General features: G+C 50.6%; 2 protein-coding genes and 2 pseudogenes across 4 annotated transcripts in view; 2 read left to right on the top strand and 2 right to left on the bottom strand.

Annotated features, from left to right (window-relative positions):
• The first annotated feature begins 3513 nt into the window (after positions 1-3513).
• LOC311216531 (olfactory receptor 14A16-like) lies at positions 3514-6767 on the top strand (annotated as a pseudogene). Its single transcript has 2 exons — positions 3514-4480; positions 6754-6767. The product of its transcript is annotated as an olfactory receptor 14A16-like (transcript).
• A 12722-nt stretch (positions 6768-19489) lies between these two features.
• On the top strand, positions 19490-56167 carry LOC311216530 (olfactory receptor 14C36-like; the record flags this gene model as incomplete). Its single annotated transcript, XM_084298059.1, has 2 exons — positions 19490-19783; positions 55526-56167. 2 exons carry the CDS (start codon positions 19490-19492, stop codon positions 56165-56167), a joined length of 936 nt encoding a protein of 311 aa, XP_084154185.1.
• On the bottom strand, positions 44123-54382 carry LOC311216663 (olfactory receptor 14A16-like; annotated as a pseudogene). The gene is made up of 3 exons: positions 54319-54382; positions 46857-47319; positions 44123-44622 (listed from the first exon to the last, which is right to left on the bottom strand). The product of its transcript is annotated as an olfactory receptor 14A16-like (transcript).
• A 14352-nt stretch (positions 56168-70519) lies between the features above and the next one.
• The window catches only part of LOC311216529 (olfactory receptor 14J1-like), a gene marked incomplete at both ends in the record, with an annotated part of 645 nt that continues 415 nt past the window's right edge, over positions 70520-70749 (bottom strand). The window contains one exon of the mRNA XM_084298058.1: positions 70520-70749. This exon is cut by the window's right edge and continues 415 nt beyond it. Coding sequence (XP_084154184.1) covers positions 70520-70749 — 230 coding nt within the window.

Genomic DNA, 70749 nt, shown 5'->3' with positions numbered 1-70749 from the left:
ACCCAGGCCATTCCATGATTCTATGATTCTCTGTCTTTCCTCCCAGAGCCAGATCCCAAAGAGGCACCAAGCTCCCAGGGAAACCTGGCCCTAGACGGTCCCCCATAGCAAGGAGGCATGCCTAGAGAAGCCCTAGGGATAAGGGCATCCCTAGCATCAGGACCCAGGAGTCCTGGCTGCCACATTGTCCCCTGAGCTCAGAGGGACACTCAGGAAGGGCTCTTGCAGCAGCCAACAGCCTTCTCCAGCCTCCCCCCAAAGCCCAGGACTTGCAGCTTTGGACAGCTGACAGCCCCTGTGACACATCTTGGAAAAGGGGTCCTGACACCCTCACCTTTGGAGGAGAGCTGCAGGAGCACTGGGAACAGGGAAGTCATGTCAGAGGTGATGGTCACCCTCCTGCAGCCCTCCATTCTCACTTGCTGCTGGCCCTCAGCTCAGGACAAGGGATGCCCGCCCTAGCTCCTCAACCACAGCTCCTCTGCAAGGTGCCCCTGCTCCTCCGCCTGTCAGCGAGGGTCACCCGGTGCAAGCTTGCTGCCTGCTGACCCCACTCCTGGCCACAGAAGGACAGTGCTGGGGAGCACCCAAGCAGTGCCCAGCAGGGACCAGGCCTTGCAGGGAAGTGCCGGCACTGCTGCTGCTCCACTGATGATATCCTAGTGATGCAGTGCACCCCCTGTGACATCAGCCCGTGTCATTTAAAGTCCTATTAGTTCAGCAGCAAGGAGACAGGACAGCTTGCAAGACTGATGAGAGATTTCTCTTCTTGTCCTGAGAAATTCTCACCTCCCTTCTGCCCAGTTCTTTTCCACAGGATCCTGACAAATCCACCAGGAACATCTCCAAATGCTGACAAAGGCCATGGAATATAGGAAGTGGAGCGAAGGCACCTGGGATGCAGCAGTCCCTCAGTGTGCCTGAATTCCTCTTCACTGCATGTCGCTCACTTGGAGAAGTAGGATGTGTTATATGCAGGGAATTCCAGTGCATGCCAGGGCCTTCCTTCCCAGATATCACACGGGGCTCTGAGATTTCAGAAGGCCTCAGCACCATCCCCCGGACTGCCATGCAGGAGGCAGAGGTGGTACACGACGGAAAGGCAAACGTGTTCGCTGTTTATCATCCCTGCTTGTCTCTTCTGAAGAATCTACCCCCATCCAGCACAGCACCCCAAGCTGAGGGACCTGTCCCCCCACACCTCAGCAGCTCTTCCATCAATGTCTCAGCCTTGTGTCAGCAGGCAGTGATCCAGCTCCTCCTGCCTGTGCCCCAGGCTGAGGGCATTGGGGCACATCTGGGCTGCAGCACCTCAGCTGTGGCACAAGGGCCAAACTCAGACTTGTCCCAGATCTTGTGCCCAAGAGCCTGCGTATGAAAACGCTCATCTGAATGGCTTCCTTCTGAAGGGATAGAGGACCTCAGCTCTCCCCCTCCCCTCCATCTCTTGGTGTCCTGCCTAATGATGGGACATGGAGAGGTGATTCTCTCCTTCTGCACACTTATTTCCAATAGGAGAAACGACACTGCTGGTGAGAAGTGTGTGTGCCTAGGGGAGGGAGGGAAGCCCAGGGGTTTCTTCAGGCTGTTTGCCAGCAGGTTCCCCTGCAGTCCCAGGGCCATGTGCAGGGAGCCTGGTGGGGGGCAGAGCAAGGGAGGCCTTGGGCTGGGCCTCTGATGCTGAGCTGGGCCGGGCTCCTGGGCCCAAGGGGAGCTCCTGGCAAGCGGGCAGCGCTGCAGAGAGACAGCTCTGCCCAGGAGCAGCTCCTCTGCACAGTGCAGCAGGCCTGGGGGCACTGCCTGCAGAGACACAGTGCAGGCAGAAGTGTCAGCATGCCCAGAGCTCACTGGGGGAGAAGACTTCCCAGCCCTGAACCTTGTGAGTTTCTGGCTGGAGGAAGGATAAACTGGGGGTGCAGGCAGGGGTGTCCTGGGCTGTGGTGCAGAGCAGGGTCCCTGCTGTGCCCCAGGGGCTGTGTGCCGGGGCAGGGCCTCTGCCGCCTGCCAGGCTCAGCACTCAGCCTGCCCGGGGAGCTGCCCAGGGCACTGCGGGGAGAAGCTGTGGGTGGAAGGAGCCCCCCTGGCAGGGCAGGGTCCTGCTGCTGGTGGGAGGCTGCTGCATGGGGCAGCCTGCTCACAGCTCTACAGCACACCAAGAGAATTTCAAAGGGAACTTCACTTTCATCTTTCCTGAGCCTCTCCATTCAGATTTCTCTTCTTTTAGCTCACTAGGAATAGAAATAGAAGCTGTTATTTCCAAGAAGAGACTGAGACTTACTCGACATAAGAAGGAAGTTTACAAGGACCCCCAGCAAGTCTCTGTCCTGCCCCTCAGCCCATAGCAAGCTCCACCACCACAGGTGCAGTGTCAGCAGGGTCGCTGTGAGCTGGGCTCTAGGACGTGCCCCCAGTGAGCTGCCCCTGGGCAGAGCCCTGCTGCCAGGAGGTGTCTGCAGGGCAGAGCTGAGCACCCAGTGGGTGGGATGGGGGCTGTGAGCTGCAGGCAGGAGGCGTGGGGACAGAGACCCAGCTGCAGGCAGGGACAGCAGCAGGCAGCACAGCCATGGGCAGGGAATTGTAGGACAGTGTTAACAGAGTAGTCTGGCACCTCTCTGTCTGTCCCCTGGCTCACAGGATTCAGGACGTGACTCATAACCTCAGCAGCAGAACCTCCAACAGAGCAGAGTCTCCTGAGTTCTTGTCAATCTCTCCCTGGCCTTGCCTCCCGTGGCAGAAGCCCTGTGCTGTTTCTGCTCCTACACCTAGTGTTGCTGTTGTTGCTTTATGGCTCCCTGCAGATCTGGCTTGCAGCTGTAGCTCAAGCTCTGACCTATTTGGTCCCACCACGCAGATCTGTCCTTAGGAGACAGGTTCCCAAACCCCCTTCTAAACTCTGGGGCTTGAGGCAATGCAGTCTGGAGGGAAAGAAAAAGCTGAATCATTTTCCCAGACATTCTGGAGACCACAATCATTGAGCAGTTCAATGTGGGCAACTCGACTGAGCCCTAGAGGAGTCTGGCTGAGACCAGGGTAGATGGACAGACTGGCTATCCTCACTACACTAAGGACATTCACAAAATCTCACCTGGAATGTAGGAAAAATGCCAGGGTTTTCTACCCTCAAAAGACTCAGAAGAGTGTCACAGATGCAGTTGGAACAAATTAAACCACAAATGCTGTTTGGCAGTCAAGAGTGTTGAGAGTGGCAATGCTGGGAAGTCCACACACATCAGAGGTACATTTAATCAGAGATCACTCCTGATTTCTTTATGTTTAGACCTGTAGGACCGTCGTGACTCCTCCAAAGTGCATACCAGTGTCCCTACTCCCAGTGGCACTTGACTGTAGCACCATCCAAAGCTCAAGCAACAGAGCAGGAGAAAAGTCCCAGAAATGGGAAAGTCACTGTAGGGGGTTTCAGTGAGAGATGGATTAAATTTTTCTCAGAGATCCCTCTCCTAATTAACACTGTCTTTCCTTCCTTGGATCATCCCTTTGTCTAGGATGTCTCAGATGTCCAACAGCAGCTCCATCACCGAGTTCCTCCTCCTGCCATTCGCAGACACACGGGAGCTGCAGCTCCTGCACTTCGCGCTCTTCCTGGGCATCTACCTGGCTGCCCTCCTGGGCAACGGCCTCATCCTCAGCGCCATAGCCTGCGACCACCGCCTCCACACCCCCATGTACTTCTTCCTCCTCAACCTCGCCCTCCTCGACCTGGGCTGCATCTCCACCACTGTCCCCAAAGCCATGGCCAATTCCCTCTGGGATACCAGGGCCATTTCCTATGAAGGATGTGTTGCCCAGGTCTTTTCATTTATCTTCTTGTTATCAGCAGAGTATTTTCTTCTCACTGTCATGTCCTATGACCGCTACATTGCCATCTGCAAGCCCCTGCACTATGGGAGCCTCCTGGGCAGCAGAGCTTGTGCCCAGATGGCAGCAGCTGCCTGGGGCAGTGGGGTTCTCTATGCTTTGCTGCACACAGCCAATACATTTTCCCTGCCCCTCTGCCAAGGCAATACTGTGGACCAGTTCTTCTGTGAAATCCCCCAGGTCCTCAAGCTCTCTTGCACAGACTCCTACCTCAGGGAAGCTGGGCTTCTCACGTTCACTTCCTTTTTGGGTTTTTGATGCTTTGTTTTCATTGTGCTCTCCTATGTGCAGATCTTCAGGGCAGTGCTGAGAATCCCCTCTGAGCAGGGCCGGCACAAAGCCTTTTCCATGTGCCTCCCTCACCTCTCCGTTGTCTCACTCTTTTTCAGCACTGTCATATTTGCCTACCTGAAGCCCCCCTCCATCTCCTCCCCAAACCTGAACCTCGTTGTGGCAGTTCTGTATTCAGTGCTGCCTCCAGTATTGAACCCCTTCATCTACAGCATGAGGAACCAGGATCTCAGGGATTCAATATGGAAACTGTTGATTGGGTTTTTATCTGTGGCCACAGACTGTCTGCCTTTTTCTGCAAATGACTCCCAGCGTATGTCACGACAGGCACTCTTGCCTTTCTGTTTGGTGTTTGTTGATTTATTTGGTTGTTTTTCCTTTGTGTCCTTGTAATGTTGCCTACACAGAAAAGCCCTTCACTTCCTTCTACCTGAGTATTCCCTTGTCTGTGTGACCTATGGTTTCACTGAAAAAAAAGCTCCAGGCTCTCTGTGTATTTAATCAAAATAAATGAGGCTGTAGCAATTTCTTTCTCTGAGACCTATTTTCAGTGGATTAATAAACAGGAATAGTAAACCTTTTCCTCTCTGCAGCATATCAGGGCAGGCTGCCCTGGCCCTGGGGTGGCAGGAGATGCCTGAAGACCCCCAGGAATGGTACGGAGGGGCTGAAGGCCTCTGAGGGTCTGCTGCAGAGGAGAACGGGACACAGCAGGGGACACTGACCTCTGTATGCTTGTGCCATGGTACCAAGATGAACTATTCCTGATGAAGTTACAGTTAAAGAGGAAACAAAAGGAACACAGGGCCACTGCCGAATTTATCAGGAAGAGCTGTATACAGGTCAGAGTTTGTTAGCTTGTCGTCTTTGGCCTGACCCAAATGATGTGGGAGGTCTTTCCCACTCTACATGGCACTATGGTTCTATGGTTCTATGAGTCTAACATAAGTCACAATCATTGGAAGGCAGCCACTGCAGTCTGGGAACTTGAGACTGTGGCCTAGATAAAACCATAGGTTCTGCGAGGGATTCCTGTGGAAATGCACCATGCATCCTGGCACACTTGCCAGTGGATTGCTGGAGTTCACTACACTTGAAATGGCCATTGAGACCCTGAGAAACTCGTGTTGAGTCACGTGTGACAACCTGAGGCTGAAAGACTCAAGAGCAGGTGACTTTGAGTGGCTGTGGCAGAGCTCAGCAGCTTGTCCCAGTCTGGGAATATGTCCCCTTCCAACTAGGGAAATTAAAAGCAATTAATATGAACAGACTCATCAGGTCAATCAGTGTAGTAAGGGAAAGTAATAGTTATCGCGCTATAGGTGCAGCAGGCAATAGGCCTTGGATTGGGCCTCAGAAGACTCAAGCAGATCAAATCTCGTTCGTCCGTGAGCTAAGACAAACACTGTGAGCAGAGCGAAGGACACGGAGTGGTGCCCTCCGATGAAGGAGGATGCAGAGCACAGCTGTAAGAGGCGTCTTGCTTGTGCCACGGCCGACAGAGGTTCAGCTGAAGTAAAAGCCCCAGCCCAGGACAATGGAGTGAAGGTCCCTGGGCACAACTGCAGAAAGACTTTGCAAGACCTCTGCCAGTGACAGCTTGAAACACCAAATGCATCTTGGTGGTAGTAGGTCCTTTTGGCACATGGGCAGATGTCCTCCCTGGCAGAACCACCACGGAGGCCACCACTGCAAAGCTGCTGCGTAACACCGACTTTTGTCCCCGGGGTCCAGACAGGGGAGAGGGGAGAGGCAGGCCGTGGGGAGGGGGCTGGAGTGAGGTCACTGCCACTGCAGCAGCCTGATTGGCCCTCAGAAGGGCTGGCCACCAGGCACTGTGACATCATCCCGCGCATCAGAGAGCCCCCTGGGCAGCAATGCCGTCACTGCAGAGGGGAGGGCGAGGGGCTGGCAGAGCCCCATCGAGGGGCTGGCTGGGGGTCCCCTCTGCTACAGCCACCTGCCGGCGCGGGGCAGGCAGGAGGGCAGGCAGGGCTCGTGACCACCTTGCTCAGGACGATTCCTGGGTGAGCTGGGTGACAAAATCTGAGCCTTAGCTCCAGCAGAAGCTCTTCTCTTTGCTCTTGACTTTTCTCGATAACACCACTTCCAGGTGAGCTCTGCCCTTGCTAAAACCATCCCTCCATCTCCGCCATAAATTTCTGTCTTGGAGCCTGTCCTTGCTGTCACCCCCTGGAAGTTCCTTCATGGCCCCTCTCAGAGCCCTGTCCCTGCATCGTCCCAGCCCCACTGCCCCACACATGGTCCCACAGCCATGCTGCCAAGGCACTGCACATGGCAGTGCACATTCAGGGCTTGGTCGAGCTCCCCCCATTACAATCCTAAAGGCACCCTCAGGGTCCCTTCCCGCCATGGCCCTCCTGCCTTTGCAACCTCCTCCAGCCCACGGCACCTGCCCTGACCCAGCCACATTCCATGGGGGCCTCTGCAAACAGCCCTGCTCCAGGTCTGCAGGGCTGTGGGCCAGGACAGAGACCGGCGCAGTTGGCCATTCCCCTGACACAGGTCCTGAGTGCCAGCTCTTGACCTCCCTGCCCTCTGCTCACCTCCCTGCCTTTTGCTCAGTCCAGCGGCACTAGCCCCACTGCAGTGCCCAGTGTAAGTTGCTGCAGGGCTCTGGGCACTGCCACCACAGCCCCAGCCCCTCTGAAAGCCACAGCAGCTCCTGAGGCACAGAGGGCTCAGCCCCACAGATGCGGACAACCATGGCACAAGTGTACAGAGGTCAATGTCCCCTGCTGTGCCCCCTGCTCTCTTCTGCAGGAGATCCTCAGAGGCTTGCCGCCCCTCCGTGCCATCCCTGGAGGTCCTCAAGCATCTCCTACTGCCCCAGGGCCAGGGCAGCCTGCCCCAAGCTGCTGCAGCCAGAAAGGTGTTTGCTATTCCCATTACTTCCTGATCAGCTGAGAGTGGGTCTCAGACAAAGAAGTTGTTTTGGTTTCATTTATTTTGTTTAAATACACAAAGACTCTGGCTCCTTATTTATGCAAAGCCTCAGGGTCACACAAAATATCCATCAGGCTGGATGCGGCTCCGCATGCGGCTCCGCGCAGCCTGCTTTAGTGCTTGGCAACCCTGCCCAGAACAGAGGGGCTGAAATTACATGACCTTTAGGGTCCTTTTCATGATTCTCTTACATGTTGGTAATTGAGTACAACAGGATGAAGAACAGCATTTCTTTGTGGAAAACATTATCACATGGGGAAATAGAAAAACAAAACCAAACAAATCCCTCCAGAAATTAAGACAGGCTTTCCATGTCTTTACATGAACTGTAATTCATCTGAAGAAGGAAAGAAGCAGTTTATAGCTGCGGAAAGGCACAATGAGTTTCCTCAGCATATCCTGAAAAACATCCATGACATCACTTTCCTAATGGCATTCTTGAGCTCCTGGTTCCTAATGCTGTAGATGAGGGGGTTCATTGCTGGGGGCATCACCGAGTACAGGAAAGCCATCACCAGGTTCAGGGATGGGGAGGAGATGGAGGGGGGCTTCAGATAGGCAAACATGGCCGTGCTGAGAAACAGAAAGACCACAGCCAGGTGAGGGAGGCATGTGGAGAAGAGTTTGTGCCATCCCTGCTCAGAGGGCATCCTCAGCACAGCCGTGAAAATCTGTACATAGGAGAAAAGAATGAAAGCAAAACACCCCCAGAACAGAAAACAACTAACTGTGAGAAGCCCAATTTCCCTGAGGTAGGAGTGTGAGCAGGAGAGCTTGAGGATCTGGGGGATTTCACAGAAGAACTGGTCCACAGTATTGCCTTGGCAGAGGGGCAGGGAAAATGTATTGGCAGTGTGCAGCAAAGCATAGAGAACCCCACTGCCCCAGGCAGCTGCTGCCATCTGGGCACAAGCTCTGCTGCTCAGAAGGGTCCCGTAGTGCAGGGGCTTGCAGATGGCAATGTAGCGGTCATAGGACATGACAGTGAGAAGATAATACTCTGCTGATATCAAGAAGACAAACAGAAAGACCTGGGCAGCACAACCTGTGTAGGAGATGGCCCTGGTATCCCAGAGGGAATTGGCCATGGCTTTGGGGAGAGTGGTGGTGATGCAGCCCAGGTCAATCACGGAAAGGTTGAGGAGGAAGAAGTACATGGGGGTGTGGAGGCGGTGGTTGCAGGCTATGGCGGTGAGGATGAGGCCATTGCCCAGGAGGGCAGCCAGGTAGATGCCCAGGAAGAGCGCGAAGTGCAGGAGCTGCAGCTCCCGTGTGTCTGCGAATGCCAGGAGGAGGAACTCAGTGATGGAGCTGCTGTTGGACATCTGATCTTCCTGGACAAAGGGGAATACCCAAGGAAGAAAAGACAGTGATCATTAAGAGATAAAACCTAATTCTCTTCCCGTCCAAACACCCCTACAGTGACTTTTCCCTTTCTGAGGCGTTTCTTTTGCTCCCTTGCCTGAGGTCTGGTTGGTGCTAGAGGAATGTGGCCCTGGGAGCAGCGGTCTCTGCTGTGTGTGCTGGAGGATTCAGACCTGTCCTACAGCTCTACATGAAAAGAAACCAGGAGTGATCTCTGATTAAATCTACCTCTGATGTATTGGACTTCACAGCATTACCACTCTCAACACTCTTTACTGATGTACTTGTGATTTACTTTGTTCTATCTGCATCACACTCATGAGCATTTTTAGAGGGTAGAAAACCCTGGCAGTTGTAAGAAATACCAGGTGAGCTCTTGTGAGTCCTGGAAGGCAAAGTTAATGTCCTTAGTGCAGTGAGGATAGCCAGTCTGCCCATCTACCCTGGTCTCAGCCAGACTCCTCTAGGGCTCAGTCTAGTTACCCACATTGAACTGATCAATGATTGTGGCCTCAGAAAGTCCCCGGAATGAGATACAGCTTTGTCCGTACCCCACAGACCGCAATGCCCAGAGCTCCACAGGTTAGAAGGGGAACTCTGGGCACCTTCCTCCTATGGACACATCTGCGTGGTGGGACCCAGAGGGTCAGTGCTTGAGCTGCAGCTGAAAGCCCCATCTCCCAAATTGCAGGAAGCCATAAAGCAAGAACAGAAGCTGCAGCTCCAAGAAGAGAGAGGAATAGCACAGTGCTTATGCCAGGGGAGGCAAGGTGAGGGACAAACAGGAACTCAGAAGGGCCTGCTGTGAGTGAGGTCCTGCTACTGAGGTTATGAGTCACATCCAGAATCCTGTGGGCTAGAGGGCAGACAGAGAGGTGCCAGATTATTCTGTTAGCACTGTCCTGCCATCCCCTGCCCATGGCTCTGCTGCCTGCAGCTGGGTCTCAGTCCCCACACCTCCTGCCTGCAGCTCACAGCCCCCATCCCACCCACTGGGTGCTCAGCTCTGCCCTGCAGACACCTCCTGGCAGCAGGGCTCTGCCCAGGGGCAGCTGACTCTGTGCAGATCCTAGAGCCCAGCTCACAGCGACCCTGCTGACACTGCACCCGTGGTGGTGGAGCTTGCTATGGGCTGAGGGGCAGGAAAGGGACTTGCTGGGGGTCCTTGTAAACTTCCTTCTTATGTCGAGTAAGTCTCAGTCTCTTCTTGGAAATAACAAATTCTATTTCTATTCCCAGTGAGCCAAAAGAAGAGAAAACTGAAAGCAGAGGCTCAGGAAAGATGAGAGTGAAGTTCCCTTTGAAATTTCCTTGATTTGATGTGGAGCTGGGAGCAGGCTGCCTCGGGCAGCAGCCTCCCACCAGCAGCAGGACCCTGCCCTGCCAGGGGGGCTCCTTCCACCCACAGCTTCTCCCCACAGCGCCCTGGGCAGCTCCCCGGGCAGGCTGAGTGCTGAGCCTGGCAGGCGGCAGAGGCCCTGCCCCACCACACAGCCCCTGGGGCACAGCAGGGACCCTGCTCTGCACCACAGCCGTGGACACCCCTGCCTGCACCCCCAGCTTCACAGCGTGCAGCTGGCCCACGACAGGGGAGCCCTTGGGGCCTGGACAATGACCGTATGGCAGGGAACCGCTGCGCTGGAGCATGTCCTTCTCTACAAGAAATAGACACGCTCTGTGTACAGCCTCATCTGCTCTGGAACAATCCAGGTCTAGGGCACATCCAGGATACTCCAGTGCATTGCAATGCACTCAGACTTACCGTGTTAAGGGTTGCAAGCATTGCTTTTCCATATACTCTCAGATTTCTAACACTCCACACAGTCTTTAACAACTGTCCCTTCTCTCCCCTCCCAGTGACAGCTGCAGGCAGTGCCCCCAGCCCTGCTGCACTGTGCACAGGAGCTGCTCCTGGGCAGAGCTGTCTCTCTGCAGCGCTGCCCGCTTGCCAGGAGCTCCCCTTGGGCCCAGGAGCCCAGCCCAGCTCAGCAGCAGAGGCCCAGCCCAAGGCCCTTGCACTGCCCCCCACAAGGCTCCCTGCACATGGCCCTGGGGCTGCAGGGGAACCTGCTGGCAAACAGCCTGAAGGAATCCCTAGGCTTCCCTCCCTCACCTGGCACACACACTTCTTGACAGCAGAATCACTTCTCCTAAAATAAAAATAAAGTTAATAAAATCTGTATAAGATTCACCTTCCTTTGTCCTGTCCACGGAATTGGCAGCAGGCTGTGGAAGCCCTTTTGGGAGAAGGTCAGAGGAGAGACAGTCAGGGGCACAGCATGATCGTGCTGAATGGTTGCAGATTCTTCAGAAGAGACAATTGGGGATGATCAATGAGAGGTTGCCCTCCACGTGAAGAATCTGTCTGGATGCATGGATCTCTTCTATGGACTGGGCAGCAGACTGGGGGAGCCCTTATGGTTTAGGGACTAAAGCCAGTCAGGGTGACAGCATGGCAGGAGGTAAATGTCTGCAGCCAGGCTGAAGAAGTGGGCAAAGTCTTATGGAAGCCATTGGAGTAAGTTGTGTTCAATGACTCCATGTCACAGTGGGGGCCTTTAATCACTGAGAGTCACAGGACAGTGACAGTGCTCGGTGGAAATATTCCCCATGTTTTCTGTGGGTTCTTGGAGACAGCTTCTGTGCACAGCAGCCAGCTGGGCCAACCTAGGTTATGTTCTCCAGGATCTGGCACTTGCAAACAGGAAAACCTGCGTCTTGACACTCCTGCTGCAAAATGTATGTCATAATCCAGTTGCATTTCAGCACATGGAAGGAGATGAGCTTTGACAGACAGACCTATACCCAGCACTGTACATGTTCACTGTTGTCTTTCCCTGCAGCCCACTTGACATGGTCCAGCTGACACGGGACCAGGTACATCTGTGTGCAGTACAGTCAGGGGTTGTAGTCCTGCCTTCAGCATGCCACAGGTCTCCTGAAATGAGAGAGCTTAAATCCTAAATCGGGATGGGTTCCTCCTCCATTGTGGACACCAAGACACAAGTGGTCTCCTGCAGGCAGATCTGGCAGTCCAGCTGCAAGGGGCAGGCTGCCCCTCCACCTCAGCCTCTTCTGTGGTCTCCACCTCCTCTGAAGGCCCAAAGCCGTGGGCCATGGGGAGGCTGTGGCAGCCTACAGGAGAGCATGGCATCCATCCTAGACCATTCTCCCCACTCCCCTTTTTGTCTGAAGCGCTGCCCTACTCCTCTCTCTCATCATGACATGGTGAGGGTACGTCTGCCCTTCCCTCATATACCACCTCTGGCTCCTGCATGGCAGACTGGGGGATGGTGCTGAGGCCCTGGCATGTACTCCAATTCACTCTGTAAAACCCATCCTTCTTTCAGAAGTGAGTTCTATGCAGTGAAGAGTTCAGTCACTCCGAGGGGCTGTTCCATCCCAGGTGCCTTTGCTCCCATCTTTTGAAAAATCCAAGCCCCAGGAAAAGCCTCAAACCCAACCATCGTGGGAGGGCTCCCAACAGCAGAAGCATGTTGTTACAAGGGGACCGTAGTGGTATCTCCAGGGCTCCACTTCCTTTACTCCATGGCCTTTGCCACCATTTAGAGATGTCCCTGATCTGTTCCTGATCCCGAAAAGAACTGGGCAGAAGGGAAATGGCTGTTTTTCAGGACAACAAGGGAAATCTCTCATCTCTCTTGAGCTGTGCCATGTCCTTGCTGCTGACCTCACAGGCCTTCAAATGACATGTGCTGATGTCACAGGGGGATGTCCTGCATCACTGGGATATAGTGTCTGGAGCAGCAGCAGTGCCGGCACTTCCCTGCTAGGCCTGGTCCCTGCTGGGCACTGCTTGGGTGCTCCCCAACGCTGTCCCCAAGCTGCTGGGGAGCACCCCAGAGCTTTGGTGCTCCCCAGCGCTTCGACACTTACTGACGGGCGGAGGAGCAGGGGCACCTTGCAGAGGAGCTGTGGTTGAGGAGCCAGGGCGGGCATCCCTTGTCCTGAGCTGAGGGCCAGCAGCAAGCGAGATGGAGGGCTGCTGGAGGGTGACCATCGCCTCAGACCTGACTTCCCTGTTCCCAGTGCTCCTGCAGCTCTACTCCAAAGGTGAGGGTGTCAGGACCCCCTTTCCAAGATGTGTCTCAAGAGCTGTCAGCTGTCCAAATCTGCAAGTCCTGGCCTTTGGGGGGAGGCTGGACAAGGCTGTTGGCTGCTGTGAGAGCCCTGCCTGAGTGCCCCTCTGAGCTCAGTGGACAATGTGGCAGCCAGGAGTCCTGGGTCCTGACACTAGGGATGCCCTTATCCCTAGCCCTTCTCCAGGCATGCCTCCTTGCTATGGGGGACAATCCAGGACCAGGTTTCCCTGGGAGGTGGTGCCTCTTTGGGATCTGTCTCTGGGAGGAAAGACATAGAATCATAGAATCATGGAATGTCCTGGGTTGAAAAGGACCTATGGGGCATCCACAACCTCTCTGGGCAACATGCTCCAGTGCCTCACCACCCTCTGAGTGAAAAAAGATCTCCTAATTTCTAGTCTAAACCTCCCCTGTCTTACTTTAAAACCATTCCCCCTTTTCTATCACTGCCAACACATATGAACAGGCATTTCCCCCTCCTGTTTATACACTCCCTTCAAGTACTGGAAGGCTACAATGAGGTCTTAGAGCCTTCTCTTCTCCAAGCTAAACAAGACCACTTCCTTCAACCTTTCTGCATAGGGGAGATGCTCCAGCCCTCTGATCATCTGAGTGGCCCTCCTCTGGATCTGTTCCAAGAGCTCCACATCCTTCTTGTGCTGGGGGCCTCAGGCCTGTACGCAGTATTCCAGGTGGGGTCACACAATAACAGAGTAGAGGGGGACAGTCACCTCCCTCTCCCTCCTGGCCACTGCTTTTTAACGCAGCCCAGGACACAGTTGGCCTTCCAGGCAACAAGCGCATGCTGCTGGCTCATGTGCAGCTTCTCATCCAGCAGGACCCCCAAGTCCTTCTCCACAGGGCTGCTCTCAAGTTCTTCTTTTTGATGAAAAAAGAAGAACTTTCCCTTTCCATCATCAATGTCATTGATAAGGATATTGAAGAGTACCCGTCCAAATACTGACCCCTGAGGGACACCACTTCTGACCAGCCTCCACACAGACATAGAACCATTGACCACAACACTTTGGCTTCGACCAGCCAACCAATTCTTGATCCACCTAACATTCCGTCCTTCAAATCCATTCCTCTCCAATTTAGAGAGGTGAATGTGGTGAGGGACCATATCAAAGGCTTTGCTCAAGTCCAGGTAGATTATATTCGTAGCCCTTCCTTTGTCCACTGACGCCATCACTCCATCACAGAAGACCACCAGATTGGCTAGGCAAGATCTGCCTTTGGTAAAGCCATGCTGGCTGTTTTGAATCACCTCTTTATCTCATGCATGCCTTAAGATGTGTTCCAGGAGGGACTGCTCCGTGATTATCTCAGGCACAGAGGTGAGGATCACCAGCCTGTAGTTCCCCAGCTCTTCTGTTCTCCCTTTCTTAAAAATGGGAATCATGTTTCCCTTTATCCAGTCACTGGGGGCTTCACCCAACAGCCATGATTTTTCAAATTATGATGGAGAATGGCTCAGCAACCACATCAGCCATCTCTCTCAGCACCCTGGGATGTATACCCTCTGGCCCCATGGACTTGTACACATCCAGTTTCATTAGGCAGTCCCGGACTTGTTCCACTGTCTCAGTGGGACAGAATCCGCTCCTCTCACCCTCTCCTCAAGGTTCAGGGTCCTGACAGACACAGGAAACTTGACCATGAGCGAAGACTGAGGCAAAGCACTTATTGAGTACCTGAGCTTTTTCCATGTCTGAGGAAGCCAGTTCTCCCATCTCGTTTATCAGAGAGGGAACACTCTCATTTGGCTATCCAAATGGTATCCGTATCTGGTATCTGGTATCCGTAGAACCCCTTCTTGTTATTCTTCATGTCCCTTGCCAAGTTCAGCTCCATCTATACCTTGGCTTTCCTGACACCATCTCTACACCTCCAGATGACACCCCTGTCTTCCTCCCAGGCTATACAACCCTGCTTCCGCTTCTGTACATTTCCCTCTTTTCCCTCAGTTTAAGCAGCAGGTTCTTGATAAGCCATGCCGGTCGCCCAACTCCTCTGCTCAAAGTGTCCTTCACTCTGCTCACAGTGTTTGTCTTAGTTCATGGATGAACTGCATTAGATCTGCTTGGGTCTGCTGAGACTCAGTCCAAGGCCTATTGCCTGCTGCACCTACAGCACAGTAACTATTACTTTCCTTTACTGTGCAGATGGACCTGATGAGTCCGGTCATATTAATCCCTTTTAATTTCCCAAGATTGAAGGGAACATATTCCCAGACTGGCGCAAGCTGCTGAGCTCTGCCACAGCCACTCAAAGTCACCTGCTCTTGAGTCTTTCCACCTGAGTTTATCACACGTGTCCCAACACGAATATCTTCAGGTTTCAATGGCCATTTCAAGTGTAGTGAACTCCAGCAATCCACTGGCAAGTCTTCCAGGATGTGTGGTGCCAGCACACAGGAATCCCTTGCAGAAACAATGGTCTTGTCCAGGCCACAGTCTCGAGTTCCAAGAATGCACTTGCTGCCTTCCAAAGATTGTGACTTTTGTTAGACTCATAGAAGCATAGAAGCATAGAGCCGTGTAGATTGGAAAAGATCATCAAGTCCATTAACCTTACACTGCCACATCTACCACTAAACCACATCCCTAGGCACCACATCTACATGTCTTGGGAATACCTCCAGGGATGACCATTCCACCACATCCCTGGGCAGCCTGTTCCAATGCATCACAACCCTTTCAGGGAAAACATTCTCCCCAATATCCAGCCTCAACCTCCCCTGGTTCAACTTGAGGCCATTTCCTCTTGTACTTTTGCTGGCCCCTGTACTGAGCCATGGGGGACACCACTTGTGACCTGCTGCCAGTTGGATTTAACTGGACTTCCTACTTCCTGGACTGAGGCAAAGAAGGCATTAAGTACCTCTGCCTTTTCATCTCTTGTCACTATGTTTCCCCCCGCATACAATTAAGGATGGAGATTCTCCTTAGTCCTCCTTTTCTTGCTAAGGCATTTATAAAAACATTTTTTTATTCTCCATTATGGCTGTAGCCAGACTGAGTTCCAGCTGAGCTTTGAACCTTCTAATTTTCTGCCCACACAACCTCACAACATCTTTGTAGTCCTCCTGAATGTCCTGCTCCTTCTTACAAAGGTCATAAACTCTCTTTTTCTTCCTCAGCTCTAGCCAAAGCTCTTTGTTCAGCCAGGCCGATCTTCTCCGCTGGCTCATCTTTCAGCACATGGGGATGACCTTTTCCTGTGCCTTTAGGATTTTGTTCTTGAAGTGTGTCCAGCCTTCCTGGACTCCTTTACCCTTCTGGACTCCTTTACCCTTCTGGACTGCCTCCCGAGGGTCTCTGCAAATCAGTCTCCTTAACAAGCCAAATTCAACCCTCCAGAAATACAGGGAGGCAATACTGCTAACCCTGCTCCTTACCTCTCCACGACTCAAAAGCTCTATTAATTTGTGATTGCTATGCCCAAGATTTGCCTTCCAACCTTCACATCCCCCCCAAGTCCTTCTCTGTTCACAAGCAAAAGGTCCAGCAGGGCACCGTCCCTGGTTGCCTCACTCACCAGCTCAATCAGGAAGTTATTTTCCACCCACTCCAGAGACCTCCTAGACTGTTTCCTCTCTGCTGTGTTGTCTTTCCAGGAGACATCTGGGAAGCTGAAGTCCCCCACCAGACTATTTTCACTAACCAAGTCAGTATAGGCCAGTGTGTGAGTGGCTCTAGGATATTCCAGGCTTTGATTCAATAACCTGCCATGCTCTAGGACCAAAGTCACTGAGCACAAGCTAACAGGTCAAAGCTCTTTTGTGTTTGTATAAAGCATTCCCATACTCCAAATTCACCTCTAGAAGAGTCCGAAATAATGTAGGCAATCATGATTCAAATAAGCAATGGTAGAATTACTGAAGCCAGTTTCAAGGAGTCCCAGAAGCGCCTTTCCATGATGACCAGCTGTGGTGAAGACCTTGGGTTGCTTAACGTTGACTGAATGCCAGACGATGTTGGAAAGCAAGAGAACCAAGACTTTGCACATCTCTGGGCCCCAACGGCAGATGCCACTCACAGAAGGAGCCCAGGCAACAGTGATATGCTTTGCTGAGGCAAAATCCCTCTGTCAAGAGAAGGGACAGGGAACAAAGCCTTCATCCCATTTGGCTGATCTCACAGGAATACCCAGGCGCAAGGCTGCCAGGCTGTCACCATGATTGTGGCAGTGTGCCGCTCTGTCAAGCACCAAGTGTCATTTCTGGAGAATCCATCCTTATTGCTTCTTCTGCAACTAAATGGCCACTTTTCTGACCCTGTTGGGCTTCTCATGCATTTGACATCACAAAGAAAAGGTGGTGTCTCCTTCCTAGGGATATTGAGGAATAACCCCAAGCACCTGTGTAGGCTGAGTAGAGGGGGAGGATCACCTCTCTTGGCCTCCCGGCAACACTTTTCTGAATGCACCCAGGATCCCATTAACCTTCTTGGCCACAAGGGCACACTGCTGGCTCATGCTCAGCCTGCTGTCCCCCAGGACACCCAAGTCTCTCTCTGCAGAGCTGTTCTCCTGCTGGTCCATGCCCAGCCTCATCTCTCCACCCTGCCAAGGTCCCTCTGAATGGCAGCACAGCCCTCTGGAGTATCAGCCACTCCTCCCAGCTTTGTGTCATCAGCAGAGTTGATGAGGGAGGACATCATCCACTTCATTGATGAATAATTTGAACAGGAAAGAGGAAATTTGGCACGTCCCGTAGCTCTGCACACCCAAGTAGGGCAATTGCTGCCTCAGGAATCAGTCAGCACAGTGTTCAGAGAGGGCCAGTCAGTGTTTTGTGTGGTCTACTTCCAAGTGTGTTCCCCAGGAGAGACCCTGCTGCCTTCCAGGAGCCGTGAGCCCTGGAGCCCAGGGCCATTTGCAGGGAGCCTGGTGGGGGGCAGAGCAAGGGAGGCCTTGGGCTGGGCCTCTGCTGCTGAGCTGGGCCGGGCTCCTGGGCCCAAGAGGAGCTCGTGGCAAGCGGGCAGCGCTGCAGAGAGACAGCTCTGCCCAGGAGCAGCTCCTCTGCACAGCGCAGCAGGGCTGGGGGCACTGCCTGCAGAGACACAGTGCTTAAAGGCAGGCAGAAGTGGCAGCATGCCCAGAGCTCACTGCGGGAGAAGACTTCCCAGCCCTGCACCCGGTAAGTCTCTGGCTGGAGGGCAATGCAGCCAGTTCCTGGAGGAAGGAGAAGCCGGGGGTGCAGGCAGGGGTGTCCAGGGCCGTGGTGCAGAGCAGGGTCCCTGCTGTGCCCCAGGGGCTGTGTGGCGGGGCAGGGCCTCTGCCACCTTCCAGGCTCAGCACTCAGCCTGCCCGGGGAGCTGCCCAGGGCGCTGCGGGGAGAAGCTGCGGGTGGAAGGAGCCCCCCCAGCAGGGCAGGGTTCTGCTGCTGGCAGGAGGCTGCTGCCTGGGGCAGCCTGCTCACAGCTACACAGCACAACTGGGTGTATAAAAGGGGACTTAGCAAGAGCTGTGTTAAGGGAAGGGATTTCAGCGTCACTCTCAGCTTTCCTGAGACTCCTGACCTTTCAATTTTGTCTTATCTGGCTCAGTGGAAATAGAAATAAATACCGTTATTTCCAAGATGAGTCTGACACTCCTAATCCATCCCATGGAAGGTTACAAGCAACCCTAGCAAGTCCCTGTCCTGCCCCTCAGCCCCTAGAAAGCTCCACCATCACAGGTGCAGTGTCAGCAGGATCTGTGTGACCTGGGCTCTAGGACGTGTCCCCAGTGAGCTGCCCCTGGGCAGAGCCCTGCTGTCAGGAGGTGTCTGCAGGGCAGAGCTGAGCACCCAGCGGGTGGGATGGGGGATGTGAGCTTCAGGCAGGAGGCGTGGGGACAGGGAACCAGCTGCAGGCAGGGACAGCTGCAGGCAGCAGAGCCGTGGGCAGAGGGTGAGAGGGAACTGCTCCCAGCAGCAAGATGGGAGGGGGGATTTGGTCACCTCCCTGCCATCCCTGCAGTGCAGACACCTTCCCCTTAGCAATCCCCTGGTCTCCTTTCTCATCAAGCATAGATCTCCAGCCATAATGTCATTGAAATTTTATTAGCTGCTTTGTACTCACTGCAGTTTTGGGGATGAGAATTCAGGTGCAGCTCAAACACTGACAATGTTCCTGTCGCTCAGGTATGTCCATGAAAAAAGCATCGATGTTTCTTCTAAAATTTTGGGCCTCTGGCAAGTGTTTGTGTGGCTGGGAATGAGCTGACTCTCTGTTCAGTACATCACATCTGACGACGTTTGACTCTTTATGTGGGGCTTCTGCTGGGCTGCAGGCTGCCATGCAGAAGGGCAAAACTCTGCCCTAGCAGCTCTGTGTTATCTAGCAGCGCCATGGAGAAGACACGTCAGTCCTGAGGCCATAGAAATGCTGCTGAATGGTTGTATATGGGCAGCTGCTGTGATCCCTGTGTGTCCCTGGGGAAAAGCAGAGTGCTGAGATTCTCCTCAGATATGATGAGTTGGGTGAGGGGTTTGGAGATGTGGACTTTGAACCTGGATTCCTCTGCTCTCAGTAGCATTAAGGGTCTATTCAGAGGAACACCTAAGTGTGACCAACCTCCCGAGGTGCCTGCACGGGGCAGCTGAGACCAGGACTGATTGATACACCTTCTGTCCTCACTCTGCCCTGAGGGACAGTCCCTTTGCCTTGCAGGACCCCCAAGATTTCACTTGGTGGGCAGTACACCAAGGATTTCTACCTTAAAGGACTTCTCAGGTGTGTAGGACAAGTACAAAAAAATACACAAAATATTATGCACCAAGCCCTGCACTTCAGTGAATTTCTGCAACAATGATGAAAAGTTCCTTTATATATTATGTCTACACAAATGTTGTTTTTATTTCCTTTTAGACCGGCCTCAAGGTCAAGAGACATCAAATGTCCAACAGCAGCTCCATCACCGAGTTCCTCCTGCTGGCATTTGCAGACACACGGGAGCTGCAGCTCCTGCACTTCGCGCTCTTCCTGGGCATCTACTTGGCTGCCCTCCTGGGCAACGGCCTCATCCTCACTGCTGTAGCCTATGACTACCACCTCCACACCCCCATGTACTTCTTCCTCCTCAATCTCACCCTACTCGACCTGGGCTGCATCTCCACCACTGTCCCCAAAGCCATGGCCAATGCTCTCTGGGACACCAGGACCATTACCTATGAAGGATGTGCTGCACAGGTCTTTCTGTGTGTCTTCTTGATATCAGCAGAGTATTATCTTCTCACCATCATGTCCTATGACCGCTACATTGCCATCTGCAAGCCGCTGCACTACGGGACCCTCCTGGGCAGCAGAGCTTGTGCCCAGATGGCAGCAGCTGCCTGGGGCAGTGGGGTTCTCAATGCTGTACTGCACACTGCCAATACATTTTCCCTGCCCCTCTGCCAAGGCAATGCTGTGGACCAGTTCTTCTGTGAAATCCCCCACATCCTCAAGCTCTCTTGCTGTGGCTCCTACATAAGGGAAATCAGGCTCCTCATGCTTAGTATTTTTGTGTTTTTTTTTTTTGGAGTGTTTTGTATTCATCATGCTCTCCTATGTTCAGATCTTCAGGGCTGTGCTGAGGGTGCCTTTGTCGTGGTTCCGCTCGAGTGGGCAGCCGAGCTCCACTACAGCCGCTCTCTCTCTCCCCCTCCTCAAAGAGGAATGGGGAGAAAATATGTGAAAAGGGCTCAAGGGTTGAGATAAGGACGAGAAAATCACTCAGTAATTATTGTAACGGGCAAAACAGACTCAGCATAAGGAGATAGTAAGATTTATTGCCTATTACTAACAAGCTAGAGAAGTGAGAAAACAAAGGAAAAAGCAAACCAAAAGCACCTTCCCCCCCCATCCACCCTCTTCCACCTCCTCCCCCCGAGCGGAGCAGGGGAATGGGGTAATGGGGGTTATGGTCAGTCTACAGCACTTCTTCTCTGCCGCTCCTTCTCGGTCACTCTCGTCCCCTGTGCTGTGGGGTCCCACCCACGGGATGCAGTCCTTGATGAACTGATCCGGCGTGGGCTTCCCACAGGCAGCAGCTCTTCCAGAACTGCTCCAGATATGGGTCTGTACCACGGGGTCCATCCCTCAGGAGAAAACTGCTCCAACCTGGCTCCCCTACGGGCAGCAGCTCCTGCCAGGTCACCTGCTCCTGTGTGGTCTCCTCTCCACGGGCTACAGGTCTGGCCCGGAATCTGCTCCGGCAGGGGTCTTCCACAGGCGGCAGCCTCCGTCGGTGCAGGGCCACCTGCTCCACCGTGGTCTCCTCCACGGGCTGCAGCGTGGAACCCTGCTCCACCGTGGTACACCATGGGCTGCAGGGGGACATCCTGCTTTACCATGGTCCTCACCACAGGTTGCAGGGGACTTCTGCTCCAGCGCCTGGAGCGCGTCTCCCCCTCCTTCTTCACTGACCTTGGCACCTGCAAGGCTGTTTTTTTCTCACTCCTCTCACTCTCCCAGCTGCTGTGTGGCTCAGCGTTTTTTTCCCTGTCTTAAATATGATCTCACAGAGGTGCAAAACAACATCGCTTATTGGCTCGGCTCTGGTCAGCAGTGGCCCTTACCAAACATGGGGCAGCTTTTAGATCCTTCTCACAGAAACCACCCCTATGGCCCCTTGCTACCAAAACCTTGCCACGTAAACCCACTACACCAGGGTGAAGAATCGGTGCTTAAGTCCAAATGCTTCCTTGTGGGGCTTCCAATGGTTACAGCTTTCCTTAAGGCTTCGATGGTTTTCAGGAAAACCCTGCTTTGCTCTAAGGGGCAACTTGTGTGGCTGCAGAGGCCATCTATTGTTCCACACCATTCCCAGCTCTGTCTTGCTGCTTCCATCCCCGATCAGCATCACTTGCAGGAGTTGTCTGCTTTAAGTGCAGCTCTGGAGCTAAAGCTCTGTGCTTCCGAAGGCAGGCTGCGCGCAGCGGGCCGTCCTGCATTGCCATGGCAAGCCAAGGCAGAGAGAATCCGGCTTACAGGTCTTGGGGTGAGTCCTGCCTTCAAGGGGTGCTTTTGTGCCCTGCGTCTCTGTGCAGCTGAGCTCAGGGTTGTTGGTTGTTTGGATTCAGGTTGTGGCTTGGTTTTGATTGCTTCACTTTTCTCTTCCCCTCCTCTTTTCAAGACGCCTGCACTAAGAAGGAAGTCCTTGGGGGGCTTCTCTTTGCAAAGAGGCACTGGAGGCTGCTTAAAGATCTCGACATGGCTTTTGCAGTGCACCCGAGAACTGGTTGTCAAAGCCTGCAAGGACTTGAGCTGCCTGTGGCACATGAGGGGAGGCTATACACAGGCAGAGGAAAAGGCTGGCCCGCTTTCGTTGTGGGAACAGGAACGAGGAAGTTAAATGTCAATTTTTCCCCAAAGTGCAAGCAGAATCCTTATTATGAAAGGGGTTGTAACTTTCTGTTTGTTTGTGTTTCTTTCGTTGTGCTTTTCCCCTCCTTGCAGAACTTTCCCATGCTTCGAGGCACAGAGTCATTCTTGGTTCATCTGGAGGACCGCCAGGCTTTGCTGAAGCACTCCAATTGCGGAGACGTGTAGAAGTGCCCTAGATGATAAAGATCCTGCTCCTAGCTGCGTGTTCAAGTCCTAATGTCTCTTCCCTAACTTTGTGAAGCACAAGGACTTGGCGGTAGCAGTTTTTGCAGTTTCCCTGCTATCAGCAAGCCGTTTATCTCCAGGTATTCCAGGAGTAGAAGAATCTTGTCTATGTTCTGACTTTAGGGTGAAATTTAATTTGATGTACTCTTAATGAAACTTCATTTTGTAAGCAGAACGAGGAATATTACAACTTCCCTCCTATAATAAAAACGATCCTTGTAGGAGCAGCAATATGACGAAGGTCAACAGCAATAAGAAGGGTTCTAAGCTTTGATGTAATGAGCCTTGCTCTTTTCTGGAGGGAGCTCATCATAAACATATTTAGCAAGTTATCGAGATGGGAGAAAAACTGTAATTAGATTTTAATTCTAGGATGAATAATGTCAAGCTTGACAATTCCTCTGACCAACTGAATTTAAAGTGTGGCTTGCTGGTACTGTATTTTGTATGTTTTATTGTGTTTTATTTATTCATGAAACGCTAAGTTTATGTGAAAGGTTTTGCTGGAATATCTTTTTGCAAAGGATATTAAGCTTAAGTTATCCACAAGGAAACTGTTGGTTTCGAAAGCTGGTGGTTTGTTTTGTTTGTTTTGTTTTGTTTTACATGAATAGAGGATACTTTTCAAGTTATTGTATTTCCCTATATTCAATCCCTGTTCAATGGATGGATTGAAAAGCTAGAATGAAAGCATGTCCATGAGTCGTGTCCTGATAAACCTCCTGCTAAAATCAGCAGAGCGCTATGAGCACGTTGATGTTGGTAGCAGTACCTTAAAACTAGAATCACTCTTCTCGGTGAAAGTCTTCTGCTTTTCTAAAAACCATGCATTTTTTTTCCCAACCCCTTTGATGTATCTTTTCGACTTTGGTCACTGAGCTCTTGCTCATGCTTTTGAGCATTCAGGATGAGCAAGTTGGGAAATGTGTGTTCATCCAGACCTGTGTGCATATGGTACGCAACAGACTTGGGGGATTTGGACCCTGCGTGTGGTCCACAGGCTTTTCTTTGCATATCATGGAGCACTGGCTTATAAACATGGTGAATTTTCCCATTCTTGATGGGTCTAATCAAAGAATTCTTTTCTGCCTTCTCTCATGTAGACAGTTGACAAAGCTGAAATCAGGCTGAAAAAGAGAACCTACTGCAGGTAAGTGGCTGTAACTCTCTAGGATACCTGTTTATGCTGGTTACGGAAGTGGATGGCACTTGGTCACTCCATCTATTTCATTTGGCCTCCAAACGTTCTGACCTCGTCAGCTCATTCATTCATCAGTGACTTCTCTGTGAAGGCAGGTAGGTGCAAATAAGAGGTGCAAATAATTTTATGAATTCCTTGAATGCTTGGGGAGAGAGCAGTGTGAATTCCAGCTTGTTCGTAGGCACAAAGGAATGTGTTGCTTACCTCAGGTTTGTCTGTGATGTGGGTTTTCTGGAGCTTGCAGGACACATGATAATTGAAATTGGTTCTTTCAAATAGGAGGGACTACTACAGTGTTATAAATTACAGTATGTGTATGTTAATGAGTAATTCAGTGAGGGGATGCACAAAGCCACCGATGTTTGGAAGCTTTCACTGAAGTTGAGCAGTTTGACTTGAAACCAAAGTGCAGTGCTGAGTTAACAGGCACGCTTGGTGTAGTGAGGCCACTTGCTGATGCCTGGAAACATCTCTTAGTTGCAGGCAGTGTTCTAGCAGCTGTGGGCCAAACAGGGGCAAGGGGCGTGAAATACAGCATTTCAGGTGCAGTAATTCAAGTTCTCATTGTGCAAAGTAAATTGTCAGTAAGCTTAAACCTAGCTTTATAGTTGGCATTCACCAAATGAAATCTTAGCTGTGCTCCTGCTACCACAGTGGTGTAGCTCTTACCTTCCCCTTGTCCTCTTGGCTATTTTAATGAGAGTGCAAGCAAGAAATCTGTGCCAAAGGATGCTGTATGGTGAATAACGGGCAGAGGTTTCTCTAAAAAGCAAGAGTTGGAGTTACCTGGTGTTTGGGTATTTCTCTTGAAACCGTTCTTACCTCCTTGAGTTGTTAGATCATAATGCAGGAAATGAAAGTGCTGCATGCTTAAACAAGGTAATAAAACATATACACCTTAGAAAGAGACTTACAATGTAATAGTTTCCGTGAACACTGTAAGATAGTTTTACATGAACAGAGTGAAAACAGCTTAGAGAAAGGTGTTGATTGTTTTCACTTTTCTAGAAAAGAAGGAACTGGGGTAAACTTCCCTCCTGTGAGGAACAAAAGTTGCACATTTGTTTTTGTCAGACTAGCTTTCAGCTAAATGGAAAAGTTTCTCTACAAGTCATGCTTTTAAGTAGATATTTAAACATGCAGAATGATAAAAAAATGGAATGCAGTACTCATGACGAGGACTTCTAATTTAGTATTTAAAGAAAAATCCAACCGCTTCAGTGTGTCTCTGTTTGTTTGTTTATAATTTTACAAGAGCAATGGTGAAATCAAGAGAATCCCATCTTTACTATCTCAAAATATTGTATATGTTTCTGGATTTCAGTCACCAGAACGCTGAGGACCAGAGCAGATGCAAAAGCTGCAAATGAGTTCATGGAGAAAATGGGGATTTGGAGGTCCACCAAAACTACAGACTTCGACGAAGTTGTTACCCTGCTACCAATCCATCCCTTCTGTTTGACAAACGTATAACAAAGTAAGTCATCTTTTCTTGCAAACCTCCTCAAATGATCTTTCTGAGCAAGCCTTTGTGCTATGGCACGATATTGGCCTCAAGTCACTCTTTCTTTTGACAACAGAGAGGTATTGTTACTCCTGGCATTGAGAGTTCAGTGTATTGGGGGTAGGCTGAGACTTCCTTACGTGCCCCCGTGCATGCGATGCATTGCTACTGGTAACTACTGGCCACCAGTGACATTTACTGGTCAGGTGTCAGAGGCTTTGGGAGTGTTTGGTCTGAGCATTCCACTGCTGAGCAGTTTTCGTGGTTGGTGAACGTAGGTGGTGCTCTCTCTTTGTTGCTCTACTAACGGTCAGCTCTTTCCTTGGCCTACACCGGTATGTCCTGCTCTCCTTGTTCATAGATCGATTCCCTGAAGTCATGGTCGTTTGAAGCTTGTTGCCAGGCTGTTTAACCTGACTTTTGGGGGATTGGGTAGTCATGGCATGTTAAGTCTGCCTGGACTGAGAGGGTGTGGGAGAGGATGAACTTGGCAGGTGCTTCATATCTAAAGGATTTGGGCCCAATTGGTTTAATTTACCACTGAGGTTGTAGTTTTGGGATTGCCGTTTGATGAGAGATCTTCCTCCTGAGCATCTTTTCTATGTGGGCCTGGTGGGTTTCTGGGTTGTTTTCTGAACCAAAACGATTTCTTTACCTGTGACTTCTGTTAGATTTAACTTTCCCCATTCAGCAATTTTCTTAGTATCAGAAGTGCCTTCATTTTCAATGAACTTTTTCTTCCATCCTTACAATCGGGAATGTGAGGCTTGGTTAAGAAATTGAGGACACTGATATAGTCAAAATGAAGTAGTCCTAGCGATTCTGTTTCTATCTCTGGTTTATTTCTGCTTCAGAATTGCATTTCCTTTCATTATTTTCTACGCCATGAAACTTCGATTACCATTAAGAGAAGAACAAACAGCCTTTCCTCGGTTAACAAAAAATCACTTAATGCTCCTGTGCAGAGCAACTTAAGTAGTATTAAAAGCTGACATCAATCCTTTCTAATGTCTTATTATGTTATTCAGAATCCTTATTTTCCTCCTGCATTTAAATGTATGTATTTTTTAATGCGCTCAGTAAGATGGAAAACAAACCTTAAAACACCGTATATTTTCAAATCTTAAACATTTGTTCTTAAGTCTCTCTCAAAAGGAAAGATTTGACCTAATTTTTTGGTAATGTCAAAAATGTTGGCTAAGCATCCATGACTTTTGCTTTGTGTATACTATATCAAAATGTCCTATTGATGATGTGTACTGTTTTATTTTTTTTCATCCGTGCCTAACTTTGCTCTTCTATGTCAACTTTTTATCTTCGTACTGCGGAAGTTGTGTTGCCAAAAATGGATGAAATGGAGAAGATCCATAGATGCCAAATCTTGAATTTGGAAGATGTTGAGGTGTGCAGCAACCCAGAAGCAAATAGTCCTTTGTTTTGCCCTTGTTCTTTAAGTAGAGTATTTCATCCAGGGAAGTAACGTAGTTGTAATTTTAATTGAACTGAAATGGCTTTCTTCCAAAGAATCGTGTGGTCTAAAGTAACATACAGTCTTACTCTCTAATTCTAACTTCATGTCTAGTTGAGATGGTTGTGCTCCAGATATCCTTTAAGAGTGGAGGAAGCATCTTCTGCAGAAGACGTGAGGTAACAGGGAGATGCTGAAATGCATGTCTCCTACTCCAGTTTCTGCATTGCCTTCTGGTTTTTGAATGGACACTGCTTACAAACAGCTGTTTTGGACTTGGGTTTTTACTCCAAATGGTACTAAAAGCTCTGACTGGGGGAGTGAATATGCAAAAAGACTGGTGCTTTCCACCACCTTAGCAGTTTAAGCTGTTTATCTTTTTATCCTGAGCTCCTAAATCGCATTTCTCATCCTGTTCAGGAATACATTTCCTTGGAAAGCTTAACAAAAGGCAGCGCATAGCTTCCTGTGTTTGTCACTCACTCGAATTTTGATTCTTGTTAACATGCTTTTTTTTTTTCTTGCTAGCTCACAAAGAATGTCCAGTATCATGTAGTGTCAATCATTTGTAACAGGCAAATGCAACTGTTTTCCTAAATTGACCTAACTGTCATGCTAGAATACTTCCTTGGTTGCAAGCTGTTGCAGGAAGAATGGCCAAAGTCATAACACACACCAATATGGTCAGATCATGCTTTCTCTTTATTACCCGAATAGCTTGACTTTTATAGCAAATTTAGCAGGGGCAGATAGTGTCTCACACAAGATTATTGGTCGAAAGCACTCAGACAAACTGCAAGAATACAACCCCACCTGCAAGAAAACAACCCCCTTGTGATTAGCAGTCACGTAGATCTTGTCCTTTTGAAGCCAGCAGCTGGCAACAATATTTTTAATTCCTCAACCAGGCGATAAGGGAACATCGTCATGGGAACTCCCCGTAGTCATCCTGGTAGCTTGGTTTGCTCAGCTGAAGCAAGTCATGGCCTCCTCGATGTTTCAAAAATCCCTCAACATTTACCTTTTTCAATTCTGTCATTTATCCTGCTGTGAATGGAGAGGGGAAAAAATGGCTGTGCGGTGCTTAGGTGCCTGGCAGGTTATACAATATCAGACCCTCTGTGTCTTCCCTTCCTTGTGCATGATATCTCCCACTGAATCTCACAGGAGCTTCAGAGTCATCTTTTGCCTGTGGACATCTTAATTTGGTATTGTCCCTGTGGGTGACTCCAGCTTGACTGATCTCTCACTTTGTGAGGCTCCAGTCACTGTCTACCGTGGGCAAATGCTGTTCCCAGGTGAACTGTTTTGTGTGTGTTCAGCTGCATCCATGTGTGCACATTTGTGTGTGTGTACAAGACTGTGTGTTTATGTACACACAAGGGTGTATTTGCTTGTTAGTGAAAGAGAGTTGGGTACTCTGGGGCAATTTCTCCTGGTTGCTGATGCAACAAGAAGCTGGGCTGTAGCTTAGGACTGAGGGACATTTTTTGATGGCCTGAAGAGCAAGGAGATGGTATATGGAGCATCGGGATGTTCCCAGTATGCTGTCCTTTCCCATGGGGCTTGCAAAGGCTTCCAGCCATGCAGAGATCCAAGGAGAGGGGTGTAGTGGGTTTATGTGGCAAGGTATGTAGCAGGGGGCCATAGGGGTGGTTTCTGTGAGAAGGATCTAGAAGCTGCCCCACGTTTGGTAAGGGCCCCACTGCTGACCAGAGACGAGCCAATAAGAGATGTTGTTTTGCACATCTGTGAGAACATATTTAAGACAGGGAAAAAAAACGCTGAGCCACACAGCAGCTGGGAGAGTGAGAGGAGTGAGGAACGGCCTTGCAGGTCAGTGCAGAAGGAGGGGGAGAGGTGCTCCAGGCGCCGGAGCAGAAGTCCCCTGCAACCTGTGGTGAGGACCATGGTAAAGCAGGATGTCCCCCTGCAGCCCATGGTGTACCACGGTGGAGCAGGGTTCCACGCTGCAGCCCGTGGAGGAGACCACAGTGGAGCAGGTGGCCCTGCACCGACGGAGGCTGCCGCCTGTGGAAGACTCCTGCCGGAGCAGATTCCGGGCCAGACCTGTAGCCCGTGGAGAGGAGACCACACAGGAGCAGGTGACCTGGCAGGAGCTGCTGCCCGTGGGGGAGCCAGGTTGGAGCAGTTTGCTCTTGAGGGATGGACCCCGTGGTACGGACCCATATCTGGAGCAGTTCTGGAAGAGCTGCTGCCTGTGGGAAGCCCATGCCGGATCAGTTCATCAAGGACTGTATCCCGTGGGTGGGACCCCACAGCACAGGGACAAGAGTAACCAAGAAGGAGAAGAAGTGCTGTAGACTGACCATAACCCCCATTCCCCCGTTCCCCTGCTCCGCTCGGGGAGAGGAGGTGGAAGAGGGTGGATGGGGGGGAAGGTGCTTTTGCTTTCTTTCCTTTGTTTCTCATTTCTCTAGCTTGTTAGTAATAAGCAATAAATCTTAAATAAATCTTACTATCTCCCTATGCCAAGTCTGTTTTTCCCGTTACAATAATTACTGCGTGATCTTCTTGTCCTTATCTCAACCTTGGAGCCCTTTTCATCGTATTTTCTCCCCGGTCCACTTTGAGGAGGGGGAGTGAGAGAGCGGCTGTGGTGGAGCTTGTCTGCCCACTCGAGTGGAACCACGACAAGGGGTTGCTCTTTCTGTGATCATAGCTTCACTCCAGTCCTTCCAGTGTACATGAGCTGAGAAGCCTTGTCCAGTGGTGACTTTTGAGGTAAGGACCAACATATAGCTTGGGGGAACTGTCTCAAGGATGTATACTGGCCATAGGAACTGAAGGACAGAAGCAAACAGACGCCACTGCACAGGGTGGGAAGTAGACCCAGCTGGGTTGGGATCACTGTTGCCAAACTCTCTCACTGGGTTCAATGGTTGTAGCAGGTGCTCGGAAAGACTAGGGAACATTTCAAGGACACTAGAGTTTTCAAGCTGTCTTCCTAGATCCACCCAATTGTAATTCCTCAGAGATGACAGCAATTCCTCTCCATACTCCCCACCTTGTGTGTCCTGGTTTCAGTTAGGACAGAGTTAATTTTCTTCCTAGTAGCTGGTAGAATGCTATGTTTTGGCTTAGGATGAGAAGAATGCTGATAACACCCCGATGTTTTAATTGTTGCAGAGCAGTGCTCACACCAAGCCAAGGACGTCTCATCTTCTTGCTCTCTCCTGCCAGCGGGCAGGCTGGGGGTGCAGGAAGAGCTGGGAGGGGACAGACCCAGGACAGGTGACCCAAACTAGCCAAAGGGGTATTCCATACCATCTGATGAAATGCTAAACAATATATAGGGGTAGCTAGCCGGGGGAGGGAATCCGGACTGCTCGGGGTTAGGCTAGGCATCAGTCAGCGGGTGGTGAGCAATTGCATTGTGCATCACTTCTTTGTACACATTATTAGTAGTAGTACTATTATCATCATTGTTATTATTATTGATATTATTATTATTTTCCTGTCTTATTAAACTGTCTTTATCTCAACTCACGGGCTTTACTTTCCCGTTTCTCTCCCCCATCCCAGAGAGAGAGGGGGGAGGGTGAGCAAATGGGTGTGTGGTGTTTAGCTGCCGGCCGGGTTAAACCACGACAGATGGTCCCCCACTGAATCCCCCAGGCATTGCAGTGTCCTTGTGTGCACATGGACATCTATATTTGGCATTCTCCCTATGGTGACTTCATCTTGGGTGAAGTGATCTCTCACTTTGTGGGGCTCCAGTCACTGACCACCCCAGACACATGATACTCAGGGAGAACACCTAGGCTCTTCAGGCAGCTCCCCATTAATTTCCTGGAGGATGTCCTCTGCCCTGACACTTGTGGGACAGTCATGGCTATATACCTCAGTGACTGTTAACCATTTCTGCTGACATCAGACACCAACAGGTTACTCCTAAATCCTACCCTTGGTCCCTCACAGATCACAAAATGAGCTCTTTCTTTCCCTTATCCATAGAGCAACAGGCTTTTCAGGGAGCAGGTGCTCAGCCCTGGTCTTGGCACCAGCTTTGAAAGAAGAACCACGTCTTCAAGAAGTGGGAGATACAATTTTATTAGGCAGATCCTATCACAGAGTTTGTTTTGGCCTGCTGTTATACACATATTATAAAGCCTCAGTAGTAAACAGAACGGTTTCATTCCTCAGTAGATAGCCAATGAATAAAGAAACATATTTCTAATAAAATAGTAAATGCAAATGATACTGAGGATAACAATTTCGATAATGATAAACAAAGAGCAGGCCTGCAAGGGAAGTCATTTGTGTAGATACAGGGAAAATTTATCACCAATCAGAAATATCCATGAAAACACTTTCCAAACAGCACTCTTAAGCTCCTTGTTTCTCATGCTGTAGATGAGGGGGTTCAATGCTGGTGGCACAACAGAGTACAGAACTGCCACCACCAGGTCCAGAGACGGTGAGATGGAGGGGGACTTCAGGTAGGCAAATATGGTCATGCTGAGAAACAGGGAGACCACTGCCAGGTGAGGGAGACACGTGGAAAAGGCTTTGTACTGTCCCTGCTCAGAGGGCATCCTCAGTACAGCCCTGAAAATCTGCACATAGGACAGCACAATGAAAACAAAACACCCAGACGCTAAACAGAATCCAACTATAATAATCCAAACTTTCCTGAGGTAGGAGTTTGAGCAGGAGAGCTTGATGATCTCGGGGATTTCACAGAAGAACTGGTCCACAGCATTGCCTTGGCAAAGTGTCAGAGAAAACACATTAGCAGTGTGCAGCGCAGCATGGAGAAATCCACTGCCCCAGGCAGCTGCTGCCATCTGGGCACAAGCTCTGCTGCCCAGAAGGGTCCCATAGTGCAGGGGCTTGCAGATGGCAATGTAGCGGTCATAGGACATGACAGTGAGAAGATAATACTCTGCTGAAAAGAAAAAGAAGAAGAAAAAGACCTGTGAAGCACATCCTGAGTAGGAAATGGCCCTGGAGTCCCAGAGGGAATTGGCCATGGCTTTGGGGACAGTGGTGGAGATGCAGCCCAGGTCGAGGAGAGCGAGGTTGAGGAGGAAGAAGTACATGGGGGTGTGGAGGCGGTGGTCACAGGCTATGGCTGTGAGGATGAGGCCATTGCCCAGGAGGGCAGCCAGGTAGATGCCCAGGAAGAGCGTGAAGTGCAGGAGCTGCAGCTCCTGAGTGTCTGCGAATGGCAGAAGGAGGAAGTCGGTGATGGAGCTGCTGTTGGACATTTGACTCTTCTGGGCCTGGGGACCAGTCTGAGGAGGAAAATAAAGCAAAATGTTAGGCTAGACCATGTGAGCAAAATGTACTCTAATTCTTGTTACACCTCAAAACTGCTGCTACCCTTTCAGGAAAATCTATATCGTAGATGCCCTGCTAGTTCTAGTTGGTGCTGCCAGAGGGTGCTGCCGGGAGCAGGGGACTCTGGAAGTCCTTGGCATTACTGCTGCACTCCAGGTGAAATCTTGTGGGTCCTGTGAGGCAATGACTCTGTCCTTGAGATCAGAGTGAGCGAAGTAATCTGGGTATGGAGAGCTGTATGAGGAGGAAAAAACAGGAAAACATTAGGACAGAACACTGTGATCAAACCCACTCCATTTCTTGTACAAACCTCCCAGACTGCCTCTCCCCTTTCAGGAACACCTTTGCAGGTCCCTTTCATGAGCTGTGGTTGGTGCTGGTTGATGGCGCCACTGGGATGAGAAGGGCTCTCGAGGAGGCAGTCCTGCCCTCCACAGTTAGGTAAATGAGAACTTGGGCTGTTCTTGGATTAAATACAGATGAGATATCAAACTATTTTCAGCATGCTTGCTGCAAATTCACAATAACTCTTGCATAAGAAACAATGTGGCCAGCAGGGCTAGGGAGGTGATCGTCCCCCTGTACTCGGCTCTGGTGAGGCCGCACCTCAAGTACTGTGTTCAGTTTTGGGCCCCTCGCTACAAGAAGGACATCGAGGTGCTTGAGCGGGTGCAGAGAAGGGCGACAAAGCTGGTGATGGGCCTGGAGAACAAGTCCTACAAGGAGTGGCTGAGGGAGCTGGGCTTGTTCAGCCTGGAGAAAAGGAGGCTCAGGGGCGACCTTATTGCTCTTTACAGATACCTCAAAGGAGGCTGTAGTGAGGTGGGGGTTGGTCTATTCTCCCACGTGCCTGGTGACAGGACGAGGGGGAATGGGCTAAAGTTGAGCCAGGGGAGTTTTAGGTTGGATGTTAGGAAGAACTTCTTTACCGAAAGGGTTGTTAGACATTGGAACAGGCTGCCCAGGGAAGTGGTGGAGTCACCATCCCTGGAAGTCTTTAAAAGACGTTTAGATGTAGAGCTTAGGGATATGGTTTAGTGGGGACTGTTAGCGTTAGGTCAGAGGTTGGACTCGATGATCTTGAGGTCTCTTCCAACCTAGAAATTCTGTGATTCTGTGATTCTGTGAACTCTCTGTTCTTGTGAAAACCCACCATCCAGACTCCAGTGTGTTTTTTAAAGTTTCTGCAACTCATCTAAGGGGTCCTTTTAGGTATATATCATTGGTGTTTGTCCTGCCCACCCATGGAAATCTTGGAGGTCCCAAAAGGCAAAGGTCACACTCAGGTGTTCTCCTGAATAGAGCCTTAATGCTGCTGAGAGCACAGGAATCCACTTTCAAAGAGCAGACCTCTTAACCCCTCACCCATATCATCATATCGGAGGAGGATCTTAGCTCTCTGCCTTTCACCACGGACACAGAGGGGTCATAGCAGCTGCCCATATACAACCATTCAGCAACATTTCTACAGCCTTAGGACTGACGTGTCTTCTCCATGGGGCTGCTAAATAACACAGGGTTGCTAGGGCAGAGCTGTGCCTTCTGCAAGGATATATGCAGCCCAGCAGAAGCCCCATGTAAAGAGTCAAATTTCCTTAGATGTGGTGTCCTGAAGGGAGAGTCAGCTCCTTCCCCACACACAGCATTTTCCCGAGACTCAACAGTTAGGAGGGCACATGGATGCCTTTTATTCATAGCATATCTGAGAGATAGGAACATCATCACCAGTTTTTGAGCCGCACACAAATTCTCATACCCAGATGACTAGTTAGTCAAAAGAATCTCATGATATTATTATTAGATGAGAAAAGAAACTAAGGAGTTTGTATGAAGAAGGTGTTGACAGGGCAAGTGCCCAAATCCCCCCTCCCATCTTGCTGCTGGGAGCAGCTCCCTCTCACTCCCTGCCCATGGCTCTACTGCCTGCAGCTGTCCCTGCCTGCAGCTGGGTCTCTGTCCCCACGCCTCCTGCCTGCAGCTCACAGCCCCCATCCCACCCGCTGCCTGCTCAGCTCTGCCCTGCAGACACCTCCTGACAGCAGGGCTCTGCCCAGGGGCAGCTCACTGGGGACACGTCCTAGAGCCCAGGTCACGCAGACACTGCTGACACTGCCCATGTAGTGGTGGAGCATTCTATGGGCTGAGAGGCAGGAAAGGGTGTTTCTGGGGATTCTTCTAAACCTCCTTCTGATGGCGTATGAGTCTTAGGCTCTTCCTGGAAATAACAGCTTCTATTTCTATTCCCAGTGAGCCAAAAGAAGAGAAAACTGAAAGCAGAGGCTAAGGAAAGATGAGAGTGAAGTTCCCTTTGAAATTCTCTTGGTGTGCTGTAGAGCTGTGAGCAGGCTGCCCCAGGCAGCAGCCTCCCACCAGCAGCAGGACCCTGCCCTGCCAGGGGGGCTCCTTCCACCCGCAGCTTCTCCCCGCAGCGCCCTGGGCAGCTCCCCGGGCAGGCTGAGTGCTGAGCCTGGCAGGCGGCAGAGGCCCTGGCCTGGCACACAGCCCCTGGGGCACAGCAGGGACCCTGCTCTGTATCACAGCCCTGGCCACCCCTACCTACACCCCCAGCTTCTCCTTCCTCCAGGAACTGCGGCTGCATTGCCCTCCAGCCAGAGACTTACTGGCTGCAGGGCTGGGAAGTCTTCTCCCGCAGTGAGCTGTGGGCATGCTGCCACTTCTGCCTGCCTTTAAGCACTGTGTCTCTGCAGGCAATGCCCCCAGGCCTGCTGCACTGTGCAGAGGAGCTGCTCCTGGGCAGAGCTGTCTTTCTGTGCAGCGCTGCCCGCTTGCCACGAGCTCCCCTTGGGCCCAGGAGCCCGGCCCAGTTCAGCAGCAGAGGCCCAGCCCAAGGCCTCCCTTGCTCTGCCCCCCACCAGGCTCCCTGCACATGGCCCTGGGGCTACAGGGGAACCTGCTGGGAAGCACCATGGGCTTCCTTCCCTCACCTGGGCAGACACACTTCTTTACAGCAGTAGTTTTTTCCTGTTGGAAATATGTATTCAGAATGAGAATCACCTCTCCTTATCCGTCATTATGCAGGACACCAATTTATGGACAGGGATGGAATCTCCTCTATCCCTGCAGAGGGAAGCCATTCAGATGAGTCAATTGAAGCATCTCATCCTGCATTTCTAGTTTTGGGGTAGTTGGGTGCTCATATTCCCCCTGGCACTCCACACTCCCACAAGGGCTGGATTCCTCTGGCCTCCATTGAGGTGTCCTCAAAATAGGCACCTGAATGTGAGATATCTCACTAATGCTGATAACTGAGCCATGCAGCTAATTAGTGGAAATAGAGGACAGGAAAGAGCAGCTCAGATCATCCTGTTGAAATCTGCCATCCACAGCAGCAGGTGTCTGTTCTGAAGGAAAGCCTCTTCATGCCCAGGCTCTTGGGCACAAGGTCTGGGACAAGCCTGAGTTTGGCCCTTGTGCCACAGCTGAGGTGCTGCAGCCCAGATGTGCCCCAATGCCCTTAGCCTGGGGCACAGGCAGGAGGAGCTGGATCCCCACCTGCTGTCACAGGGCTGGGACATTGATGGAAGAGCTGCTGAGGTGTGGGGGGACAGGTCCCTCAGCTTGGGGTGCTGTGCTGGATGGGGGCAGATTCTTCAGAATAGGCAGGTGGGGATGATCAACAGGGAGTACATTTGCCTTTCCGTCGTGTACCACCTCTGCCTCCTGCATGGCAGACCAGGGGATGGCGCTGAGGCCTTTTCAAATCTCAGAGCCCTGTGTGATATCTGGGAAGGAAGGCCCTGGCATGCACTTGAATTCCTCCATGTATGACCTACTACTTCTCCAAGTGAGCGACATACAGTGAGGAGGAATTCAGGTATACTGAGGGGCTGCTGCATCCCAGGTGCCTTCGCTCCCATCATTTGAAAAAAGCCCAGCCCCAGAAGAAGCCTCAAACCCCACCTTCCTGGAAGGACTCCCAACAACAGAGGCGTGTTGGTGCAAGAACACAGCAGTGACTTCTCCAGCTCTCCACTTCCTTTATTCCATGGGCTTGCTCACCATTTGGAGATGTCCCTTCCGGATTCGTAAGAAACTGCTGGAAAAGAACTGGGCAGAAGGGAGGTGACAGTTTCTCAGGACAAGAAGGGAAAGCTCTCATCACTCTCCTGACCTGTGCCATGTCCTTGCTGCTGACCTCACAGGCCTTCAAATGACACGGGCTGATGTCACAGGGGTGCACTGCATTACCAGGATATAAGCACTGGAGCAGCAGCAGTGCCGGCACTTCCCTGCAAGGCCTGGTCCTTGCTGGGCACTGCTTGGGTGCTCCCCACTGCTGCCCTTCTGTGGCCAGGAGTGGGGTCAGCAGGCAGCAAGCTTGCACTGGGTGACCCTCGCTGATGGGCGGAGGAGCAGGGGCACCTTGCAGAGGAGCTGTGGTTGAGGAGCCAGGGCAGGCATCCTTTGTCCTGAGCTGAGGGCCAGCAGCAAGCGAGATGGAGGGCTGCTGGAGGGTGACCATCGCCTCTGACATGACTTCCCTGTTCCCAGTGCTCCTGCAGCTCTCCTCCAAAGGTCAGCGTGTCAGGAGCCCCTTCACAAGGGGTGGCCCAGTGGCTGTCAGCTGTCCAAAGCTGCAGGTCCTGGGCTGGGGGGTGGTGGTGGTGCTGGACAGAGCTGTTGACTGCTGTGAGAGCCCTGTCTGAGGGTCCCGCTAGGCTCAGGGGACAATGTGGCAGCCAGGACTCCTGGGTCCTGATGCTAGGGCTGTCCTGCACCTCCCACAGGCCTCTCAGGACTGTTCCAGAAATACCTGAGTTGGAAATCAAGACTTCCTCTTCTACTGCTCTCCTTCAGGGGAACCTCTCTTCTTTCTCTGCTGTGCAGCCAGGCTGACAGAGCATGTCCTCCAGGGCAAGTCCCTGGTGCTGAACCTTTCCCATATCTGTACTGCAGTGGTTTTACCCTACTATGCAGGTGAACTCCATGGCAAGTGCTCTTAAACTTCTCCACCTACAAGGAAAAGGGGGTGAAAATATGATGAAAAGAGCTCAAGGGTTTAGGTAGGACAGGAGGTCACCCACCAAATACCATCATGGGCACCAATTATCATTACAGGCAAGACAGACTTAGCATAGGCAGATTAATATAATTTATTGCCTATCACCGGCGGACTACAACCGCCAGGAACTACAAGCAAATTAAAAACACCATTCCCCCTATCCACACTCTTATATCTCCTTCTCCTGTGTGGTGCAGTGCAATGGCGATTGCAGTTAGTCTATGACACTTTTTTTCCACTGCTCCTTGACAGTCAACCTCTGCCTCTGCATCCCTCTCACGGGATGCCCTCCTTCCTGAATGGATCCGGCGTGGGGCCCAAAGGATTGAGATAATGACAGATATGACTGGGTTGTGTTAAAAACAAACAAACAAACAAACAAAAAACAACAACAACAACAACAACAACAACTGTTACAAGCATTATATCACCTTCATAGTTGCTGACCACAGTGTGTATTTTATTTAATTATTTATTTTTAACCTCAGTGTAGTAGTTGTGTTTGGCCTCAAAACTGTGTTGGATAGCACATTACATACTGTGTGTGTTCCCTGTTGTGCTGTTTATCCTTTGTGGGGGCTGGTTTATGGTTATTAGTTTACTGTCTAACACTGCCTTATGTTATGATAAAAGAACTGGTCGTGAGACTAATCTGGTAGTTGTACTCAGCATTGCTGTCACCTTCATGCTCGAGGAACCTTCTCTCAGAAACTATTCATAATTAACAGTCTCTATCTTTTCTCCTTGGGGAGCCAATGAATTGGAGGGATGAGGGGGGAAACTTCCCTGCTTCTTCCCTTTCCCTTTCTCTTTACCTGCCCCTTTCTCCTCCAGGCTAGCTACAATAGCTCTTTGAAACTTTAAATACCCTTTGGATGTTCAAACCAGTCTGTTCCTATTGGTATGTCTCCTGAATGCGTTTCAGGTTTTGTTTACGGTTAGGGAAAACTATTTCAGAATGCCACACAAAGACGTGCTCTGAGGCAGGATAGCTGTGAGTGGCAGGGAGTGTGAGAGGATATGGGCAGGCACCTAGAACTGTGCGCACCTCCAATGCTTTGTTATTTCACCCATGAACAAGCGCAGAAACCTAAAAAATTGGCAGAATGCTTGCAAAAGGAGTGTCATCACCCTGGCAATTCCAAAGAGACAGAAATCACTGCAATGTGCTGGGGCTTGTCCCTATGCTTACTGAGTTGCAATCTATACAACTCCAATCCCTGCAAAAGGAGCAGAGAACCAGACTGTGCCTGTATCAGTCATAGAGAAGGAACAAGAGAGATAAAGTCAGCTTGTTTCGCAAGGAAACAAGGCAACTTCCTGTGTGGCGCCAGGAGTTGGACTCAATGATCCTTGTGCGTACGGGTGATCCTTGTGAGTACGGGTGAACTTCAGAATTTTCTCTCTTGTGATGAATATACATCCTGAAAGTTACATTTCTTCATAATAGCTATTGCACTTTGTGTGTGATGTTTTATGGAAAGAACTGAACCATTCGAAGTTATGAGTAATTACTCTATTACTTAAGTATTAAAAAAATTACTGGGTATTCAGGAAGAGCTTTGCATTCTGAACATAAGCAACCGAGACATGCAAGACACCAGAGCCCTTTGGAGGATTCAGATGGAGCCAGGTGGAGATACCAGGTTACCTCCACTGCCAGTAGTGGTCTTTGTCCCTGCAACTGCAGCCCAGGCCAGCACAGGAAACTCCTTCAGAAAGAACACCCCCGTCCACTGGGTTCTTGGGATTAACCTAAAGTGGAAATGGCCATTGGGAACACAAGATACTCTCTTTTGTTCCTAGTAGACAGCTGAACATCCATTTACCATTCTGGGTCATCTGTGGCAAATTCAGGCTGCAAGACTCAAGAACGGGACACTTCAAATGGCTGAGACAGAACCCATCAGCTTGCCCCACTTCAGGTAATCATCCCCTTCAAATTACGGGTATGAAAGAAAAAAATGTGAAATGACCTATCAGGTCAATGCACAGAGTAAGTCATAAGTATTGTGCTGTAGTGGCAGAAGACTAATCAACTAATCAGACTAATCATACTAATCAAGGAGACCTAATCCATTTCAACTGTGAGATAGAGAAAACACACTAAAAATAGTGAAGGGCATTTGGTTGTGGCCTAACATGAAGAAGGATGTAGACCACTGGTGAAGGAACTGACTTCTTGTGCCATCACCAATGTGGATTTACAAACACTACAACACCTAAAGGCAGTATGTCCTATGGCTCTGTTAGGAATGTTTTAACAATTCGTGTCCATAAAGAACAGTCCTGTCTGCCTCTGGGCCCTGCACTGGCAATTTAATTCTTAAACCACAGATGCAGTGTGTCCCAGTCTCCCCCTCATTCTAGTCAATTTATCAAGTCTTCAGAAAATACTCCTTAAATTTATGAACCTGTTTGCTTTTGTTATTCCGGACTTCTATTTCTAACAGTTACAGCCTTTTTTCTGTCTTCTTCGAGATTAACTTAACACTGCTATAGGTGTGACTGTCCCTGTGAATGGCTGGTGAGGAATGTTTTAATTACTCGTGAAGTGTCAATAAGAAAGCTATTTGTGTTTGTATGAAGTCTTTGATGCCTGGGGGTTTCAGAACAACTGATAACAACTAGTGACTGTTATGGGATACTATGCAGGCCTCTGATATCTGGCCAGGTGGCCAAGAGATTAAGGAGAAGAAAAAAGAAGCTGAAGGACGGCTGGGAGACAAGACCTGCAGGGAATGTTCTATAAACTTGATAGGGTGCCAAAGGAGTACAAAGGGGAAGGACTTGGAGAGGAAGACTACGAGCCTTCAGCATGAAAGACCCCTAGAGACCCCCAGAGGAGACTGATGCGCATGCTCCAGTATGAGGGACTGGACCCCGGAAGCTAATTATAATAACCTGGTTTTTTTAGATGTAGTAATGTAGTGGGTTTACGTGGCAAGGTTTTGGTAGCAGGGAGCCATAGGGGTGGTTTCTGTGAGAAAGATCTAGAAGCTGCCCCATGTTTGGGAAGGGCCCCATTGTTTTCCAGATCCGAGCCAATAAGCGATGTTGTTTTGCGCCTCTGTGAGAGCATATTTAAGACAGGGAAAAAACGCTGCGCCACACAGCAGCCGGGAGAGTCAAGGGAGTGAGAGAAAAGCCTTGCAGGTGCCAAGGTCAGTGTAGAGGGAGGGGGAGAGGTGCTCCAGGTGCCGGAGCAGAAGTCCCCTGCGGCCTGTGGTGAGGACCATGGTGAAGCAGGATGTCCCCCTGCAGCCCATGGAGTACCACGGTGGAGCAGGGTTCCACGCTGCAGCCCGTGGAGGAGACCACGGTGGAGCAGGTGGCCCTGCACCGACGGAGGCTGCCACCTGTGGAAGACCCCTGCCGGAGCAGATTCCGGGCTGGACCTGTAGCCCGTGGAGAGGAGCCCACGCAGGAGCAGGTGACCCGGCAGGAGCTGCTGCCCGTAGGGGAGCCAGGTTGGAGCAGTTTTCTCCTGAGGGATGGACCCTGTGGTACGGACCCATATCTGGAGCAGTTCTGAAAGAGCTGCTGCCTGTGGGAAGCCCATGCCGGATCAGTTCATCAAGAACTGCATCCCGTGGGTGGGACCCCACAGCACAGGGGACGAGAGTGACCGAGAAGGAGCGGCAGAGAAGAAGTGCTGTAGACTGACCATAACCCCCATTCCCCCGTTCCCCTGCTCCGCTCGGGGGGAGGAGGTGGAAGAGGGTGGATGGGGGGAAGGTGCTTTTGTTTTTTTTTTCTTTGTTTTCTCACTTCTCTCGCTTGTTAGTTGTAGGCAATAAATCTTACTATCTCCTTATGCCGAGTCTGTTTTGCCCGTTACAATAATTATTGCGTGATTTTCTCGTCCTTATCTCAACCCTTGAGCCCTTTTCACATCTTTTCTCCCCATTCCTCTTTGAGGAGGGGGAGTGAGAGAGCGGCTGTGGTGGAGCTCGGCTGCCCACTCGAGCGGAACCATGACAAGTAATGAATATGTATTAGTCTAGTGTTATAAGTTGCCCCCTTAATTAATTTTCAGAGAGCATTGCATTAATAATAGAAAGGAATTTATTGAGTAAGCAACAGCAAGCAAAACAGCGCTGGGCGGACGGGGAGTCTCGGCTCCGCCAACTGCACGCACCTCACCCCCGCCAGGGTCCCTTTTTATATCTTGGTAATTCCGGGATTACGCAGCACATCCTGGTATATTCTGCAACTGCGCGCACTGTTGCTAGGGGGTCGTCTCTGTCCCTCTGGTGGTCGTGAAGATGAAGGCCGTAGTCTTCCTCAGCGTTGTGGTTCAACTTCTTTTTTTATTTGGTCATGTTGGCCCAGCGTGAGACAGGAATGCAGGATGTTGATACACTAGTTTAGCAATTTATCAGGAGATGGTTACATGAGTTTTGCAGCAGTGTCTTTGAACAAAAGAGGCAACTGAGATGCAGAAGGAGAGAAGGGGAGGGGGTTCTCTTTTTTGTTACATTAAGCAAAAGAATTTTCATAGTGTCTAGCCAAGTATTATACCTCTCCTTACTTCAGCAGGAAGCTTTTGCAACTCCTGCTCCTCAAACAGAACTCCTTGTTTTATAATACAAAAGGCAATGAACAAACATTTATTGTGTATTACATCTAGGAGCATAAAAATCAGCTGCTTGATGTAACCGGTATGTGTCCTGGTGGAGCGGAGACTCCCGGTGCACCCAGCGCTGTTTGCTTACCTCTATTCTTTTATATTCTTTTAATAAATCCTATTTTTTATTTAATCCTAATTTGAATCCTGAGCCATTTCTAACAGCTCTGTCATCACATGGGACAGGGGGAAGGAGCTGCCAGCCAAGGGACACATTTGGGTGTGGATGGTGGGGCCCAGCAGAGACAAGGAGTCAAGGCACTGCGGTGAGGGAGGCCAGGAGAAGCAGCCCAAGGAGTGTTGCCGCTTGTGAGGACATGTTTGTGGGAGCAGCCTGAGTGGGCAGCAGCTGTGCGCAGGCGAGGGGAGGCCAGGAAGCGCATGCCAAGAGCGCTCCTGCCAGCAGAGACAAGGCCAGGGCTGAGGCCAAGGGGAGAGGCAGGCCCAGGGCAGGGGGCTGCAAGGGCCATGCTGAGCTCCCTGCCCCGCGCTGGCCCTCAGCAGATGTGCCAGCTGGCATGCACTGGGAGGTCCTGGATTGCATCAAAGAGCAGCAAGGAGGGCACTGGAGAGGGCCAGGGCGAGGTGGGTGGCAGAACCCCATGCAGGGGCTGGCTGGGGGTCCCCTCTACTGCAGTCAGTGCACAGAGCATGGCAGGAGGAGGGCAGGCAGGGCTTGTGGCCACAGTGCAGAGCCTGGCCCTGGATGCTCCATGAGTGCCTTGCAGGTCCTGGCAGGCTGCGGTGAGGGGACGAATGCCCTCGGCCCCCTTCCTGCTCTGCCCAGGTCAGCAAGGGCCCAGAGCGGCCTCCTCTCCCCCACCCCTGCAGCTCTGGGCTCCTTTCATGCAGTACTGGCTCTGCAGCACCAAACCCCGCTGGGAGCCCTCCCCTGCATGCTGCCACCACTCCCTGGCACTGCTGTTGCCCTCTGCCTGGCACTGCCCAGACCAGACCAGCCCCTGCCCACCTCTCCCCACTTCCCTGCCCTCTCCCCAGCCCAGACCAGCACAGCTGGGCCGGCCCCAGGGCAGTACCCACCGCAGGCTGTTGCAGGGCTCTGGACACAGCCGCCACAGCCCCAGCCCCTCGCAAGGCACCGCAGCTGCTGAGACAAAGGCGGCTCTGGGCCTCTCCAGCAGCCCCCAGGCTGGGGCCAGTCATGGCTCAGGAAATGGAGATCCATGAAGCTGCAGGAGCCCTGCTCTCTTGCCTGGGAGGTCCCCAGCACAGAGAGCCTGTGCCCCATGGGACCAGCCCCACTCCCCAGGCCAGCACAAGAGGCCTGGCCCAGCCACAGTGAGGGGTGCCCTGAGCAGGGACCTGCACAAAGAGCTTTCTATTTCTCCTTTACACCTCACTTCAGGCCCAGAAATGCTGCTCTGCTCTTCCCCGGGACCATCCCTGCTCCCAGAGAGCCTTGCCCAAGTGGTGTGCCCATGATGGACTGGCTGGCCATTGCTAGCAGCAAGGTGCTCACCCTTCCTGTGCTCACCACAGGGCCCTGAGCTGGTGGTGCTGCTCTGCAGATCCAGGGGCTGTGGCGTCCTGGGACCCCCTGGCAGCTTCCCACTGCGCCTGCTACTCCCATTGGGCAGCAGACCCAACTCTGTGGGGATCTGTGCTGCTGAGCCCCTTTCCGTCTGCCCTGATGGCTCAGCAGCACAGGGCATTGCTTGGCAGGACCATCAGTGTTCCCTGAGGGCACAAAGGGGAGGTGAGTGCTGAACTAGATCCACATCATGTTTTTTCATAGAAGCTTTCCAGTACCACACTGAACTCTTGGGTACCTTTGCCTGCTGGCTCTTCCCAGCCATTCTGGGCATTGCAGAGCCCTCCTTAACCCATGGGCTCCTCAGGTTCTCCTTTCTCTTTGGGACACTCTACCTTAGATGGTCACTCATTAGACAAGGAACCACTCACTGCCCACCCAGACTCACACACTGTCCCTAGAGTTCCCCTGACAACTCCTGGCAGTTCCAGATTCCTCTACAGGATGCCATTTTCAATCAGCTTCAGGTCTAGTGGGACAGTTCCTGGCAGGTAAGTCAAAGGCCAGTTACTGTTTGCTAAGCCATGTGCAAGCAGGACGTACTCCCAGTCTAGCCCTCGGTCCTGCAGTGATGACGCTGGGGCTCTGAACCATGGTGAAGCCCAGAAAAGCAAGAGGCCTGTCAATGGAGAAGCTCCTTGGGTGTATTCCTGACATCAGCTTTGGAAGAGGTGTGAAGAGATGTGGTGGAGATGTCACTGCAGAGAAAACTGGACAGTCACCAAGGTGCACAAGATCTCAGGGCTTACCCAAGCAAGCACACAAGAAGCACACTGTGGAAGCCAAAAGAGAGCAGCAGTGAAAAGGCCACATCCTGCTGCTAGCCATGGCCATGGCTCCAGGGAAGCAGCAGCCCCAACCCGAAGGCAGCAGAGAGGCAGAGCCCAGTGGGCAGTGAGGGGCAGCCCCAAAAGGCCACTGGGGCTACTCCTCCATGTGGCAGCTGGGCTCTTGGCCCTGAGCTCCTCCAGCATGCTGGGGCTGCTCCCCCAGCTTCAGAGTAGATGGGAAGAGATGACACCTGAGAATAAATGAAATTCTGCTGGATTATTTATTGTCTTTATCTACACAGGAAGTTTGGTTCTATATGATATGAATGGATTAGACACAAACAAACAAAAAATGCATATCGTCATCAAATATAATCATTAAATCAAAATCAAAACTTTCAGAAAATCGTATAAAAGAAACTATTATGGTCCTAATAGGTTTCCAAACGCTCTGAGTCCTGTTAGGATTGTGAATCCATTATTAATAATGAAGAAGCATGTATCCAATTAGTTTTCTCACTGCATCCTTGAGCTCCTGGTCCCTCATGCTGTAGATGACGGGGTTCACTGCTGGAGGCAACACCGAGTACAAAACTGCCATCATCAGGTCCAGGGATGGTGAGGAAAGGGAGGGGGGCTTCAGGTAGGTAAACATGCCTGTGCTGATAAACAGGGAAATGATGGCCAGGTGAGGGAGGCATGTGGAAAAGGCTTTGTGTTGGCCCTGCTCAGAGGGTATCCTCAGTACAGCCCTGAAGATCTGCACTTAGGAAACAACAATGAAAATGAAACACCCAAATGATAAACAGACACTGACTACGATGAGCCCAACCACCCTGAGAAATGACTCTGAGCAGGAGAGCTTGAGGATCTGGGGAATTTCACAGAAGAACTGGTTCACAGCATTGCCTTGGCAGAGGGGCAGGGAAAATGTATTGGCCATGTGCAGGACAGCATGGAGAAAGCCACTGCCCCAGGCAGCTGCTGCCATCTGGGCACACCCAGAAACTACTCGAGCTCTTTTCATCACATTTTCTCCCCTTTTTCATTTGAGAAGGAGGAGTTAGATACAGGTTGTAAAGGAGTTCAGCTGCTTAGCAGAGTAAAACCACCACAGCAGGAACATGGGAGGGGTTCAACACCAGAGTAAAAGCACCAGAGCAGGGAGATGGGAAGGGTTCAGCACCAGAGCTGTGGCCATCCAAGGATGGCATCTCAGCACCCAGGACATGATCTGATATCTCCCAGGGAAATCTGGCCCTGGATTGTCCCCCTGTACGAGGACATGCAGAACAGTGACCGAAGAAGCCTTAGGGCTCAGGGCAGCCCTAGCATCAGGACCCAAGAGTCCTGGCTCCCCCATTGTCCCCTGAGCCCAGCGGGACCCTCAGGAAGGGCTCTCACAGCAGCCTCCAGCTCTGTCCAGAGACACAGTCCCCATCCCAGCCCAGGACTTGCAGCTTTGGACAGCTGACAGGAGGTAGAGGAGTAGAGGAGGGTGGATATCTTTTTAGTTCACTTTTTGTTTCTCACTGCTCCAGTCTGTTAGTAAGGTTAGTAAATATATTAATCTCCCTACAGAGTCTGCTTATACCATGACTGCAACTGATGAGTCATCTCCCCATCCCTTAACTCAACCCTGCAGCCCTTTCCAACTCTGTTTTCTTCATTTGTACCTTTCAGGAGCAGGGGTTAAAGGGTGGTGTGGTGTTCAGCTGCCCATCAGTGTGAAACCACCACAATGCTCAGACCTATTGCTGACACCAGCGTTGAAAGAAGAGGCAGGATTTCAGGCAGTGCATTGGAGAGATCCTGTTTTACTAAGCAGATGCTAAAGGAGAGTCGAAGTTGACATGTTGGGAAGGAAAAACTGTGCAGAGTAAACAGAGCAGTTTAATACCTCAGGAGATGCTGGATGAATAAAAAGATTATTTCTTAGAAGTAATAAATGGAAATGACACTAAAGATAAAGATAATGTCGTGGTTTAACCCGGCCAGCAGCTAAACACCACACAGCCGTTCGGTCATCCTCCCCCCTCCCTCTCTGGGATGAGAGAGAGAAATGGAAAGTGAAGCCCGTGAGTTGAGATAAAGACAGTTTAATAAGATAGGAAAATAATAATAACGATAATAATAATAATAACGACGATGATGATGATGATAATAATAATAATGATAATAATAATAATAATAATAATAATAATAATAATAATACAATGATGATAATAGTACTACTACTAATATGGACAAACAAGTGATGCACAATGCAATTGCTCACCACCCGCTGACCGATGCCCAGCCTAACCCCGAGCAGTCCGGCCCCCCTCCCCCAGCTAGCTACCCCTATATATTGTTTAGCATGACGTCAGATGGTATGGAATACCCCTTTGGCTAGTTTGGGTCAGCTGTCCTGGGTCTGTCCCCTCCCAGCTCTTCCTGCACCCCCAGCCTGCCCGTTGGCAGGACAGAGCAAGAAGCTGAGACGTCCTTGGCTTAGTATAAGCACTGCTCTGCAGCAATTAAAACATCGGGGTGTTATCAGCACTCTTCTCATCCTAAGCCAAAACATAGCATTCTACCAGCTACTAGGAAGAAAATTAACACTGTTATAACTGAAACCAGGACAGATAAAAATAGCAGTACACTTAATGAAACAAGTACCGAGTACCGGGACTTCAAACCATAACCAGGAAGTCATTTGTGGAGAAAGATGGGAAATATATAACGATTCAGAAACAGCCACAAAATTGTTTTCCTGAAAGCACCCTTGAGCTCCCTGTTTCTCATGCTGTAGATGAGGGGATTGAATGCTGGTGGCACCACCGAGTACAGAACTGCCACCACGAGATTTAGGGTTGGGGAGGAGAGGGAGAGGGGCTTAAGGTAAGGCCCCTTAAAAAAGCCAGTGATGAGAAACAGGGAGACCACAGCCACGTGAGGAAGGCACGTGGAGAAGGCTTTGTGCTGCCCCTGCTCAGAGGGCATCGTCAGCACAGCCCTGAAGATCTGCACATAGGAGAAAAGAATGAAAACAAAACACCCAGATGCAAAACAGATACCAACCATAAGCACCCAAAGTTCCCTGAGGTAGGAGTGTGAGCATGTGAGCTTAAGGATCTAGGGAATTTCACAGAAGAATTGGTCCACAGCATTGCCTTGGCAGAGGGGCAGGGAAAATGTATTAACAGACTGCAGTAGAGCATAGAGAACCCCACTGCCCCATGCAGCTGCTGCCATCTGGGCACAAGCTCTGCTGCCCAGAAGGGTCCCATAGTGCAGGGGCTTGCAGATGGCAACGTAGCGGTCATAGGCCATGACGGTGAGAAGATAATACTCTGCTGATATCAAGAAGACAAACAGAAAGACCTGGGCAGCACAACCTGTGTAGGAGATGGCCCTTGTGTGCCAGAGGCAATTGGCCATGGCTTTGGGGAGAGTGGTGGTGATGCAGCCCAATCACAGAGAGGTTGAGGAGGAAGAAGTACATGGGGGTGTGGAGGCGGTGGTCGCAGGCTATGGCGGTGAGGATGAGGCCATTGCCCAGGAGGGCAGCCAGGTAGATGCCCAGGAAGAGTGCGAAGTGCAAGAGCTGCAGCTCCCGTGTGTCTGTGAATGCCAGCAGGAGGAACTCAGTGATGGAGCTGCTGTTGGTTATTTTCTGACATTGAACACGGCTCTCTGTTGGAGAGAAAAAGGCAGAAAAAGTTAGAACAGACCTCTCTGAGGAAAACCTGCTGTAGGCCTTCAAGCACCTCCCAGCTCAATCCTTTCTATTTGAAGAACCTTTCTACAACTCTCGTTTGAACTGTGTCTGCTGCTGGCTCAGAGTGCCACTGATAGCAGGGGCTGCTATGGGGAAAACTCAAGTCCAGTCCAATTGTCAGATGAAGGAGCTTTGCTGTGTAGTTGCAAATAATTCGTTTGAAAGCAGACCTGAGCTGTAGGTCTGAGCTACCTCAAAAAGCCTTTATATATATAAAAGCCCATATATATATATAAAACTTCGCTTTATTTTATCCCAATAGACCCTATAATGCTTAAGATAGGTTTTGGAAGACTGGAGAATGCTGCTGAGGGAAGAGGGCCACAGCAAGCCAGACAGAGCTTGGAAGCTTCTCTTCTTTTCCATGGCTGCAGGAGCTAAGGGGCAGCTGACAGAAAGCCCGGCATGGCCAGAAAGGGCAGGGTATTCTGGGCTGACCGGGGGCACCTGGCTTAGGGCACTCCAAGGGGCTCCTGCCAGACTTCCTCACCTCACAGTGCAATCGAGCAGGGCTCTCAAAGCCTACTGCGTTGCCCACTGCCCTCCCAGAAACATGACCCTGCAGGAGACCCTTCCAGGACCTGCAGCTGCACGACGCTGCAGCCAGAGACTTATCTTGTCAAGGGCTGTGCAGATTTCTCCTCCAGTCAGCTCTCAGCATCCTCCAACTCTCAACTGCCTCCAGCCCCTCTCTCCTTCTCTCCTCTCTGCATGCCACCTGTTATTGGAGCCCCCAGCCCTGCTGCGCTGTGCAGAGGAGCTGCTCCTTGGCAGAGCTGTCTCTCTGCACCAGGGCCCTCTTGCCAGGAACTCCCATTGGGCCCAGGAGCCCAGCCCAGCTTAGCAGCAGAGGCTCAGCCCAAGCACTGTAATCACCCCTCTGGTGGCTTTGGTGATGAGACCTCAAAATGCAGGCACTGAGAGCAAATTGAAGAAATCTCTCAAGAAGTCCAAGTCAGGTGAAGGTTTCTTGGAATGTCCCCCTGAGGGCACTGACATAGCCTCCCTTGGAGCTCATTAGAGCCAAACATTGGAGGCAGTTAGGACAAATAGAGAAAGACAATGTCAAGGCACACTGAGGTGTAGAAAAGCTGGATGTGTTTCACCAGGGACAAGGGCCTGGCCTTTGACCCCTGGTCCCTAGGAAGAGAGATCCTTTCCCTTCACACCTTGCTCGGGGCTCTTCCTGGGGCAGTAGGAGATGGGATGTGCATGGCCAAGTGTAGGAGAATGGTATGACCCCTGCCTGGTTCATGGGTGGGGGCAAGGAGGCAATGAGGCCCTTGTGCATCAACTGTACACTGTCTCCTCATAGACCTCAGTGGCAGAGACAACAGCCATAGCCATGGGCAAAGACCTCAGTCCTGTTGGGACTCTCAGTCTTGCCAAAGCCCTTACCCCTCTGCACACCAGACTGTCCAAGGGACTCCCAGACCTGCACATCTTTCCCTGCTGCCTGTAGACACTTCCTGTAATGTCACACCGGATCTGAGCTGAGTATAACTCAGATTTTCTTGCTGGCCATGCTCCTCATAAAGCAGCTCTGTAGGAAGCTGGTCTGTTTGCTGGTGAGCAGGCACCACTGCTCGTATGGCATCCCTCGTGGGGGATGTTCACAAGTCTATGGAGCTAGATGGGATCCACCTGAGGGTCCTGAGGGAGCTGGCAGAAGTGTTTGTCATGCCACTTTCCATCATTTACCAGCAGTCCTGGCTATCAGGGGAGTTCACAGTCAATTGATGACTAGCAAATATGATGCCCACCTACAAAATGGCCAGAAGGAGGATCTCTGAGCTACAAGACTGTCAGTCTGACCTCAGTGTCGGGGAAGCTCATGGAGCAGATTATCTTGAGTACCATCACACAATGCTTCCAGGACAACCAGGTGATCACACCCAGTCAGCATGGGTTTATCAAAGGCAGGTCCCGCTTGGCAAATCAAATCTCAGTCATAACAAGGTGATGCTCTCAGCAGATGAGGGAAAGGCTCTGGATGTGGTCTACCTAGACCTCAGTAAGGGCTTTGAGATCTTTTTCCACAGCATTCTGCAGAGACACTGGCTGTTCAGTGTTTGGACAGGTGTACGCTTAGTTTAGTTAAAAACTGGCCCAAAGAGTCCTGGTAAATGCAGATAAATGCAGCTGGGGGCCAGTCACTAGTGGTGTCCCCCAGAGCCCAGTACTGGGGCCAGTTCTCTTCAATATCTTCATCAATGATGTGGATGAGGGGATCGAGTGATGTGGGTGATGATGTGGATGAGGAGATCGATTCTAGTCCTGCATCCAAATCGTTTCTAAGATGAGGAGATCGATTCTAGTCCTGCATCCAAATCGTTTCTAAAAGTATTGAAGAGGACTGGCCCTAAAATGGAGCCTTGGAGGACCCCACTAAAGACCGTCCGCCAGTCCGATGTGGCCTCATTTACCACAACCCTTTCAGCTTTGTCTTGGGAAGTTGACCCCAATATGTACTGCTGAGCACCGTGTTATATGCCATGGAATGTACATTTGGTAAGGCTGGGTCAGCTGTCATGGCAGGTTCCCCTCCCAGCCTCTTGCCCACACACAGCCCACTCGATGGTGGGGCAGAGTGAGAAGCAGAGAAGGCCTTGATGCTGTGCAAACACTGCTCAGAAACAGTGACTACAGCCGTGGGTGACCAACACTGCTCTGCTCATATATCAAAAGCACAGCACCACAGGGGCTGCTCTGCAGAGAGTAACTCCGTCCCAGCCACAGCCAGTGCAGGGCCACATGCTGGACAAAAAGGCTCCCTCTGAGTTCAGGAAGGAGGCAGGAAGATGTTAATAAGCAGCAGGACAACTGAGGAAGCCCATAGCCCCTACTGAAGGCTCATTGAGTGCCACCTGAGAGGCAGTGCTGGCCAGTGGGGAGGGCCAGGAAAATGACTTGTGTGAAGGCTGTGAGAAACAAGGAAATTCAGGGATTTAGCAGATCCTTAAAATCCTGCCTCAGACCCCAAATGGAAACCCGTGTATGTCTGTGGATGGAGGAGGAGGGGGCAAGTCCTCGGACTGGGCAAGGCTGAAGGGCCCTGTGTGAAGCTGAGCTGATGGAGAAGTGTCCATTTTCTCTGCAGCTCTGCAGCCCCAGGGCACAAAGCAGCCCCAGCAAAGGAGTATGGTGAGTGATTCCTTGCTGCCCTGGGGCAATGGCAGTGACCCCGTGAGCTGGGTCTGCCTCCCAGCCTGCCCAGCACAGCCCTGCAGAGTGCCCTGTGCCCCGAGCATCACAGCCCCCTCACTCTTCAGAGCAACATCTCTGGTTGTCCTGTCAGAGATTTCAACTTTTTTTCTTAAAATGCCCCTTCAGGGCAGCTTTCAGTTTTCTCTACAGTGGTGGCAACTCCAAGGTCCCTCCTGTCCTAGCACCTCCCAGGACTGGCATGGAACTGGCTCCTGTGTGTCAGAGCGGCTGGGAATCCAGCAGCAGGGTTTTGGGCTGGAAGGATCACAACCACATTACTTCTACCTGGGCAGGTCCTGGGCCAAAAAGGGGGTATTTTGTAGGTATGGTATTATGAGGTAAGCGATGCCTCAGAAATTCCTAATCCAGTTCTAAGTCAGTGTCTATGAAGCACATTGTGAGTTGACTTCTTTCTGAAGTAGCCAACTGGCCATCCCTTGACTCCTAGCTGGGATCTGTGCCTTTACGCTCACATCTGCCAGTGTCCATAATAGGCCTGCAGAAGGCACCTGCTTTGCACATAGTTTGTGAGATCTGGTTTTCCTAATTACCAGGTAGGGGAAGAGGTCTTTGATACGGGTTTTCATGTCCAAGGTCTCAGCTTTTGCCTAAAGTCATCTTTCAGGACTACTTTCTGTTTTCTACACAGAGGGGGCCGCTGCCTCCAAGATGCAAGAGGGAAACTGAAGCATACAGGATGGCCTGGGATAAGTTACCCTGCATCTATAGGAGCCATTCTGGAACTGAAATTGTAGGCAGTACACACACATTTGTGATGGTGCAGAGCTGCTTGGCACATTGTGGAGGGTGCTCCATATTGGCTTAGGAGCTGCTTCTTTCTCAGGAACAGATTAGCCAACAGAAGTGAGACAGATACTCCTCAGGGTATCTTGAATGTCATGAGAATCCTGCTCCCAAAAAGATGACCGATATGGGGAGGTCAGGAGAAGGCTGGACAGGAGAGATGTGAGATTTATGGGAGGGAAGAGGAGCTTGGCCAGCAAAACTTAACGATTTTGAAAAGGTAAGAGGGTTCAGGTAATGTAGATCCTACCATAAAACAGTCTTAAAACAGTCATGTGAAGCCCTTGCCCTATTTTAACCTGTAATCTTTATCCCTAAACCTAAACGCTACTCCACACAGGAATCCACTACTCCTATGCCTGACCCCAAAGCATCCCTTGAAGCCAAAACTCAGCCCATAGCCCCTTATCCTTACTGTCTTGCTCACGCTGATCCCTGCCCCTAAAACTAGCATTAAAATGCTCTACTTAACCCTAGAGTTCTTGGAAGAAACACCCTAAACAAAACCCTAAAGCAAAGAGCTTTATAACATAACATAACCACAGAACTGACACCCTAAGCAGAACACCAAACCCTCCCACTAAACCTTTGCTTAATCTCTAACCCAGAAAGGTAAGCCCTATTCCCATACATGAATAGCTAACATCCTAGGCCCCTCTTTCTGTGTATTTACCTCCTCACCTTCAACGTCTCTCCCAACCCTTTGCTTTAGGTGCCTTGCTCCTTGTGACAGGGCATGAACCATGATGTTGCTGTGCAGTCACATGGCATTCAAAGATGAATGTGAGGGGCCATGGATCTGATCAGCTCACAAGGAGGAGATGGGTGGGAATGCTCTGATGAGCTCAGCTCTGCCTCAGGATCTCCTGCCCCAGCAGGAGAAATGTGACTGTGGCAGTGACTGTGAGGTCACTTCTGTCCCTGCAGTTGATAGGGCAACAGCAGGAACATGTCACGGAAAGGGGCTGTGAGGTCACTTCTGCCTGAAGTAGCTGACAGTTCACCCTTGACTTCTCCCTGGGATCTGTACTGTTCATCTGACATCTGGCAGTGGCCCTGCTAGGCCAGCAGAAGGCACCTGGTTGGCATGCTGACTATGGGATCCCTTCTGCCTACATACCCAGGAGGACCCAGACAAAAAGAAGGTCCGAATATGGGTTGTCACATCCCTTCTGCTTGAGTCCATGACTGGACAACAGAAGGCACAAGGCTTGGTTGTGTCTACACAAGATGTTGCAAGCCAGCAGCAGACCCATGGCTTGGAAGATGTTGGTGAAGTGACTTATGTCTGCTTGGTTGACAGGCGGCAAATATGCTGATATTTTGGGATACCTACTTCAGGAGGGGTTTCCACCCTGATGTTGCTTTCTTTGGTAGTAGGGAAGAGCAGGAAAGAAAAAAAAGAATGACAACAACAACAAAAAGTGCGTCTTGGAAGGTTGGAACTGGCCACAAGGAGGAAGAAATGTCCCGCACCATGAACTCATGTCCAAACTAATAGTGGGACATAAAGAAGTTATTGTTACAGCTAATTAATTTTCTGGTAGGGGAAATGAACCTGGTTGTGAAGAAATGTGAGAAGTGTATGCACCCAAGTGAGGGAGGGAAGCCCAGGAATCCCTTCAGGCTGTTTCCCAGCAGGTTCCCCTGCGGCCCCAGGGCCATGTGCAGGGAGCCTGGTGGGGGGCAGAGCAAGGGAGGCCTTGGGCTGGGCCTCTGCTGCTGAGCTGGGCCGGGCTCCTGGGCCCAAGGGGAGCTCCTGGCAAGCGGGCAGTGCTGCAGAGAGACAGCTCTGCCCAGGAGCAGCTCCTCTGCACAGCGCAGCAGGGCTGGGGGCACTGCCTGCAGAGACACAGTGCTTAAAGGCAGGCAGAAGTGGCAGCATGCCCACAGCTCCCTGCTGGAGAAGACTTCCCAGCCCTGCACCTGGTAAGTCTCTGGCTGGAGGGCAGTGCAGCCGCAAGTCCTGGAGGCAGGAGAAGCCGGGGGTGCAGGCAGGGGTGGCCAGGGCTGTGGTGCAGAGCAGGGTCCCTGCTGTGCCCCAGGGGCTGTGTGCCGGGGCAGGGCCTCTGCCGCCTGCCAGGCTCAGCACTCAGCCTGCCCGGGGAGCTGCCCAGGGCGCTGCAGGGAGAAGCTGCGGGTGGAAGGAGCCCCCCCGGCAGGGCAGGGTCCTGCTGCTGTAGGGGGCTGCTGCCTGGGGCAGCCTGCTCATGGATCCACAGCACAACCAGGGTGTATCCAAGGGGACTTTGCAAGAGGAAAGTTAAGGTAGGAATTAGCTGCTTCAGGTTCAGCATTTCTGCTGAGTTTCTGCATTCTTTTGTTTGTTTGTTTGTTTGTCTTAGTGGGAATAGAAATCAATGCTGTTATTTCAAAGAGAAGTCTAACAGTACTAAGACTCCACAAGGCGCACTACAAGGACTACAAGAAATCCCTTTCCTGTGGCTCAGCCCATAGAAAACTCCACCACCACCCGTGCAGTGTCAGCAGTGTCTGTGTGCCCTGGGCTCTAGGATGTGCCCCCAGCGAACTGCCCCTGGGCAGAGCCCTGCTGCCAGGAGGTGTCTGCAGGGCAGAGCTGAGCACCCAGCAGGTGGGATGGGGGCTGTGAGCTGCAGGCAGGAGGCGTGGGGACAGAGACCCAGCTGCAGGCAGGGACAGCTGCAGGCTTCACAGCTATGGGCTGGGAGTGAGAGGTAGCTGATCCCAGGAACTTCGTGGTAGGGGAGATTTTGGCACCTTCCTTACATCCACATTATGCAGATGACTTACCCAGAGCAACTGCGTGGTCTCTGCTCAAATCCAGCAGAGCCTCTGCCCCCAAATCATTGGGTCTCTGACTGTGTTGTCCCTTAGCAGCAGGACCCTCAGAGGAAGAGAACCCCCAGGTGCCCATCTCTCACTCCCATTCTTGCCTCCAAAAGCTGGAACACTGGGGCATTTCTCTGTGTTTCCCCTCCCATCCATCCTGCCCTTAGTATTCCCCCCATACTCTCTTGGCAGTGGGAATAAAGCCAAAATCTCAAACACCAGAATACTGAGTCCTGCTGTGGAGGTGCATCCCTGGGAGCAAAGTGACCATCTGTTCTAGCCAAAATGGCTCTGGACACTGCGGTGCGTAGGGCTGGGAAATGAGCTGGCTTTGTTCAGGTCACTCTGTTTTAAGGACAGCCAATGGTGTCCCTGGGTTATTCTCTGAGAAACATCTCAAATAACTTTCTTAAGACAGGATCTTCTGTGAAGCTATTTTATTCTGAATTGCAATGGCGGGCATTCTGTCAATTAGGAGCATATTTTAGTAAACAAATCCTAACCTTTTATTCCCTATTACTTGATACCTGATCATCTCCCCTGTTTCCTCATTGGCTGAGTACTACAGGTCCACAAGCTACTTGACGCTCCTCTATACCATATATGTACAATTTTTCTTTTTTTCAACCCTTTTTTTTCTCCTTTCTTATGTTTTGAGAGCTTGTGATCTTTATTTTACTGTTCTCTCACTGCTCATCATGTTTTTTCTCAAGCTTCTACCGTATTTTGGAACAGTGAGGCCTTCTACTGTCCACTTCTCTACTTAGCATTCCTCCTTATTATGACTACACAACTACCTTGGAATACAGAAAAGTAATTCTCTATTGCAAAAACACAACTTTGTTTCTCACAATTTTGCTGCAGGATGATAAACAGACCCCTCTGTCTTACAGGTGTATTGCATGTGAACTAAACTATGGATTTCAGAACATCTTAAGACCTTTCATAGGTACCAAGTTCATGTCCATTGGTCTTTGGATAGACCCTGAGTCCAAGAGGCATCAGATGACCAACAGCAGCTCCATCACCGAGTTCCTCCTCCTGCCATTTGCAGACACACGGGAGCTGCAGCTCCTGCACTTCGTGCTCTTCCTGGGCATCTACCTGGCTGCCCTCCTGGGCAACGGCCTCATCCTCACTGCTGTAGCATGCAACCACCGCCTCCACACCCCCATGTACTTCTTCCTCCTCAACCTCTCCGTGATTGACCTGTGCTGCATCTCCACCACTCTCCCCAAAGCCATGGCCAATTCCCTCTGGGACACCAGGGCCATTTCCTATGCAGGATGTGTTGCACAGGTCTTTTTCTTCTTCTTTTTCTTTTCAGCAGAGTATTCTCTTCTCACTGTCATGTCCTATGACCGCTATGTTGCCATCTGCAAGCCCCTGCACTATGGGAGCCTCCTGGGCAGCAGAGCTTGTGCCCAGATGGCAGCAGCTGCCTGGGGCAGTGGGGTTCTCTATGCTCTGCTTCACACTGCCAATACATTTTCCCTGCCCCTCTGCCAAGGCAATGCTGTGGACCAGTTCTTCTGTGAAATCCCCTCCATCCTCAAGCTCTCCTGCTCAGACTCCTACCTCAGGGAAATTGAGCTTCTCACATTTAGTGGTTTTCTGGTTTTGGGGTGTTTTGTTTTCATTCTTTTCTCCTATGTGCAGATCTTCACGGCTGTGCTGAGAATGCCCTCTGAGCAGGGCCGGCACAAAGCCTTTTCCACATGCCTCCCTCACCTGGCTGTGGTCTCCCTGTTTCTCAGCACAGCCATGTTTGCCTACCTGAAGCCCCCCTCCATCTCCTCACCATCCCTGAACCTGGTGATGACTGTCCTGTACTCGGTGATGCCCCCAGCAGTGAACCCCCTCATCTACAGCATGAGGAACCAGGAGCTCATGAATGCCATTAGGAAAGTGATGTCATGGAGATATTTAAGGATGTGCTGAGGAAACTGGCTGGACCTTTTTGCAGCTATAAACTGCTTCTTTTCTTCTTCAGATAAATTACAGTTTATGTAATGATAGAGCAAGCTGTCTTAACTTCTGGATGGATTTAATTTGTTTTGTTTTTCATTTCCCCTTGTGATATTGTTTTCCGCAAAGAAATGCTGTTCTTCATCCCCTTGTACCAACATATCTTTTGTGACCCTGAGGCTTTGCATAAACGAGGAGCCAGACTCTCTGTGTATTTAAACAAAATAAATGAAGCCACAACTTCTTTGTCTGCGACCCACTCTCAGCTGATCAGGAAGTAATGAGACCAGCAAACCCTTTCTGGCTGCAGCAGCTCGGGCCTGGCTGCCCTGGCCCTGGCATAGCAGGAGCTACCTGAGAAACCCCAGGGATGGCACGGAGGGGCTGCAGGCCTCTGAGGATCTGCTGCTGAACAGAGCAGGGGACACAGCAGGGGACACTTACCTCTGTATGCTTCTGCCTCGGATGCTTCCCTCTGTGGCGCTGAGCTCTCTGTGCCCCCAGGAACTGCTGTGCCCTTCAGAGGGGCTGGGGCTGTGGTGGCAGTGCCCAGAGCCCTGCAGCAGCCTGCAGTGGGCACTGTCTTGGGCACCCCAGCCTGGGCTGCTGGGCTGGGCTGGGATGAGGGCAGGGAGGTGGGCAGAGAGCAGGGAGTTGGGAGAATTGGGGGGAAGCTGGGAAAAGCTGGGATGGCTGTTTGGCCATTGCTCATATCTCTGCCCACCAAGGGCATATGAGAGGCTGCTGTCCCTCACAGCCCTGCCTGTACTCTCTCCCTTCTCACACTGTGCTCTGTCATACTTAACACTTTCCCATGCCTTGTCCCACAGGCTCCCACCCCATGTCCAGCTGGCATCGCTGCAGGGCAGCCCTCCCCAGGGCCCAGGCATCTGCCTGCAGCTTCCACAGCTGCTGCTCTTGATGGCCTCCTGAGGCCTGCCTGCTCCTGGCCCATCACACTGTTGTGAGGAGGTGACCTCAGCAGCAGCAGCCCAGCCATGGTGGCTTGACAGAGCTGTCCCCTGCCTGAGCTGCCCCCTGTGTCCCATGGGGTTTGTGATGCACTCGATGACATCATGTCTGCCTGCCTGCCACCAGGCAGTCAGGTCACTGCAGTAGGAATGGCATCACAACCCAACTCCCAGCCATGTCACTGGGACCTTCCTCCACGTCTCCTCTCTCCCCACCTCCCAGCACTGCTGGGTTGGTTTCCTGATAGTTCAGGTGATGTAAAATCCATGATTCCCAGCCACTTGCCCGTCTCTCTCCCAGTTATCTATGTGTACACGTGTAAATCTGCAAATCCATTTACCTTTACTTGCACAAATAGCTGTAGCTACACAAATACAGCTGTAGCTATACAAATATATTTCACTATACAGACAGAAAGATGTGAATATTCCCATCAAGAAAGGCAGATAATACAAATGTGTATATATATATCTTCCCCTGTACTTGCATTGCCAGAATTTCTCTTATGCATTGCACTTCATCTCCTCAGTCTTTGAGGTATTTCCATCTGGCCTTACGAAACAGCCCATGCTGGAAATCACCTTTCCAGCAGAGTGTGTGGACATGTGCATTTTCCACTCTTCTGCAGAGTTCCCCTCCACTTGCTCTTGCTCTTTGGTCATTCAAATACTTCTCATATACGCAGTTGCTTCTAGGGAGTTTGGGGAGGTTGAACTTGCCTGTATTTCAGTAGTCCCTCTCATCATCCCTGTAGCCAATTCTGTATTTCTCTTTTACCATTTCCAATATCTGTGTCAAAAATTTCTTGTACAGTCATCTGTTGTGGATGGTGCACCTCATTGGAGGCAAGTTAGAGTTGACTCACAGTTGTGGACTGTGCTTTTGTTTGGTTGCTTCTTTTATTTTTGTTGGTGTTTGTTTCTTTTTAATATATTTTTTTGTAAATATTAAAAAAGACACCCCCACACAAAAATAACAACAAAAAACTATGTGCAGCCAGATGTCTGAGGAATCACAGAATTTCTAGGTTGGAAGAGACCTCAAGATCATCGAGTCCAACCTCTGACCTAACGCTAACAGTCCCCACTAAACCATATCCCTAAGCTCTACATCTAAACGTCTTTTAAAGACTTCCAGGGATGGTGACTCCACCACTTCCCTGGGCAGCCTGTTCCAATGTCTAACAACCCTTTCAGTAAAGAAGTTCTTCCTAAGATCCAACCTAAAACTCCCCTGGTGCAATTAAGGCCATTCCCCCTCGTCCTGTCACCAGGCACATGGGAGAATAGACCAACCCCCACCTCGCTACAGCCTCCTTTAAGGTATCTGTAAAGAGCAATATGGTCGCACCTGAGCCTCCTTTTCTCCAGGCTGAACAAGCCCAGCTCCCTCAGCCGGATCATAGAGTCCAGCTCCTGGCACCACACAGGTCTGCCCAAAATTTTAGACCATGTGACTAAGTGCACAGTCCAATTGTTTCTTAAACTCTGACAGGCTTGGTGCCATGACTCTGTATCTGGGGAGCCTGTTCCAGTGTGTAACTACCTCTCAGTGAAGAACCTCTTCCTGATATCCAGCCTGAACCTCACCTGTCGCAGCTTGACACCATTCCCTCTGGTCCTATCACTGGTCACTAAAGAGAATAGAGGGGTGCCTGCCGCTCCACTCCCCCTCGTGAGGGAGCTGTAGACCATGACGAGGTCTCCCCTCAGCCTCCCCTTTTCCAGGCTGAACAGGCCAAGTGACCTCAGCTACTCCTCATACATCATCCCCTCTAGGTCCTTCACCATCTTTGTGACCCTTCTCTGGACACTCTCCAATAGTTTCATATCCTTTCTGTACTGTGGTGCCCAGAACTGCACACTCAAGGTGAGACCCCAACCGTGCAAGGTAGAGCGGGACAATCATCTCCCTCAACTGACTAGCAATGCCGTGCTTTATGCACCCCAGGATACGGTTGGCCCTCCTGGCTGCCAGGGCACACTACTGGCTCATATTCAGCTTGCTATCAACCAAAACCCCCAGATCCCTCTCTGAAAGGCTGCTCTCCAGTGTCTCGTCACCCAAGGAACAGAGTTCCCCTGAAGGAGAGCAGTACAAGGGGAAGGGTTTCTGGCACACTCCTGAGAGGCCTGTGGGAGCTGCAGGCCACACCAGTCTCTGAGACACTAGACAACTTTCCACCAAGATCCAGATCCCAAAGAGGCACCAGCTCCCAGGGAAACCTGGCCCTGATTTGTCCCCCATCATGAGGACACATTGAGCCATGCCCAGACAAGCCCTACGGCTCAGGGCAGCCCTAGCATGAGGACCCAAGAGTCACAAGCTCCCACAGCAGCCACAAGCCCTGTCCAGCCTCCCCCACAGCTCAGGACTTGCACCTTTGGACAGCTGACAGCCGCTGTGTCACCCCTTGAGAAGGAGCTCCTGACAACCTTACCTTTCGAGGAGAGCTGCAGGAGCCCTGAGAACATGGCAGTAAGGGTGGAAGTAATGGTCACTCTCCAGGAGCCCTTCATGCTGCTGGCCCTCAGCTCAGGACAAGGAATGCCCGCCCTGGCTCCTCAACCACAACTCCTCTGCAAGGTGCCCCTGCTCCTCTGCCCATCACAGAGGGTTGGGCAGGGAGGGTTTTGTGACATCAGGGCTCCATGCACAACAGAAAATTGTCATTTTATTGGTGTAAGACTGAAAATTGCCTACCTTTTTTTTTTTTTTTAAGAATTTCAAAAATTTCAATCAGCACACTGCAATCAGCTGAAATGATTGAACACTTCTAATACAATATTTGAGGTGTCCCATGAAATCAAAATGATCATATTTAATGATGTCTATTACAGCAGGAGAAAAAATACTGATCTTCCCTTGGCATTGCCAGAACTCTGTCTCTTGTGCACCTCATTTCATCTTCCCCGTCAGAGAATCACAGAATCATAAGCCAACGTTGGAAAATACCTCCAAAATCAGCTGGTCCAACCGTTGCCCTACTGCCAATGTCACCCACTAAACCATGCTCTTAAGCACCATGTCCAGCTTTTCCTTAAACACCCCCAGGGACAGTGACTCTGCCACTTCCCTGGGCAACCCATCCCAATGCCTGACTACTCTTTCTGAGAAGAAATATCTCCTAATTTCTAACCTAATACCCACCCCCGGTACAATTTGAGGCCATTCCCTCTAGTTCTATCACTAGTTTCCTGTGAGAAGAGGCTGACCCTCAGCTCCCAACCACTTCCTTTCAGGTAGCTGTAGAGAGCAACAAGGTCTCCCCTGAGCCTCCTCTTCACCAGACTAAACAACCCCAGTTCTCTCACCTGCTCCTCATAGCACTTGTTTTCCAGGCCCTTCACAAGGTTTATAGCCCTTCTCTGGACATGCTCCAGCACCTTGATACCCTTCTGGAAGTGAGGGGCCCAAAACTGAATGCAGTACTCGAGGTGCAGCCTCACCAGAGCCACTCTACCCCAATCCTGTAGCATTGCATAGGGTTATTTTGAGCAAAGGGCAGGACCTGGCAATTAGCCATGGTGAACCTCATCCCACTGGCTTCTGCCCATCGATCCAACCTGTCCAGGTCCCCCTTCAGGGCCTTCCTACACTCCAGCAGTTCAACATTTCCCCCCAACTTGGTGTCATCTCCAAACTCACTGAGGGTGCACTCAATTCCCACATCCAAATCATCAATAAAGATATTAAAGAGGATGGACCCCAACAACAACTGCTGGGGAACACCACTGGTGACTGCTCGCCAGCTGGATTTCACTCTGTTCACCACTACTCTCTGGGCCTGGCCATCCAGCCAGCTTTTAACCCAGCATAGAGTGTACCTGTCCAAACCATGGGCTGCCAGCTTCTCCAGGAGAATACTATGGGAGACTGTATCAAAGGCTTTGCAGAAGTCTAGGTAGACTATGTCAACAGGCTTTCCCTCATCCCCCAGGCAGGTCACTGGTCATAGAAGACGCTGGTCAGGCAGGACTAGCCTTTCAGGTATTTCCAGCTGGCCTGATTAAAGAGACCATATCAGAAGTCACCTTTCCAGCAGACTATCTGGACACGTTCAGTTTCCATTATTCTGCAGAGTTTCCCTCCACTTGCTCTTTGGTCATTCAGATAATTCTCATGCATCGAGTTGCTTCTTGGGACTTGAGGGGAATTCAACTTGCCCGTCCTTTGGTAGCCTCTCTCGTCATCCATGTAGACAACTCTGTAGCTGTATTTCTCATTTACCATTTCCCATCTATTTGAATCAAATGTTTTTGTACACTTATCCCCTGTGCATGGTGCAACTTGGATATGGCCCACTGCTGTGGACTTATTTTTTACTATTTTTTTAACATGTGTTTCTTTGCTGTATTTTTTGTTAAGTATTAATAACAAAGACGCACATGTAAATAACAAGAAAAAACTGTTTGCATCTACTTTTCTCTGGTAAGGAGGCAGCAGCTGGTGCAAAGAAGCTGTAACATCCACCTGCAGTGGAGAAGTCTGGTGTAATTAAAAGTGATGCAAGTCATGGTGGCTGATGAGAGAAGTGGTGGGGATGGAGAGCTGAGCAGCAAGGTTGTCCATACAGTCTAGGACTTCAGGGGAATGCGTTTCCTATCCATCCAGACCTCCTTAGGAGACACTTTGGATCCATGTCAACTGGTGAATGCTGCTAAATTAAATAAGCTTACATAGGAAAATGTTGTTTTGTAAAGTGGTTATTGAAAACTTCCTCTTTAAACTGCATTCTTGAAACCTCACTAATTAACTGTACAAGTCTGGAAGACTGGATGAAAATGGCTGAATTGTAATGAGCCCCATGGTGCATTTGGTGCTGAGTCCATAAACCTCAGGTAGTAAGAAGAGAATGATGCAACTGCAGGAGAAGTTAAAGTCAGTAGGAAACTTTGAAATGTCTGGGAGTATTAATAGGCCCCAGTGAGGGTCATTACTGACAAGGCCTCCCCATGGACTTGTTAGAACAGACAATTGGAGGCCATGATTGCAGGTAGACAAAGGCACTGGGCAGGAGACTCTGATGCTGAGTAAAGGCCTTGGTTTGTTTGGTGAAGCAGAAAGGCCAAACCCTGGCCCTCAGCCCCTGGGCAGGGAAGTCCTGTCCCTCACCCATGGCTCAGGGCTCTTCCTGGGGCAGTGGGATGTGGGGTATGTCATGCTGTGTGAAGGACAACGCTATGACACCTGCTGGCCTCCCCACTGGGTTGCTGCCCTGCACTGTCCTATCCCTTCCCACTTTTCCCTGCAGGCTGTAGGCACCCGCCTTGCTTCTCCACTTTGCTCTCACCCTGGCATTTCCGTATTTTCACTGTTGTCTGCCCACCCTCACTGGCACGTCTTTGAAACACAATGGCATGAGCTGACCACAGACTTCTGCGTGACCTCTAGCACCACGGCACTACCCTTTCAGTGACATTTCCTCCTCCCCGCTCTTCATGCCCGCTCTTCACCATCCAAACAGCACTTTGTAGCAGTTTTGACATTCTTCTGCTGTTTCTCATCACCAGAGAAAGCTCTGTAATTCACAACCCCCTTTTTTAGTAGGTGTCCAAAGCCGTCAGCCTTCTGGAGCCCTATGGCCTGACCAGACAGAAGAAACCTCACCAGGATCTTCCAAGCCATATAACTGCTGCTGGCCTTTTAGCTTCTCAGGTAGATATAAAACCCACACCCAAGGCCTCTTCCTGCATAGGGCCTGTCAGGCTCTCAGACAGAGGGCATCTCACAATCAGTGTGCCAAGCAGGTGCCTTCTGCTGCCTTATCAGGGATGCTGGCAGGTGTAAGTTGAAAAGCACAGATGTCAGCCAGGAGGCAAGGGCTGACAAATCAGCTACTTCAGGAAGAAGCCACCTCAAAGGCCCTGTCCCCAGCCATGTTATTGCCACTGGCCTGTGTGCTCCAGAGTCAGAGGTGACCAGATGGTTTTAATGGATTTGAAGTTTCTGAGGCACAACAGACCTCCAAATAATATACCCACATCGCAACCTGGTTGTGGGCCAGGACTTGACCCAATTAAAAGGAAAAAATTTAATGGATTTTATCAATAAATTTTCTACCATACCATTGCTTCAAATATGGAAACCATCTTCACAGGATCTACTGTGTTCATAGTAATACACGATGTTTCTCTCCCTTTGCCTCTCTTTTCTTCTTACTCTACCTTTCAGGATTTCAGAGAGCTCTCCAGTAGAGAGAGCCATTGAATCACAAAATAACTCATGTTGGAAGAGACCCCTGAATGGCATCCTCTTCAGATTTCCTGCTCAAGGGAGCCTAAACTAGATGCGGTTGGTCAAGGGCTCCTCTGTGCTTGGCACCACCCAGAAAGGATCTGAAAGTGTGCTCCATCCTGTAATTCCAAGAGTTAATGACGACATTCAACAGTGTTGGCCCAAGTGCTGATCATTGAGGGATGCTGCTATGAACTGCCTGACAGGAGAACTTTGCAGCACGGATGACACCTGGGGCCTGACTGCCCAGCCAAATTCCCACCCACAGCCTCATCCATTTGATAAGTCCACTTAGCATCAATCAGGCTATGAGAAGTCTCTGGGAGACAAAGTGACAGGCCAAGGTGCAGGTAGACAGCGTCCCTTTCTTTCCCCTCCCCTATGGGTTCAGCAATCCTGTTTTTGTCCTTCAAGTGCCTGGAGGTGGCTGTGGAAAAACTTGCACCATCACCTCTGAGGGACTAAGATGAGGCTGACCAACCATAATTCTTTCCACCCTCTTTTCTCCTCTTCTGGAAGACAGGTTTGATGTCATTCCAAGTCTCCAGAAAGCTCTCTGGTCCCTCTGGCACATTTGCTGACATAGTCCGGGAAGGAAAGGGAAGGTGATGCAGGAGACAGGCAAGAACACACAAGTTTTTCCCTTGCACACCCAAAGGCAGGGCATTGCAGTGGTTGTGGTGTCCCTGTGGCACCTGCTGCCTCTCCCAGATTCTGGAAGGCACCCCAGCCCTGCAGTGCATTGCCCTGCTCTGCACTCATCTGAGATGCCCCACAGCATGAGGAATGGACACAGGCTGAGGGCATTTGTGCTCACTCAGGTTTACCTCAGTACACACACAAAATGTACACACTGAAGCCTCATCTGTGCAAGGCATGCAGGTGGAGTTCTGACTGATCCATTCTGTGTCCTTCTGTGGAGGAACAAAACAACCTCTCTGAGCTGGGTTGAGAGCCAAAAAAGTCACCCAAGAAGTAACCAGGACAATATCCAGCCCTTGTTCTGTACCATTTGTATCATGACAGGTCCCAGACTTTCCAATACATCTTCATTAATCAGCACCCCGCAATTAAAACACAGATATCATTCCCTTAGTCTATGGGCCACCTCTCTGAAATCTTCATAAAATGTTCAAGGAGTCCATTTAGTCCATGAATTGGGTTCTATGTCTTGCTGTGGCCCCAAAGGACAGGAGAAGACATATGTTACATGGAGTGACAGGGCACCAATGCCAGCTCAGGTTAGGTCACTGCTGCACTTGCACTGCTCCTTGTGAGGCTCCTCTGCTATTGGTTCGAGTGTTTCCTGCTGTGGAACATGGCTGTGTGGTGCTTATTTGCCTGCTGGGTTAAACCACAGCACAGACCAGGCCGCAGAATCTGACATTGCAATGAGCTCTTCCCCTCACCCCTGCTCCAGACTGGGCTCATCCACCGGCCACAGCCCTTTAGAGGTGTATCTGTTCCAACACAGCCTTAGTCATGAGCCACAGTCCCTTCAGAGCTTTACCTACTGTGTCATGGAATTACCAGCAGCCACGGATGCTTGCAGGTGTGCCTTCAGAGGTGTACACTTATCCATGGGCCACATTCACTTCATTCACAGGCATACCTGATTTAGTGTGGCCTTTTCCATTCCAGAAGTATGATGTGGAGTTCTGGCCTGCAATGTAGAGATTCAATACAAAAACAATTCAAGCAAATGTGGGTCTGGGACATACATGTATTGGCTGATAGAGGACCATTAGGATCAGGCATTGGAAGAAGCCTGATGAGGAAACCACGGGTATTGGTAAATCCTCAGAAAAATAAAGGGTTCTATTTCAAGATAAAGCCAGAAAGGATGGAGAGAAATTAGGACAGCTTTGGCAATCATGGGGTCAGAGTGAGCTGGGAAAGTGAGTGTGTGGTAATAGCATGCAGGGATGCAAGCACAGTTAGAGGAAAATCTGGGACAGGCTGTGGAGGGGGATGGCAGAGGGCCACTGTGGGGCTGGAGCCCCCAGTGGAACTGATGTCCTTAGGACTACAGCTGCAGCCTCTTCCACTGAGGCCCATCAGAGGACACTGGCCCCTTACAGCCCCGAGGCCATGTTACCTCCTCAACCCCACAGAGCCTGGCAAGTGTCCTACCAGTGTCCTACACTTGGAATTGCACACTTCCACATCACACTGCCCTTGCCAGAGCCCCGAGCAGCCCAGGAAGTGCAGGATCCCCCTTCCCAGGGGATGCGCTCAGGCCTTGGCCACCCCCCTTGGTGAAACGCATCAAAGGCTTTCAGAGCAACTTCTCCATTTGATTTTCCACCTGTAACCAGTGCCTCTGATTTCCTCCTCCACCATCTCCAGGGATGGGCACCTTGTCTGGTTATTTCTCTCGTGGCCTCTTCTGGGATAACCCTCATCAGGGTTGGCCAACACCCTCAAACATTTGGGGTCTTGCTTCTGTCCTTTACTTCTTCAGACCTGCTTCAGGATCTGCAGTTCAGGAACTTGGCAGCAGAGGGCAAATCAACATGCACAACTCCCTCACAAGCCAAGGCTTTGGGCATAATTCTCCTGAAGTCTTCAATTCCTATGGGGTTCATTAGGGAGATGCCAGGAATCTCCTTAAAGGAACTGACTTCAATAATAATAATAATAATAATAGTAATAGTAATAATGATGATAATAATAATAATAATAATAATAATAATAATAATAATAATAACCTTTCTAGGAAAGAATCTAAGAATCTCCTCTTTCTGCTGTGTGTTTTTTTTTAGTTGTCTACCTACAGATAAAATACCAGCAACCTCTAACTGATATTAATTCTGAATGTCTTCTAAGGGACTTTGAACATGTTTTTTTAAAGACAGAAGGTCCTGTGTCATATCTCATAGTCCCAAATGAGTGCTTCAGCTGTTCCAGGACATCCTTGAGGCAGCAGCAACATCTCTGTGGGCAACTGAATCAAGTCCTGAAGGACATTGTAGGCCAAATTGAATGTATGTGGAAAATTCCTTAATTTAATGTAATAAATTTGTAAGAAGACTTCAGTTTCAGAACTTTTTATGCTTGTCCACAAATTCTCACCTTTTTTTTTTTTTTTTTTTTAAATAGGTCATGTACATGGACCAGCAAGATGATGACATCCCCCTTTATGTAAAGAAAAAAAAATGCAACTCTTTCCAAAAATATACTTCTTCCCAACACTTGGAAGGGAGATTATGTTCCCAGGACATGCACATATTGGCACATTTCACCTTTACATCTCAGGGCTAAGCAGAGCAGAGAGCAAGGTTAGAGAAGTTGGATACATCCTGCTTTTATCTCTTTGCTGTCAAGCAATGGCCAGTCCTGTGCTAGGACTTCCCTCACACATCCTTCCTGTTTATGAGCCAGCCAAATCTTTATGGCACAAGTGGCAGACTCCAACCAATACCCAAAAGCCCAGAGCACAGACTTATCTGTGACTCATAGAATCATTTAGGTTGGAAATGACCTCTAGGATTATCCAGTCCAACCTTTAACCTAGCACTGCCCAGTCCACCATTAAAACATGTCATGTAGCCCTACATCTTCATGTTTTTTAAAGACCTCCAAGGATGACGACTCAACTACTTCCCTTGGCAGCCTGTTCCAATACTTCACAACTCTTTCAGAGAAGAAATTGTTCCTAATATCCAACCTAAACCTCCTCTGGCAGAACTTAAGTCTTATCACTTTTGTCTTATCACTTGGTGCTTGGGAAAACAGACCCACCCCAACTTCATTATAGCCCCATTTACAGTGATTGTAGAGTATGATAAGGTCTCCCCTGAACCTCCTTTTTAAGCCCAGAGCAGAGCTGAGGAAGGCAAATATGACCCATGTCTTCAAGGAAGGCAAGAAGGAGGACATGGGTAACTAGAGGCCAGACAGCCTCTCCTCAGTTCCTGGGAAGGTGATGGAGCAGCTAATCCTGGAAAACATTTCCAAGTACATGGAGGACAAGAAAGTGATCAGGAGTGGTCAACATGGATTCACCACGGGTTTCTTATGACTTACCAACTTGATAGCCTTCTCCAATGAAAAGACTGCCTTGGTAAGTGAGGGGAGAGAAGGGGATATTGTCTGCCTTGTCTTCAGAAAGGCTCTTGAGATGTCTCTCATAAGATCCTGATAGAGAAGCTGATGACATCTGAGTAGAATGAGGAGGCAGTGAGGTGAACTGAAAAGTGCCTGGACAGCTGGGCTCACAGCCCTGTGACACACAGTCTAGGTGGAGGTCAGTGTCGTGGTTCCTCTCGAGTGGGCAGCCAAGCTCCACCACAGCCGCTCTCTCACTCCCCCTCCTCAAAGAGGAATGGGGAGAAAATATGTGAAAAGGGCTCCAGGGTTGAGATAAGGACAAGAAAATCACGCAGTAATGATTGTAACGGGCAAAACAGACTCAGCATAAGAAGATAGTAAGATTTATTGCTCATTACTAACAAGCTAGAGAAGTGAGAAACAAAGGAAAGAAACCAAAAGCACCTTCCCCTCCCATTCACCCTCTTCCACCTCCTCCCCCTGAGCGGAGCAGGGGAACGGGGGAATGGGGGTTATGGTCAGTCTACAGCACTTCTTCTCTGCCGCTCCTTCTCGGTCACTCTCATCCCCTGTGCTGTGGGGTCCCACCCACGGGATACAGTCCTTGCTGAACTGATCCGGCGTGGGCTTCCCACAGGCAGCAGCTCTTCCAGAACTGCTCCAGATATGGGTCCGTACCACGGGGTCCATCCCTCAGGAGGAAACTGCTCCAACCTGGCTCCCCTATGGTCAGCAGCTCTTGCCAGGTCACCTGCTCCTGCGTGGGTTCCTCTCCACGGGCTACAGGTCCGGCCCGGAATCTGCTCCAGCAGGGATCTTCCACAGACAGCAGCCTCCGTCGGTGCAGGGCCACCTGCTCCACCGTGGTCTCCTCAACGGGCTGCAGGGGACTTCTGCTCCGGTGCCTGAAGCACCTCTCCCCCTCCGTCTGCACTGACCTTGGCGCCTGCAAGGCCATTCCTCACTCCTTTCACTCTCCCAGCTGCTGTTTTTTGTCTCCACAGCGTTTTTTTTCCCTGTCTTAAATATGCTCTCACAGAAGCGCAAAACAACATCGCTTATTGGCTCAGCTCTGGAAAACTATGGGGCCCTTACCAAACATGGGGCAGCTTCTAGATCCTTCTCACAGAAACCACCCCTATGGCCCCCTGCTGCCAAAATCTTGCCACGTAAACCCACTACAGTCAGTCACGAGCAGAGCAATGTGGGGTCAATATTGCATCCTTCCAGACTTCAAACATTTTGTAATTTTGTGATCCTGTGATATCCTTTCTGGCAAATCAGAATTGCTGGGCATCTCCCTGAAGTGCCAGGGCACTGATGTGTACAGTGTGTAGAAGAGAAGGAGTAACCAGAGTTCTGTGTGGGGTTACAGAGGTCTCATTTTGGATAGCAGAGATGGTGTGACAGCCCATAACAGGAGCGCAGCCAGGAGTGGACAGGCTTGTAAGGCACGGAAGGGGAGCTGACGTTTCTAAAGGAGAGCAGAGGCAATGCAAGGAACTCTGCCCTGGTGTTGCTGATGAGAGTTCATGGCTTTGAATGAGCAGGCACACCAACATGGGTGACCTTGTAGTTGCTATCACCTAGAGACCTCCTGTAAGGAAGAAGCAGCAGCTATGGCCTTTCTCAGAAAAGTGAAAAATGCCTCATGTTTGCAAGTGCCATTCCTCACAGAGGAAGTTGAAACAACCAGATTTCTGCTAGAATACCAACACAGCAGGGAACAAGCCACGTAACGGGTTTCTCTAGGTCATCAATGTTAAATTTATGAGCACTGTTATTCTTAGGCCAGCCAAAGCCCTCCTGGAGTTGAATCTGGCAACGGACATGAAGAAAAACAAGAAAGACTTCTACAAGAAGTGAATCAGTACATCAGCAGTGAAAGGAAGGCTAGGGAAAAGGCACACCCACTGCTAAATGAAGGGAGGGCCCTGGTGGCAAAGGCCATAGGGAGAGCTGAGGCACTGCTCACTGCCCTCTTTGCCTCACTCTTTCCAACCTTGCCTTCTGGAGTGGCAAGTCCATGAGATCCGTGAGAGGGGTCTTATCCATATTAGATAAAGACAAGGCAGCCCAAGTCTTTTCTCTGGCACCCAGTGAGACAGTGGGCACCAAATGAAACATTGGTAAAACCATCTGAACACAGGAAAGCACTTCTGTACTGTGACTTTGGTTGATGAGTGGCATGGGTTGCTCAGAGAAGCTGTGGAAGCTTCATCCCTAGAGGCAGTCAGATCCCATTTGGACATGGAGTTGGACAACCTGCTCAGGCTGATCCTGCTTGGGGTTGGCCTAGGAAACCTCCAGAGCTCCCTTCCAACCTCAAATGTTCTGTAGTTATGTGATACCTGGCAGTATTTCTGAGAACTTTTCTGTGGTACCTTAAATCGGTCTGAGTCCTGGTGCCCATGGTGCCCAGGAGCGCTGGGGCTGGTGCTGCCCAGGGATGCCAGGAGCGCTGGGGCTGGTGCACCCTCACATCCTGCCCCAGGTGTCTCTTGGTCCCTGGGATCATTGCTGTGACTGAGGGGAGAGGCCGGCCTGGCTGGGGCCTGGCAGTAGTTTTGGGGTGGTGGCCTTGTGGGAACTTGCCGCAGTGCTGTGGCTCCTGTCCACAGGCCTGTCTCTGGGCTGGCCCAGCACCACTGCCCCACTCAAAGCCACACATCCCAACAGGAGGAAGGAGCCAGACATCTTCAAGACCAGCTCCCACCTGGGATTTTGTACTTTCCCTTTGGTTGATGCCACCAATACTGAGCTTTAAACAACAAGCTCAGCCATCAGGAAGTGAAAAAGTCCCATTTAATTTATATACAGCTATTACTTTGCTACAAGAAAGTCCACATTGATACACACTTTTAAACAGGCTTGGACGGGCTTCATCTGACACAATGCATGTTCATTCCTCAATATCAGTGGTAGGAGTGAAAGGATTTGGGGGGAGGGTGGGGAGGGATGAAAAGCAGAAGCACCAGCAGTTAAAAATAATGAAATATGAAAACAAGACAAAACATAATAATGCAAAAGAAGGCAACACAAGGTTTGAATGGATACAGGGGGTCACCTTTGGAGAGATATGGGACATTTATGATTCCTGAAAAATGTCCATAAAAGCACTTTCACAATAGCATCCTTTAGTGCTTGCATCCTCATGCTGTAGATGAGGGGATTCAGTGCTGGGGGAACCACAGAGTAAAGAACTGCCACCACCAGGTCCAGGGCTGGAGAAAAGATAGAAGGGGGCTTCAGGTAGGCAAACACACCAGTGGTGATTAACAAAGAGATCACGA

The sequence above is a fragment of the Netta rufina genome (genome assembly GCF_964035555.1).
Source record: "Netta rufina genome assembly, chromosome: 18".
NCBI lineage: Eukaryota > Metazoa > Chordata > Aves > Anseriformes > Anatidae > Netta > Netta rufina.
The sequence above is the reverse complement of the archived record's forward strand: the minus strand, read 5'-3'. Positions and strand labels throughout refer to the sequence as shown.